The sequence below is a fragment of the Aotus nancymaae genome, unplaced genomic scaffold (genome assembly GCF_030222135.1).
Source record: "Aotus nancymaae isolate 86718 unplaced genomic scaffold, 86718_ANA_hifiasm-v0.15.2.pri h1tg000003l, whole genome shotgun sequence".
NCBI lineage: Eukaryota > Metazoa > Chordata > Mammalia > Primates > Aotidae > Aotus > Aotus nancymaae.
In genome coordinates, this window is record NW_026988414.1 from 59,108,995 (window position 1) to 59,181,083 (window position 72,089).

Sequence of the window (72,089 nt, forward strand, 5' to 3'; positions counted from 1 at the left end):
ATTAAATGAAATATGTATATATTTGAAAAATATATAACCTAAGTTTAAATTTTCAAAAATATGGATTAATCAAGATGGTTGGATGTCTTACATTTCTAATTTTCAAAAATGCATCTTAGTGAGAATACTTACATCTTAGTCCTTTGTTTTGTGCCTACAGTCGCTCATAATCTTGGGTGAAGACTGAGATGTGTAATTTCAGTGTCTATAATTTTACTGGCATGAATATGCTTCTAAGGAGATTATAGATATCAAGGGCAGCTTTTTATGTAGTTCAATGACATTTTTTTCCTATTCATTTGGTATGCAGGCTTAGCTTAAGAAATTGATGTCTAGGACACATATTTTGAGGGTGTTGAGTTTTAAAACTGCTCAGTAAGGCATATATATTAAATACAAAGTTTCATCAAAATATGCTATAACGGTTACACAGCAAAAATAGTATCTAAAGTTTGAAGAATTGCTTTTCTTAATTGCTCTCCTTTTCTCTGGAAATGTCTGGTTGCTTTAGAAAGATGATCTTGTGCAATCTTTATAATAGCTCTGTAAGCAAAATATCATTGTCCACATTATAAATATGAGGCAGTTGATGCTCCAAGAAAGAGAGTTTATAACAGCTTGAATATTATCAAGGCAGTCTGTCTGTCTTCAGAACTTATTGTTCTTCTAGCTCTATCGTGCTGCTGATAAACATCCAGTTATTAACTTTCCTTCACAAGACTCTACAGAGATGTTAGAAGAGAAATTTGTTGCAACTTGACAAGAAGGAAGAAACTTGAAAAAGAAAAATTGTTTTCTTTTAAAATAAGATTCTAATATCCAATTCCCTGTAGCCCCAAGGACTGATGATCTGTACTAAGTTGTTACATACCCTAGCAGTTCTAATATGCCTGCTTCAGCCTCACTAGAAACACATGGGTTGATCAATTCCATTTGTAATTACATGTGGGAAAAGGGATTATAGAGACAAATATACTCAACTGTTTTGTTCCCATGAGTACGACATGAAATTAATCACTGGACCAATCTTCCCCCTGCTACAGTGGTATTGATTAAGGTGAATCCTTTGTTAAGTCTGGCACATACTAGTCCTAACACAGAAGTATTTAGAGAACAAAATGAAAGTGTTTATTTCAAAAACCAATTTGATCTCTTAATGCAAGGATTACCAATGATGACTGTAAGGTCTTGGTTGTAGTGATTAAGTATAAAATTACCTGGCCTATACTATTCAGTCATTTCTGCATTTTAACTAAAATTCTGTTCAATGTTTAATACTATCCAGTAATTTAGAAGCATGCTAGTTTTTAGATTTATGATGGCCATCTCTCCAACTTATTATAATCCACAATGCTGATTTGTTCTCATATATTGAGATCTACACAGGGCTGCTGCTTTGACAAATATGACTGAGAATGACTCCTAGAAGATTGATGCAATCAGTTGCTTACTTCACATTAAATTTAATAGAATATTAAATGTCACTCAAACATTTAACACTTTGATGAAATATATGCTGTATATTATTTCAGTTACTTTGTATAGATAGATTATAAACAAGATAAAATGCTTTCAATAAAATGTCCAAGACTGTTCACTTCCTTCTTGTCACCACTCTCCAGAGTCAGTGTTTGCAAGGCACATGTTTTAGAACACCAGTGTGTGGGATGGTAATAGTTGTCTATCATGCATAAAACGTCCTATAGAGAAACATATTTTTGAGAGACAAATGGTTCAAAATATTAAAGATTTTCATAGAGATTTTTATAGGCAAATAAGAGTTAGAATTCTTCTGAAGAAAACTGAGTTTCATCAAAAAGTTAGAAACAAAATTCAGCAAATTTTATTTTACTGCAGATTTTATTTTCAGAGGATGTTCCAAATTAGTGTTCCAAATTATTGTATGGCATGGGAAGCACTTCTCTGAATATAGTAAAATCTCTTGAACACATTGTCTTACAGACTCTGACTTAAAAATATCTGGATTATGAATACATATATAATTTTCTAAATAGAAATTAGTTTCAGGCAAACATGCTGAACAAGTCTATTAGAAATAGGCATATGGATTGCTTCTATCTTCATATTACATGATGGTATTGACGGATAATCTAATTTGCTACTAACAGATGCAACCAATTATTAAATAAATGCCTATAATGTTCCAGACAACATGTATGGCAGTTTTTTTAAAATGTTACATTCTTTATCAGATTACCAAGGTAATACATGTTCACTGGAAAAAAATTGAAAATTAAGAAAAAAGAAGAAAAACAAAGACTTATGTAATAATTTATTATGTTTTAAAACTTTAAAAATGCATGTTAACAGGCAAGTCAAAGATCTGAAAAATGATTGGAATTTATCTTCATGGTTAGATATTGACATTTGGTTTATGTCATTCACAATCAGCCATAATGCAAATGTACTATATAGATTAATCAATAGGGCAGAGCTGATAGGGTCATGGATTTTACATTTTGTCTTTGTTTCAAAGTTTAGGTAACATAATACACATTTTTGTATTTCTAAATACTATTACAAATTATTTAAATGGAATAATGTTTACAAAAAAACCTCTCGATATACTTTATAAAATCCTTCACAGATTATACTCTTATAGCAAAAACAAACAAACAAAAATCAAAACTGTGTATGAAAATGTGTTTTTTACCCTGCTCTATCTTCTTTCAAACAATGTTTAAGATAACAAGCATCCTTTAGCTAAGGTTTCAATCACATTATCACCAATGGATTTTTTGTTCTCAGTGTTTTTCTGAGCAGCGTTAACAATGCCTCTGATAACGCAATTCTAAATAAGAGAATTACACGTACTAAGATGGTGATCTTTGAATTGCTTTATTTCTCCTTAACTAAGTGTTGTGAAGAACAGTTAATGTGCTCTTTTCTTGCTTTTCATTATATTTTGTCTTAATGGTCTCAAAATTTCATGATAAATGTTTTGTCAAGTTGTTTCCATTTTAAAAGCTCTGACATTAAAAAGTAAGTTGTGTATAATTGCCATGAAAGAAATGGTGTGTTAGCTATCCTTTTCCTTCTGAGGTTCTTATTGTATATTGTGTTCATAAACTCATGTTTGTTATTTTAAACACAAACAGTTAATTGCGACAAACCATTTTAAAAATCATTCTTCTCTAGTAATTATGATTTATCTGTTGTCTGGTGTTTTACAGGTTTTTCATTTTGTCTATTTGGGTGCATACTTGAGATCTTCCAGGATCTGAAAATTTTTAGTTGCCCATCTTGATATCATTGCTAATATTGTGTCTTATTTAATGTTGAAAATGCCAGTCCAAAATAAGTTTAAATAATCTTTCAACATTGTATCATAATGACAGCCTCCTTTATCTTGGCACTTTGTCCATGTAATTAGCCAGCATAAAGGGCATATCCAGATGTGCATTGGCCTAGATAGTTCAGGATGATAATTTGTGTAGTAGTTTCATTAGTAGGTTATTTCTAATGTAACCAGCTACTTTGCCACAGGGTTAACATATTAAACAAAAATGTTCTTGGTATTTAACCCACATGATTACTGTGTGGATGGAGGAGGCAGGAGGAGATTCATTTACAACACCAGAATGAATTTCAACAAACTTCAATTTGTTTATTGGCTAGCTCAAAACCATTCACTATGGTTTTAGAATATTTTTCTAACGTGAATTGCAGGGATATACTATTTCCACCAAAATATGTAAAGCTGTAGTAAGGGCAGTTGTAGAGGTTTCTGGGTTGAATGAGTTAGGGATGAGTAAGAGTTCAAAGCTGTGAGTAGTGCAACTTCCAGTACTTTCAGATTTGTGAATGTTTGGATTTCCATTCCTTGAACCAAGGCATATGAAAGAATGGCATGGTGGAACCATTCCAAAAGAGTTACAAACTTTATAGTTAAGAAAGGGTGCTTTTGGTGTTTTGGTCATAAAGTTCTTGCCTATACCTGTGTCCTGAATGGTTTTGCCTAGAATTTCTTCTAGGGTTTTTATGGTGTTGGGTCTTATGTTTAAGTCTTTAATGGAGTTAATTTTAGTGTAAGATGTCAGGAAGGGGTCCAGTTTCTGCTTTCTGCACATTGCTAGCCATTTTACCAACACCATTTATTCAACAGGGAATCCTTTCCCCATTGCTTGTTTTTGTCAGGTTTGTCAAAGATCAGATGGTTGTAGATGTGCGGCATTGCCTCTAAGGCCTCTGTTCTGTTCCATTGGTCTATGTCTCTGTTTTGGTACCAGTACCATGCCGTTTTGATTACTGTAGCCTTGTAGTATAGCTTGAAGTCTGGTAGTGTGATGCCTCCAGCTTTGTTCTTTTTGCTTAGAATTGACTTGGCTATGCGGGCTCTCTTTTGGTTCCATATGAAGTTTAAGGTGGTTTTTTCAAAAGCATTGGCAACAAAAGCCAAAATAGACAAATGGGACCTAATGAAACTCCACAGCTTCTGCACAGCAAAAGAAACAGTCATTAGAGTGAATCGGCAACCAACAGAATGGGAAAAAAATTTTGCAATCTACCCATCTGACAAAGGGCTGATATCCAGAATCTACAAAGAACTAAAACAGATTTACAAGAAAAAAACAAACAAGCCCATTCAAAAGTGAGTGAAGGATATGAACAGACACTTTACAAAAGAAGACATACATGAGGCCAACAAACATATGAAAAAATGCTCATCATCACTGGTCATTAAAGAAATGCAAATCAAAACTACTTTGAGACACCATCTCACACCAATTAGAATGGCAATCATTAAAAATTCTGGAGACAACAGATGCTGAAGGGGATGTGGAGAAATAGGAACACTTTGACACTGTTGGTGGGAGTGTAAATTAGTTCAACCATTGTGGAAGACAGTGTGGCGATTCCTCAAAGACCTAGAAATAGAAATTGCATTTGACCCAGCAATCCCATTACTGGGTATATATCCAAAGGATTATAAATCGTTCTACTATAAGGACACATGCACACGAATGTTCATTGCAGCATTGTTTACAATAGCAAAGACCTGGAACCAACCCAAATGCCCATCAATGACAGACTGGACAGGGAAAATGTGGCACATATACACCATGGAATACTATGCAGCCATAAAAAATGATGAGTTTGTGTCCTTTGTAGGGACATGGATAAACCTGGAAACCATCATTCTCAGCAAACTGACACAAGAACAGAAAATCAAACACTGCATGTTCTCTCTCATAGTGGGGTGTTGAACAATGAGAACACTGAGAACACATGGACACAGGGAGGAGAGCATTACACACTAGCGTCTGTTGAGGGGAAATAGGGGAGGGACAGTGGGGGGTGGGGAGTTGGGGAGAGAGAGCATGGGGAGAAATTCCAGATATAGGTGGTGGGGAGGAAGGCAGCAAATTACACTGCCATGTGTGTACCTATGCAACAGTCTTGCATGTTCTTCACATGTACCCCAAAACCTAAAATGCAAAAAAAAAAAGGAAAGGGTGCTGATTCCTTTGATAATGGCGTCATGACTTTTATGGTTTCCAAGATACTCAGTTGAATCTGTTTTGTCAGCACCAACTATCAGTTGCTTCATGCACAGTCAGTAAGCCCAAGTGGAATGCTTACAGATGTGCTAATCTGCTAAGATACCAGCTTCAAATCCACAACACAAGCAGCAATAATCTAGAAAATGTAATCCACTCTATTTGTTTCTGTACTCAATTCAATTACTTTTAATAAAATAATATTTTCATTGCAGTCTATCAATGGTAACTAAAACCACCATTTACATTCACATTCAAAGTCAGCCATCCCTCTTTCTAGATTCCAGACCTATATAAATGATTCATTTGCCTTCTTAGAAGCCTCAGTTTCAAACTTTCTAATGGTTACATTACTTTTTCCCACATTTGTGCATCAGGTGGGAAGGTTTTTCTGTGGTAGGTTTTTCATACTTGAGATCTATTCGGTGATTCTAATGAAATGAACTGGGACTTTGCTTTTATAATTGTGCATTGGATTTAATACTGTTGTTTATGAATCTGTGTATGGTGCTAAAGTTGCTGAAAGAAGTTTGTATGCTCTTTGTGACTTTTCATATAGATACTTAAATTTATTGTATCTTACTTAACAAGCTACTTTAATGTCCCCTCACTAACCTACATGTACAAAACATCACCTCAGAAACAGTGGTTGGAATTCACCTGTGCTCCCCTTCTCTGCTTCTTCCTCACTCCAAGGGATAGTTTATCCAATTACTTATTTGATTTTCCTATATAAAATTGCACTAATCTGTATTTCTAGAGGTCTCTTTTTACATTCTGAAATCTTGTGAGGCCCTTGATTAAATATATTATACTGCCAGCTGTTTATCATCTAATTTTCTACCTATTATAGCTCCTAGAAAATTGTACTTTGCCAGATTAGTATAAGGATATGCTTTTGTATTTTAATATATTCTTAGAAAGTATCTTTTGGTCTCTTTTTCTGTCAGTTTTTGTTTAAGATTCTTAAAGTACTTTAGCAAGTCAAATACATTAACAATTAGTCCATGGTGTTTAGCTTCCACTGTAAATATCCTGGTAATCCAATTCTTGGTGTCTTTAGAATAACTTAGCTTCTAGGGAAAGCTGATACCATAATAAAATAAATGGGATGTTCACAGCCTTTGACCTCTAGCACTTCACTTACTCTACTTATACAGGGAAAAGGAAGAAAGAGAACTTTATAGAAATAGACTTCTGCTCCTGTTAGACACTTGATGCATATATTTTTTTAAATAATATCATCATGATAATCCTAAAAAGGAATTATCTTTTATAAGTTTCACTATCTAGAAGAGTCAATGAACCATGAAAAAAAATTAAGAAAATGATCACATTTATAATACCATCAAAAATAAAACAAAATAATTAGTAATAAAATTAACCCAGAAGGTGAAAGATTTGTACATTGAAAACTACAAAATATTAATAAAATAAATTAAGGAAGACAAGAATACATAGAAAAACATCTCATGTTTATGGAACTGAAGACTTAGCATTATTTAAATGTCCAAACTATGCAAAGCAATCTACAAGTTCAATGCCATCCCTATTAAAATCTCAATGGCATCTTTTACAGAAATAGGAAAAACAATCCTAAGATTCCTTTGGAACCGTAAAAGAACCTGAGTGGCCAAAGTAATATTGAGCAGGAAGAACAAAGCTGGAAGCATCACACTTTCTGATTTCAAATTATATTATAAGACTATAGTAATTAAAACAGTATGGTACTACCACAAAAGTAGACACATAGACCAGTAAGATAGAATAGAGAACCCAGAAATAAAACAGCACTTATATGGTCAACTGATCTTCAACAAGGATGCCAAAACACACAGAGGGAAAAAGATAGTCTCTTTGGCAAATGGTAAAAACTGAACATACACATTAAAAAAAAAAAAAAAACTAGATACACACGTGCAAGAAGAAAAAAAAGGAAAGTATGAAAAATAAAAGAAAGAGAGGGAAAAAAAGGAAGAGAGGAACAAATGAATGAAGGAAAGAAGGAAGGGAGGGAGGAGATTCCTGCTATACACTGTACATAAACATCAACTCAAAATAGATTAAAGACAAACTAAAACCTGAAACTGTGAAACTCCTATAAGAAAATTAAGGGGTAACTCTTCTTGACTGATCTTGGCAATGATTTCTTGTATTTGACATAAGCAACAAGCACGAGCAACAAAAGCAAAAATAAAGAATGACTACAATAAACTAAAAAGTTTCTTCACAGCACAGACAACAATTAACAGAATAAAGAAGCAACTTACAGAAGGGTAGAAAATATTGACAAACCATATATCTGATAGTTCATTTCAAAAAATAAAGGAAACTCCTATAACTGAATAGCAAAACAAAACAAAACAAAACAAAACAAAAAAAACTAATAACCCAATTAAAAATCGATAAAAAACTTGAATAGAAATCTCTCTAAATTAGTATGCAAAAGATGTTCAACATTATTCATTTTCAGGGAAATGCAAATTTAAAATACCAGTGAGATATAATTTCACATCTGTTAGGTTGGCTTTTTATTTTATTTTATTTTTATTGTACTTTAGGTTCTGGGGTACATGTGCAGATCATGCAGGGTTGTTGCTTAGGTGCATACATAAACAGGTGTTTTGCTGCCTCCATTCCCCCTTGATCTATATCCAGCATTTCTTCCCGTGTTATCCCTCCCCACCATCCGCAACCCCACTGTCCCTCCCTTAGTCCCCCACAACTGACCCCAGTGTGTGATGCTCCTTTCCCTGAATCCACATGTTCTCATTGTTCAACACCCCCCTATGAGTGAGAACATGCGGTGTTTGCTTTTCTGTTCTTGTGTCAGTTTGCTGAGAATGATAGTTTCCAGATTCATCCAAGTCCCTACAAAGGACATGAACTCATTGTTTTTCATGGCTACATATTATTCCGTGGTATATATGTGCCACATTTTCTTTGGCCAGTCTATCATTGATGAGCCATTTGGGTTGGTCCCAGGTCTTCGCTATTGTACACAGTACCACAATAAACATACCTGTGCATATGTCTTTACAATAGAATGATTTATAATCCTTTGGGTATATACTCAGTAATAGGATTGCTGGGTCAAGTGGAATTTCTATTTCTAGATCCTTGAGAAATCGCCACACTGTTTTCCACAATGGTTGAACTAATTTACACTCCCACTAACAGTGTAAGAGAGTTCTTATATGTCTACATCCTCTCCAGCATCTGTTGTCTCCAGATTTTTTAATGATCACCATTCTAACTGGCGTAAGATGATGCCTCAATGTGGTTTTGATTTGCATTTCTCTAATGACCAGTGATGATGAGCATTTTTTCATATGTTTGTTGGCCTCATGTATGTCTTCTTTTGTAAAGTGTCTGTTCATGTCCTTCGCCCACGTTTAAATGGGTTTGTTTTTTTCTTGTATATCTGTTTTTGTTCTTTGTAGATTTTGGATATTTGCCCTTTTACAGATGTAGATTTTTAGATATTAGCCCTTTTTCAGATTGCAGAAATTTTTTCCAATTCTGTTGGTTGCCAGTTCACTCTAATGATTGTTTCATTTGCTGTACAGAAGCTCTTCAGTTTAATTAGATCCCATTCCCATTTGGCTTTTACTGCCATTGCTTTTGGTGTTTTAGTCATGGAGTCCTTGCCTATGCCTATGGTCTGGATGATTTTGCCTAGGTTTTCTTCTAGGGTTTTCATGGTGTTTTGTCTTATGTTTAAATCTTTAATCCATCTGGAGTTAATGTTAGTGTAAGGTGTCAGTAAGGGATCCAGTTTCTGCTTTCTGTACATTGCTAGCCGGTTTTCCCAACAGCATTTATTAAACAGGGAGTCCTTTCCCATTGCTTGTTTTTGTCAGGTTTGTCAAAGATTGGTTGATTGTAGATGTGTGGTGTTGCTTCCAAGGCCTCTGTTCTGTTCCTTTGGTCTATTTCTCTGTTTTGGTACCAGTACCATGCTGTTTGGATTACTGTAGCCTTGTAGTAGAGTTTGAAGTTGGGCAGCATGATACTTCCAGCTTTGTTCCTTTTGTTTAGGATTGCCTTGTCTATGCGGGCTCTCTTTTGGTTCCTTATGAAGTTTAAAGTGCTTTTTTCCAGTTCTGTGAAGAAAGTCATTGGTAGCTTGATGGGGATATCATTGAATCTATAAATTACTTTGGGCAGTATGGCCATTTTCACAATATTGATTCCTCCTATCCATGAGCATGAAATATTTTTCCATCTGTTTGTGTCCTCTCTTATTTCATTGAGTGGTGGTTTGTAGTTCTCCTTGAAGAGGTCCTTTATATCCTTTGTTAGTTGTATTCCTAGGTATTTTATTCTCTTTGTAGCAATTGTGAATGGGAGAATTCAACAGCTCTTCATGCTAAAAACTCTCAATAAACTAAGTATTGATGGAATGTATCTCAAAATAATAAAAGCTATTTGTGACAAACCCACTGCCAATATCATACTGAATGGGCAAAAGCTGGAAGCATTCCCTTTGAAATCAGGCACTAAACAAGAATGCCTTCTCTCACCACTCCTATTCAATATAGTATCGGAAGTTTTAGCCAGAGCAATCAAGCAAGATAAAGAAATAAAAGGTATTCAATTAGGAAAGGAGGAAGTCAAACAGTCTCTATTTGCAGACGACATGATTGTATATATAGAAGACCCCATTGTCTCAGCCCAAAATCTCTTTAAATTGATAAGCAACTTCAACAAAGTCTCAGGATACAAGATCAATGTGCAGAAATCACAAGCATTCCTATAAACCATTAACAGACAAACAGAGATCAAAATCAAGGTTGGCTGTTATTTAAAAAAAAAAAACAACTAAAGATAGTAAGTGTTGATGAGGTTGTGGTGAAATTGGAATTCTTGTAAACTGTTGATATGTATGTAAAATGATGTAGAGCTATGCAAAACAACATGATTCTTCAAAAAATTTAAAAAAATAGAACTATCATATAAGCCAGCAATCTCACTTCTGGGTATATATCCAAAAAAAGTGAAATTGGGATTTGAGAAATAGCTTTATTCCCATGTTCATTGCAACACTATTCAAAATAGCCCTCATGTGGAAACAACCCAAGTGTCCCTTAATATATGAATGGATAAAGAAAATATGGCATATACATAGAGTGGAATGTTATTCAGCCTTAGTGAAAAATACATTCATGCCATTTGCAACAATACAGATAAAACTGTAGAAAATTATGTCAAGTGAAATAAGCCAATCACAGAAAGATTAAATACTTCATTATTCTACTTATATGAGGAATCTAAAATACTCAAAATCATAGAAGCAGAAAATATAATATTGATTTCCATGGGCTGAGGGTGGAGGAAAATGGAGATTTGTTTGTCAGTGGGTATAAAGTTTCAGTTATGCTCGATAAATGAGTTCTAGAGATCTGCTGTACAACATGGTACCTATACTCAACAATACAGTATTTTTTTTTGCATTTTAAAATTTGTGAAGATGGTAGCTCTCATGTCATGTGTTCTTACTGAAAAAAAAAAAATAGAAATGTAAGGAAACTCTGAAATGTGTTTGATATGTTTATTATCCTGATAGTGGTGATGGTATTATGGGTGTTTGCATATGTTTAAACCTTTCAAATAGTACACATTAAATATACACAGCTTTTGGATATCAATTATGCCTCAGTAAAGATGTTAAAAAATTTGGCAATAAGAAATCAAATAAATAAGTAAATATAGGTGTCCTGAATCCATAAAGTGAGTTTCCTCACTAATTATATCACTTTTCTTCCATAGTTTGACATTCAAGTTTACCTTGTGTTTTTAAAATTTACATTTCTATTACTTCTTTCATGTAGATCTGTAATTCTCAAAGTATGGCCATGGAATAGTTAGACTGGTCTAGGTATTTGATTTTTTATTTCTGGTTGCTGATGTAGTTCTACTGAATTGGAAAAATCTCAGCAGGATGACAGAATTCACCTTACTAGTATGAGTCCCAGTTAAATCTGATACACAATATAATTTGAAATCATGTTTCTCATCAGTCATATCTATATCAATATACCTATTTATTTTTCTGCATTTTCAGTTTAGAGTCATACAGATGGTTGGTACTCAGTAAATGCTTATTAAATCAAATTCTAAATATAATTTTATAATTCTTAAGAAGTCTAATTTTCTTTTATATTTAGTCAAGTAATTGTCCATGATAATAGCTAAAAGAACTCTCCTATAACTTTCTAAATGTTTGTAGAGGTTACGGGGGCAATACAGAGAACACAGAAAAAGGACTAGATTGCATCGTTTAAGCATAGATGATTGACCAATGGATAGCTTCTCACATAAAACATGTGGCAGTACAATATTTTAAATCTAGTTTAATGAATGATTTTGCAAAATTTTTTGTGTTAGGTAGGCCCCCTTTAATAGTGTCCAACTCATTCATATTTTCTTTGTCCTTTCTCCTTTTACTATACCTTCATTTAATTATGCTTCATGAAATATTAAGAGAAATGGGAAGAGATAAGATTTAGGAGAAAAGAAAAGAATACTTTTTTAAAAAAACCTTTGCTTTCTTTACTCAGAAATCTTCTTAATATTTTTGAAATTATAGATTTTCAAAACTACCCATGGGCACTGAAACCTTCCCACTCATCTCTGAACTCCCAATTTCTTGATACCCCTCGAATCATTTGGATCTCGCTCCATACAATGTATTAGTTAATTGAATGATTAGATTAACAAAATTACAAACATCTCATATATCAGTTAGGAAAGAGCTAAACTGAAAAGCACTGTAAGATTGAAAGGAATGCTAATTTTTCTCTAAGAGGTTTGGTTTACTACATGAGGAACATAGTGGTTTACTACATGAGGAACATAGTGCCTAAACCTAGAGATCAAACATGTTAATAAGGTAAGATTTTCTATAGATTTTTCTAGTTCTTATTCAGAGAGCCCAATAAGCACCTCCAATTACCAAATGATCACTCAATTCCGTGTTAAAGCTCTTTCAATATTCATGTGTGAGTAGATGAAGTTTTTTGTTGTTGTTATTGTTTTTTTTTTTTTTTTTTTTGCCATTTGTAGAACTAACAGAGTAATGGAAATTAGTTGTTTTTCCTACACTTGACTGTTCTGTGGCAAGTAGAGTCTCTCCCCTGTGCACACTGGTTCCTGCCACTTGTTTGAGTTTTTATGTGTGTAGGTAGTTTTCAAGAGAATAACACATTCTTCTCAAATATTGAATGTGCTCAATTTGTGTTCCTGCTTTTAGAACTATATTCCTCTTGCTCCCAAGTGACTGCTTTTGATTTAGGCCTCATTGGGAGTGGTTTAATGAGGTTTCTGCTTGTAAATCATGCTCTCTCCAAGGAAAAAAAATAGGTTCAGTGGTCTACTGCAATAATTCCCTTTTCAACATTCACATTACTATTAAATAAACATTTTAAAAGGAATGTTAATGATTCATCCCGAATTCCTGGCCTTAATCCCCTAATTAGATTTACTTGTATATAGTTCCTTCAATCATTTATCACATAGCTTTTATAGTTGTAACAGTAACAAAAATGTTTTTATAAAATAAATAATTTCATTTTGGACGTTCATTATCTTTACAACTTTAATCGTTCCACATTCTACTTTGTTAATTTGATATGTCAACATTTAAACATGCTCAGCATTCAGTTTATTCACATATTGTTTCTTTTATATGTATCATGGCACTGAATGTCTGTTCTGGGTTGAACTGTCCCTCCCAAAATTTATATGCTGAAATCCTATTCCCCAGTATCTCAGAATGTGACCTTATTTAGAAATAGAATTTTTTGAAGATATAATTAGTTAAGATGAAGCCATTAGGATATGTCCTAATCCAATATGACTGGTGTTCTTAGACAATTAGAAAAATTTGGACACAGACACACATACAGAGGAAGAATATCATGAGAAGATAATGGTCAGTCTTGGAATATTGCTTCCACAAGCCAAAGACTGCCAAAGATTGCCAGCAAACCACCAGAATCTAGAGGAGATATATGGAACAGAAGGAACCTCATAACCCTCAGAGGGAACCAACCCTCCTGACACCTTGATCTTGAAATTCTAGACTTCAAAACTGAAACAGAAAATTCTGTTGTTTAAGCCACTTAGTTTGTGGTCCTTTGCTATGGCAGCCCAAGAAACTAATACGATGTCTCTGAAATACTCTATATGATCCATGTTAACCATTATTTTTTGGTTTTAGTTCAGTGCTTATATTTTAACTTGCTTATTCAGAATAATTTTCTGTTAACCTGTCACAATTATAGAGGTAATACATTTTATAAGTCACACATATTTGCATGCATATATAAATTTGTAAATTTACATAAACATATCCAAGTGCCTTTAAAACATTTTTAAAATTTCTGTCAATGTACAACTTTCTTCTTATGAAAAAGAATGATTGCGTAAGTGTATTCTATCATCATTATCATTCTTATATATTCAATTATTACCTTGAATACTTTGTGTTAAAATTTTGTTATGTCAGTAGCATTATGTATTCTTTCATAGACTTCATTATTTTTATAATCCATAATAAAAAATTAAATTGTTTAATTTGGCCCAGAGCAGACCCTTTCAATAGTCTACTTTTTTTTTTTTTCCAGTACTGTCTCTGTCATTCTTTAAAGCAATCTTAATTTACAATTGAAAGCTCCAGACCTACTCTGAATTTTCCTACATGAAGAGGTGGAATCACTCCTCCTGTCTTTTAGTGGAGAATGTTATTAGAAAGGAAATTCTAAGCACAATTTGTACTTACTAGTGTTGAAGGTGAACACTAGTGTTGCAATTGTTGGGTCAATTTTCTTGAGAAAGGTGAAAAAATATTTTTATGAGGTCATAGGTTTATAGGTATCATTCTGTCTTTGCATTTAATATACTCTGTTTCTTAGTGCTATTTTACTCTGAGTCCACAAACTTTCAAACTTTTGACTATATTTATAAATGAGAAGATAAACAAGACAGCTGTTCATAAAATGGATTATAGAGGCTACCCTAGAGAGGTGTGTCTGTTGAGATTCTAACTTTAGCAAAAAGGAATATATTTAAAGAATCTCAGGCTAGCTCACAGAATTGATAGGAAGACTGAGCAAATTAGTAACAGGAACTCTCAGGAACCATGGGAATGTCATGAGGCAGGATAAAAATAACTTCTTGACCATTACAAGTACATCTCTTAACTGTGGGGAGAGTAGAAAACCTTGACCTATAATCCTCCTAAAAATTTCCACAGTCGCAATAGAGTGCTGAGTAATAGATGTACACTAAAATGTGGCCAAGCCACTAAATACATATCTACTGTAGGAACAGAGAGCAGTTTGGGGGCTGTCAAAATGATGAGAAGTCAGTTTTATCCAATATAAGAATAGTGAACAAGGATAAAAGGTCATAAGCATAAGAAATCAGAGCCATTGATTATGCTGGAAAGTCTTTCAAGGAATATGTAAGACAAATTACATTCCAATCATGGAACAATATTGGACCAAAAAATTCTTATTTTTTCTTTTTTAAAAAACCTACCAGATCGTAGATTCAGCAAAGGCATCACTCTACCATTACTGGAAATCACAAAGAAAAAAGATTATAAAAAGTACATGGTCCAGATGTGATGTGTATTGTAATAAAAATACTTACTGTTTCATGAAGAATTATGATAATTTGTTAAAGAAAACTGGCTTATAGGGTTCACTAATAATGTATTAACTTTTCCTTGAATTAAATTTAGAATTTCTTTTAAAATAAAAATGGAGCAAGCAATATGACAGCACTCCTATCACTGCTATCAAACAGTGACAGGAAAGAAGGAATAAAATATGACTTAAAGGTTATAAATCTGGTTGGCATTCAGGTTACTTAAAATAGAGGACTAAAATCCAAGGCAGATGACTGGTGGTAGAGTTTTGGGACTGATTTTTATTATAGTCACATTTAAAACCATGTATTTGGATATGATTATTAAAAGAAACATTTCAGAGTTAGTGAAGGAATAATAATTCCTGCATTTAGGAAGAAGAACAACAAAGAGGAAATAACAAATGTGGCAGAAAAATGATTGTTTCTTTTTTTTTTAAGGACCAATGAAATTTCTGTTTTGAAGAGAATCAGTACAATCCTCCATTGTACACTGATATACTATATATTATTTATAGGGAGATTAACTTTTGGGTAGAGTAACTGATGTACAATTATCAAAGCACTTTAAAATTTAAGATCAAAAATGAAAGATGGAGCTCTTTAGAAAAAATGGTACTAAGGGCAAGGGATTTTAAGTTAGAAAGTCTTGCAAGTAAATCTTGGTTCTGTCACCTGTTAACTTGGTGCTAACTGGTGAAACTGTGTAGGCCTCATCTTTCATCATCTATCAAATGGGAATAATAATACCACTTTCTAGAATTATGTTAAGAATTATATAGCATCACACATGAGAAGCATCTAATACATTGGCACATAGTGTATTTTCAAGAATAATTTTTAAAGAACAGAATAACATCAAAGCGTGTTTTCCACATTTACTGTTATCTAACACATTTATTATATCCTCTTACCCACATTTATTGGGCAGCTTATATCTGGATATAATAGAAATAGAACTGATATTTTATAAATTACCACAAAAATAATCTTGTTTGTGTGACTGTTACGTAAAATGTCACTGTGTGTTTTCTGGTGTGCAGACATTTCCACTTAACATTCCTTCCCCATGAAGCTATAATATTTCCAAAGTCAAGACCTAGAGTCTTAAAAATGAACATGGAAACACCAATAAAACTCTGGACAGGGATAAAATCCACAGGCCTGAAGAAATAAAATCAACTCCAACTTGTGTATATTCATTTACTCTTAGCTTTCAAGGAGTTTTGTGGTTGTAGGGGAATTTGGAATGTGTTTGCTCTAATTAAATTGAAGTTTTCTTTAAATCTGGTGTAATGGGGAAAAGGAAGACAGCAAAGATGACTTGAATCTCCTGGAAAGCTGAGACAACAAAATTCAGTTGTGTGTGTGTGTGTGTGCGCGCGCGCGCGTGTGTGTGCGCGCAGATAGGGAGAAAAAGCTATTAGAAATAAGTTTAAGAGATACTTTAATTTTTGAAAATAATGTTTTTAACTTAAGGCTATGCCTTGTATTCAGGGCTTTTCAAATATCAACCGTGAAGAATAGACATCTAGAATTAGAATTATCATAGAAACTGAAGTCTGCTGAAATGTTTCAAAGTTTTGCTTCATGAGTCATTGGTTTCATTTTGTGAAATCTATAAAAAATGTCAGGACAATAGCCTTACCACCTCACCCTGCTCAGTCTACACTCTGTCTATAATGAACTTCTTTTAGTTTTTCTAATGCTTCATGATCTCTCTATCTTAGAATCTTTGTACAAGTTGTTCCCACTACCTGGAAGACCTTCCTCCATCACATCAGAACATATAGTAATTCCTACATATTCTTTATATTTTCATTTAAATGTTTCTACCTTGGGAAAATCTTCCCAACCTACCTATACTAGATGAGGGCTCTTTGCTATTAATTTTTAGAGACTATGATCTTTCATTCTTATATTTATAAAAGAGATTAGTAAGATTCTCTGCATACTATAAGCACTTAATGATTACTTTCTCAACAAACAAGTTGGTCTTCTGACAACTCAGATGACTTTTGCTCTTGCTGTACTACCTGGAATCCATGAAATAATGTTTTTTCTTCTTCATGAGCATTTGGTTTTAACTTTTGACACTGAATTATAATACCATATCCATTCTCTTTTAATAATCTCATAATTCTATGCTTGCAATTATAAGATATTGACAGTGGGTAGCAAATTTATAATCATAGACTGGTCAATTCCTTGTTTTTAGACCATCAGTTTTAGAAGTTTAACTGCTTTGAAAACTATGTAAAATAAAATCTCTGGGTTTCAGAATTAAATATATTTTTAAAAAGAAAAACTTTTTATTTATACATTTCTTTCTAAAATATGGAATTTTTTTTTCTTTTTAACAGGATTAGATCTATTTTAAAATAGGGGATGAACAAATATCATATGTCACCTTTTCCAAAGGTGACATATGTTTACTAAAAATAAAATTTTTAATAGTACAATGTTATCACCTCCTTATTTTTTAGTTACTCAGTTTGCTTATCTTTTTAACATGTGTGCCTAGAAAGAAAAAGAAATATTAGGCACAAACTTTCTATTTTTTTTCAGTAGAAAGAAAAGAGGTACTATAGGTCTATTCCTTCATAAATATTTTAGAAATTATTTTTAATAACATCAGTGAAGAAATCATCAGAAAGAGCAGAAATCATCAAAGCAAGCTAATCTTAAAAGTCAGCTACCAATGTGATCATTTAAATTTTAAAGTCAAGAGATACTCAGATTCAATGCATTTTCATTCATAGGGAAAAAATACCAGGGTTATAAATATAGAGAGACAGGTAATAGTCTACAAATTTCTGTTGACCTTGAAATTTATGTTCAGTAAGATACATCTCAGTTTGAGACTGGATAAGCTTTCATTTTTTTAATTTCATTTTTATATTTCCATATATCCCTTCGTTTAAAGGCACAATATCCACAAACTACCTGCAGAAAAATAAAATTCTTGCATTAAACAAACATTTGGATTCATTTCAGAGCCTCAGATTCAGAGAAAAGCAACAATAAGCTACTGAAATAACCTCAGAAAACCCTGCAAAAACAAACCAACAATAGCTTTCATTTTAGATATGAAAGTTGAAGCAAATTATAAATGGTCTGGCTAAGGTCATGTTGGAAATCTTGACTACATTCCCCAGGCTATCCAGAGGTACTCCTGCCTATTTTCTATTGTTTCCATCATACTTTCTTTCTTTTAAATAATAGCTATAATGATACAAGTTTACTTTTGTAACAAACCTGCACTTGCACCTCTGAACTTACAATAAAAGTTAAAAAAATAAAAATAAATAAAATCCACTCATTAAACAAAAGTCAGAAATGAAAAAAAAAGCTATGAAAATCCAACCCTGACTCTCTCTTGTAAGTTAAATATTTCTATGATGAAACCTACATTTAAAATTTACTTTTAAGCTTAAATTATAAAAAGAAAAAACAGAGCATGATATATAGATAATTAAATACTTGTTAAATGTTATGGACAACTCATTGTTTAATGTTTATAATTCCAGAGATTTATAAAGTCTAAGGACTTTTTAAATTCTACTATATGTATTTTGCTCTTTTGAGCAGTTATGCCAATGTTTATTATATAATGAGAAAACAGTAATTTATGGTACATGATATAGTTTGGCTGTGTCCCCACCTAAAATCTCATCTTAAGTTGTAATAATCCCTACATGACAAAGGCAGGACCAGATGGAGATAACTGAATCATTGGAGCTGTTTTCCCCAGATTGTTCTTGTGATAGTGAGTGGAGTTCTCATGAAATCTGATGGTTTTGTAAGAGGCTTTTCCCCCACCTGGGTCTACACTTCACTTTGATACTGCCATATGAATAAAGATGTGTTTGCTTCCCCTTCCACCATGATTGTAAGTTTCCTGAGACCTCCCAACACTGTGGAACTGAGAGGCAATTAAAGCTCTTTCCTTTATACATTACACAGTCTTGAGTATTTCTTCACAGCAGCATGAGAACAGACTAATACAGTAAAATCTGTTTTAAAAAAAGTCCATTAAATTTTGTGGGCTTCATATCTGCATAATATATTAATTTTTCAATGAAATATCTACATGGTAAATCATCTATGATTTTGGCACCAAATAAGCAATTTGTTAAAACTCACGCTTTTGTGGGCTCTAAAGTTTGACCTGGGACCCTAATTTTGTTTTATACTATTTGAGTAGGTATACAGAGAAGAGATTATTCCAGGCAAGGGAAGACCATTACTACCTGTCTAACAGTAGAATTGAAGGAAATAATTAGCTGAACTAGAAACAAAGGAAGTAACACTAAGAATTTGAAGAGCCTACTCTGTGCAAATTATGATTCCGGGTGGCAGCAGTAGTGGTGGTTATAATGGTGGTGGCATAGGAAACTTTATCCAACATTGAGTATTTCAAGTGTTTTGGCCTTAAAGAAGCTTAAGATTTGCCAGGAAATCACAAATAGGCTACAATATCATGAGTGATTCAGGAAGGGTGAAAAAAATAGATGTCAGTTGAAATGGGTTGTTTGATTTATTATTGTAAGTAATAAGTTGCTTAATGAAATATTTTCTAGGCTACTGTTAGGTGTATGCAGAACCACTTTGGAATTTCTCACTAGGATGTGGTTTGTGGTAGGATACTTCACTAGATGTCTCTAGAATGCAGACAGCTTAGCACAGGCAAATGTCATGTTACAGCAAAATGAATGATAGGGCCACATGACTAGAATATTCTCAGTCAAAACTTGACAGTGCTACTTGAATTGCTGAAAGATTAATTAATTACAATCAGTATGGACATAATAATTTCTTCCAAGAACATAGTACAGAATTTCAGAAGTTAGAATGACTATTAAAAATATACATTGGGATAAACCTAGGAACAGCATGTGGAAATTATTTGATTTATTTTCCTGCAAAGGTTATTGAAGAAAACCAATCTAAAACAAGGTGTATTATTGGTCGGCAGCAATTTCAAACCAACAGTCATATAGAATATATATGTTTCAACAGTCCTGGTTTGGCTAGTTCAGAAATGTACTTATTTGGAAGTGATGTGAAATAGTGGAAAATGAAAGGCTTAGAGAGTCTAATGGAAATAGGTTTGGGAATGGCTCTGCCACTTACTGGTTATGTAAACTTGAAGAAATGGCAGCATGTTTCTGATGCATAGTTCCTCATCATATCATATCTATGTGTATTGTGAGAATTAAATGAACTATTTTATGTAGTTTAGGCAATCCTACATTTGTTAAAAAATCATACTAAATAACAATGGTTACTTAAGAACACAACCTAGTAAATCACATTTTGATACCTGCTTTTGCTCTTCTCCCTCTGTTCTTAACTACAGTGACCTTTACATTTTATGTAACTAACTTGTATGTGAAGAATCTGGCCAGGTGCAGTGGCTCACGCCTATAATCCCAGCAATTTGGGAGGCTGAGGTGGACAGATTACCTCAAGTTAGGAATTCGAGACAAGCCTGACCAACATGGTGAAACCTTGTCTTTACTAAAAATACAAAGTTGGCCATTTGTGGTTTACGTGCCTGTAATCCCAGCTACTCAGGAGGTGAGGCAGTAGAATTACTTGAACCTGGGAAGTGGAGGTTGCAGTGAGCAAAGATCAAGCCACAGCACTCTAGCCTGAGCAAAAAGAGCAAAACTCCATCTCAAAAAAAAAAAAAAAAAAGAGAGAGAGAATCCATCTGTAGCAATAATTTGATACATAAAACTAGTCTGATTTCCTTCTCACACCCAGATAACCAGATGTGAGATAAAGGTAAATGAGCAAAACAGAAGAATTGATTTATATTCTCTAATCCCTTTACACACCTATGCAAGGGGCTGCCTGGTGACACCAATGACTCCATGGGCAGTCTGCTAAGGATTGAAGAAAAAGAATCTGGACTCCCACAAAATCCCTACAGTAAAGAGAGGAGTAGACAGCTGGGTATCTCAAGTCCATATAATATACCACATGAATCTGAGAGATATTTATTCTTGAAAGCATCATCCATTTGACACTGCCAGGATTAGAGATCAGAATAGTATGGTTGCATTGAAGAAAACCATCTGGGGATGATAGAACCATGTGTGAACCTTCGTTATCTCACCATTCTTGTTTCTCCTCTCTATCAGTCTATGCTTTCTCTCTCTGCAGCAATTTGTCAGGAGAGATCTATGACAGAGAAATAAGAATTAAAGAGGGAGAGGGAAAAATCCTAATTATTCCCTGATATTGAGATTATAGATCTGTGACTGAGATATTAGTACCTCAAATGCTCTAAAACCAAAACGGAATAAATTGGATTTTATGGGCCTGAAATTTAACTTTTCTGCTTATAGAATAAAGGAGAATAAACTCAAAGGTATATTTCTAACTCAACGGTTAGAAAAACAAATGAGGTCCCTTCCTTCCCTCCCTCCCTCCTTCCTTCCATCCATCCATCCATCCATCCATCCATCCATCCACGTATTTTAACTTAGATCCTCCCCTGTGTCAGGAATTGTAAGAGCAAATAATACTTCAGTGAACTCTAAAAACTAATCTCTGTTCTTGCTATCATAGAGCTACTTTCTAATGGGAAGAGACTAATATTAAACAAACCAATAAATAAGGTGGCATAGTGGTAAGTGCCAGGTTTAAAATCAAGCACTGTAAGCAATTAGTGCAAGTTATTACTATATTTTAGGATGATAAGAGAAGTTCTTTTTGAGGGGTTAATCTTACAACAGATACCAAAATTAAGTAATGGAGCAAGCCATGTGTATATTTGAGGGCAGAATATTATAGCTGCAGGAAAGAGTAAATCCAAAGGCCCTGAGGTGGTAATATATCTTACGTACCTGAGGAACAGCAAGGAAATGGCATAGGAAAAAGTGATGTGGTGAAAATCAAGAAGTGATCATCAGGGATTCATGTTGTATATGATTGTGATAGTTAATTTTATGTGTCAACATGATTGGGCTATGGTGTGCCCAGATATTTGGTTAAACATTATTCTGAATATGTCTATGAGGGTGTTTCTGGATGAGATGATTATTTGAATCAGTAGATTCAGTAAAGCAAATTGTCCTTCTAATGTGTCATCCAGTGTTTTGAAGGTCTGATTAGAACAAAAAAGCTGAGTGAGGGAGAATTTACTCTCTCTGCCTGACTGGTATCAAGCTGAAACAGTAGTCTTTTCCTGCCTTTGAACTTGGACTTGGACTGGAGCTTGCATTATCAACTCCTGTTTCTCCAAGATTCTCCTGATTCTCCAGCCTTCAGACTTAGACTAGAACTATAATGCCAGCTTTCTTGGGTTCCCAGCTTGCCAGCTGAAAATCTTGGGACTTTTCAGCCTCCATAACTGCATGAGCTAACTAATTCCTCACTATAAATTTGTTTATAATGTAAATATGCTATTGGTTATGTTGGTTATGTTTTCCTAGAAAATTCTAACTAATATAGATTTTAATACTGAGAGTGAAAAACAGAATTTTAAGGATGAGTTTTCTGAACTGGTTCCGGAATTTCTGGAATTGACTTTAACCTGTTTAAATTTAAAGATGTTAATAGCTCTTTCTTCAATACTGAAGAGAATAGTAGTAATCCATATGTGATTTGGCCACAGAGATATGCAAAAACACTTATAAGAAGCAGGAGCCAGGTAACCATGTATATGGTATTTTCAAACATTTTTGGAAAACTAATGAATATAATGAGATTGACTGGTTGCTCTTAATGTTGCTGGACAAAGTGGTTAAAGAAAAGAATGAGCTCAGGGATTTGAATTTGTAGCTCAAGCAAAGCATAATGACTTGAAAGTTTCTTTGTATCTCCCAAAGAGACTCTTACCTCTTATATTTGAAGGGCTGAGCTTGCTGAAAATCAAATGAAGAATCTGATCTGAGTTACAGCACAAGTTGGAATGCTTGCTAATAACATAGTGCAAGTGAAAACTAACTTGTGATTTAGACGAGGATAGGAACTCTAGAATTGGTTGGGATGTAAATATATTTAAAGATAGAGCTGTCAGGATTTGAGATGGGTTTGATTGTTAACCTAGCTGGAAAGTAAACAATGATTCTGAGACTTTTGGCGTGAGCAACTGGAATAATCTGTGTATTGACTGGCTAACCATTCTTGCTACATTTTGAGAACCCAATGTACAGTGTTGCATATGAGGATGGTTAACTCCAGTTGCTAATGTGTAGCCTGAATTCAGGCTCCGTGGTATTGGTGTAAACAATGACCTATAGAAAAGCAATCAATTTATGCAGAGTACAGTTCAAGGTAATCAGAAAAGCCTGGAAGTAATATTTTAGTATACTGAACTGGAAAAAAGTCATCTTTCATAGATTGAAATTAAGTGTTCTCTGTGGGAAATATAAAGGTTTACCCAACAGGGTCAGAGATTATGCAGGAGTTGGTGTGTGGTGACCTTTATTATAGAGAGATATGGAATGATGTGCTTGCATTGATAATGTAACCCACTCTACTCAATATGAAATAATTTCGTAGCTCATATTCTATGAATTTCTCACATGGCTTTGAAGTTCACATTTGCACAGATGTAAAATAACTTTAAAATTGCTACTTAAATGTAATTTGATATTTACCCATAAATACTTCACATATTCCTTGTTTTTGTCTTCCTTCTCTTCCTTTTCCTTAAGATGATAGCCTGGCCTCAGAGAAAGCTTAGGCATAATGAAGGAGGAGGAGGTGTGCTGCTTGCTAGTCCTTGGGCAAACCTATGAGAGCTGCTTCCATTTTCTAGGCAGTGGTGATGCCTATTACATCTCCAGTCTATGGGTGATGGCAGGTTACAACTAATCTTTGGGAGTGCTAGATTCTATTACTTTGGATTGAAGAGCCTCCCACTATCTCAGATAGAAAAGGACTTTAAGAAGAGTTAATTGTTAGTACGTGGAGATGACTGAAATCAAAAGGATCATCTGCCTAAATTGCTTTTGCAGAATTTTGCTGGAAATAAACAAAAGTCTAGAACATTATTTGTTTGAGGTATAAAACAATTCTTGGCCCCAAGCAGTGTGTGAGCAAGACATGTACTTTATCGGCCGGGCGCGGTGGCTCAAGCCTGTAATCCCAGCACTTTGGGAGGCCGAGGCAGGTGGATCACGAGGTCAAGAGATCGAGACCATCCTGGTCAACATGGTGAAACCCCGTCTCTACTAATACAAAAAACTAGCTGGCATGGTGGCGCGTGCCTGTAATCCCAGCTACTCAGGAGGCTGAGGCAGGAGAATTGCCTGAACCTAGGAGGCGGAGGTTGCAGTGAGCCGAGATCGCGCCATTGCACTCCAGCATGGGTAACAAGCGAAACTCCGTCTCAAAAAAAAAAAAAAAGACATGTACTTTATCTAAAATTGTATTGTTGTTTTATCTTCAAAGTTTAACTTTAAAATTGAATTTAAATAGCAATCATAACAATGTCAGATGGATTCACTTTTGAATGAAAAAACTTTTGAATGTTTTACTGTATTTCCATATTTTGGATGAAGAAATCCAATTAATGAATTCTATTCAAAGTACGTGATGAAATTATATAAAATTAGCCTCATATTACTGTTTAATTTTTTAGTTTTGCTAATAGAGTTAACATATTAACAGCTTTTCTTGAAATTAAAGATGTGCAATATCCATTTGTATGAATAATCACGATCTAAATGAAATTTGTACTTTGACGCATAAATACACCTTCTACTGCAGCATGTGTTAAATCACAATCTTCAGGTGCAATCATCTCTAGATAGCTAACGTTTAGAATTGCTACTGATGCCGTCTGAACCAATTTGCCTTTTTTGGTTTCTTTGTGTCCAGTGATATCAGCACAACCCCCATGGTGAATGGGAAAGTTGGAACCACATTTTATGTCAGTAACACAAATTCAGTTCTTATTGTTTTTTATAATCATGAAATTTTTAAGCGCATCGCTGCTAAAAGGGTTTAACAAAAGAAAGATAGTGTTATCAAACAAAACAATTAAGAAATAATTATAGGCTTATACTAAAAAATAAATAACAAAACCACTGTAGCAAGAATATTCAGATCAGTTTTAATATGAATCTGAGCAGGGCTGCTTACCTTCTTTTTTCAACACATATTACATGTTTGCAAATGTATACATTTCCCATAGTCCTCATTGATTTTCCCAACTGGCTGCTTGGCAGTTTCAGGCATTTCACAGGCTGATGGCACAGGCTGTCATGAAAATGCCTCATATACTAAATGCCAGGTTTGAGAAGCAGTGTTCAAGACTTTACCCAAAGAGAGAAGATTTAGGAAGTTTTCCCAAGCTGCTTGTGAATGAGCATACTTTATTTTACAAGTGAACACCCTTTGTGGTGTCTGTAAAAGGAGGACTCTATAATATTACATGTTGAAAAAATCTGGCAAAGACTTCACGCTTATTTATTTAAACTCTTTCAGGTTTAAATAAATAGATATTAGTGGAATACTCTGCTGTCTGTGCTTCTTACCACTAATACATGGCAGATGCTGGATGTACAAAGTAGAAGTTTCCAAACTCATCAGAGGTTATTAATAATACTTCATTAAAAATGAAAAATCTGGGATAAAGTTAGACTGGATGAAACTGTTGGACTTTGAACTTAAATTCAGACTCTGCCAGGCAAATGGGGAAATACCGTCACTTTAATTTATAAGGCCCCCTTGGTCTTTTTCCTTTTTAGTTCCATCTTTGTGTATTACTGTGTCCTCTTTATTAGTTATAATAGCATAAGCTATCATGTCTATGGAAAAATCGACTAAAATATATAATGGTTTGATTTTATTAGACATTAATTTTCATTTATTCAACTCACCAAGGTGAGTATTCTTCATCAGAGAGTGGTTTTTCCCCAAGCGGATGCAATGACTCAGAGACTCTTGCTCTTTTTCTTCTTGTGACTTTGTTTTCCTAAAGACCTTGTTGAGAGCTTTATCTAGCTTTGTAAGGAACATACCTGCATAGAAGGAGACACATCTGTTTTATAAAAACCTTAGTCTATGAAAGGCACATATTACTCCTGTTCACCTTTCATTAAGAACCTAGTCAACAAAACCACCTCGATATAGCATCTCATGCCAGTTAGAATAGCGATCATTAAAAAATCAGGAGACAACAGATACTGGAATGGATGTAGAGAAATAGGGATACTTTTACACTGTTGGTAGGAGTATAAATTAATTCAACCATTTTGGAAAACACTGGTAATTCCTCAAAGATGTAGAAATATAAATACCATTTGGCCTAGCAATCCCATTACAGGGTATATACCCTAAGAATTATAAATCTTTCTATTATAAAGGCACATGCCCATGTATGTTTATTGCAGCACTGTTCACAATAGCAAAGACTTCGAACAAACCCAAATGCCCATCAACGACAGACTGGATAAAGAAAATGTGGAACATATACACCATGGAATACTATGCAGCCATAAAAAAGGATGAGTTCATGTCCTTTGCAGGGACATGGATGAAACTGCAAACCATCATTCTCAGCAAACTGACACAAGAACAGAAAACTAAACACCACATGTTCTCACTCATAAGTGGATGTTGAACAATGAGAACACTTGGACACAGAGAGGGGAATATCACACACCAGGGCCTGAGGGGTGGGGGACTAGAGGAGGAATAGCAGGGGGTGGGGAGATTGGGAGGGATAGCATTAGGAGAAATACCTAATGTAGATGATGGGGCTATGGATGCAGCAAACCACCACCATGGCACATGTATACCTATGTAACAAACCTGCATGATCTGCACATGTACCCCAGAACTTAAAGCATAATCAATAAATTTTTAAAAAATTAATAAGAAATATAAAATATTCAACTTTTATAAGAAAAAAAGAACCTAGTCATATGGGCACATGTAAGTGCAAAGAAAGTTTTAAATGCAGCTAAAAAAAGGAAGATATGAATTTTTGGTAAGCACAGAAATCCTCTGCAAAAGTGATATGTTGGTCAGTTTTTGTTGTCCTCTGGTCACCAAATATAATATTTAATTTTCTTCTCAAATATAAACGCATTTATCACCTCCTAAAAAGCAACAATGCCAAATCACATGCAATGTGTACAGAATGCTTGCATCTACTTCAAAGTTGAAGATACCTTGAAGAAGCAGGATTCTGTCTATTCAATTAGGTTATGTTTCCTCAGTCTAGGTAGGTATAGTCAATCAAATACAAGTTGTTTGTGTCTGCCCTCCACAACCCAGAGTACCAATTTATAATACAAGAGCAGAGACAGAAATATTGAAAATAAACACATTAACCATATGAAATACACAGCAGTCACTTGTCTATACCAATGATATAAACCTCTTCAGCAGGCATTGTGAAGACTTTCAGCTATAGCAGGGAAAGGATTTCCTTGACTACATATAGAATGTGCTCTGTGAAAGGCACCAGTTTCTCAGAGATTCATCCTTGTTTCTACCATGAGCACACAAGTTGAAAATCAAGAGTGTGCCCAATTTAAGGGCTTACATCTTTGTATCCTATATCTTGCTCAAACACTGCTTGAGGTTCAAAGATTATTGTATAGCTCAAACGATCAAATGATGTTCTAGACCTTTATTTTTCCAATAAACTTTCCCAAAAACATTTCAGATATCTGGTTCATTTGATTTCAGCCATCTCTAGGACTCTCAAATTTCTTTCTGGGCCTAGTTCTTAACCCTGTTTTATTTCCTTGCTCCCTTCCCTGATGTCTCTCCTCTCTCCCTGAATTTATTGATGGCTACCTTGAGGCTATATAAAATAATAGGCATGGCTGACAAGGCTATATCCTTTTCTATTTGTCACAGAGGTGAGTTCCTTTGTAAAACTGAGAAATTTTAATGGGACATTGCTGCTTAAACTCCTAGTCTTATTTCCTACTCTTTGGAATTCTCAAAAGCAGTCAAATCTTGTGAGCCTCCAAATTTCTGGACTTTCTATTTTTCTTTATTTCCCTTTGAAGGCCAGAAATTCCTTGCTTGAGTTCATCTCTTTCTTTTAATACCTTGTTTTATAAGCATCAAGAAGCCAAAAGAAGACACTAAAATTTGTTTCTTTCCAATAGCTTTCCTAAAATTAGAGGCTCAAAAGGCACATAGCCTGTTTTCCTAAAATGTTAGACGGTATTTTAACATATATATTGCCACTGCATAACATGAGATCTCTAGCTTTCTGGTGAAATATGTCATTGATTGCTCCTCAGTACCATATATTTAAGTTTTTTTCAGAGCAATATCTTACTTTACACATTCCCATACTAGTTATATTGGGCTAAATTAAAATAACAAATAAACACAAAAATATATATGGTATCAAACATCACAGAAATATATTTCTCACTTATAACAGCTCAAAGCAGGCATTCTGATTAGCTAGCCTTCTTTCCTATTCATTAATTTGGAGATGCAGATTTCATTTTCTCTTGTAGATCTATCAGTCCTAAAGTCTTGTCATCAAGGAGAATGATATCCTGAAAGACTACAACCTCTACTTAAAATCTTTGAGGAGGAAATAGCACAGGTTATATATAATCACATTTCATTGACCAGTTCCACTCAATGGAACTGACTGGTTACCGACATTAATGGTTACCAACATTAACACCAAGAATAACCGAAAAATAAGATTTACTTTGTGAGCAAAAAGAAAGAAAAATGAATCCTGAGAGCAGCCCACAGTCTTGCCCTTTTCCTGCATTCTCTGTGCTCCAGCTACACTGATCTCCCTCCATTTTTTTGGCAGTGACATATTCCTTCTGTAATGGGGATTTTTCCTCTCTCTTTCCTCTACCCAAAATGTTTCTCCTACCACCTTTATGCTTATATTATCTCTCAGCTCTATGATCTTTTTTGTCTTTTCTTAAGGCAGTATTCTCTGTCAGGTCAATTCCTGTACCTATGTCCACAGAAGCAAGGATAGTTACTGCTGTGATACTCATCACAACTGCTATCACAAAGCTCTGTTCTATTACTGCTCATCACTTTAACATCATCACCTAGCATAATGTCTGGAATATCATTGGCTATTAATTTAGAGCAAATAAATGAATTAATGAGTGCATGCTCTTCCAAAAGCTTACTTCTTAGGCGAAGTGGCTGAAATTATACTCACATACTAGTTTCAGCACCATTAATGACATAGGAAGCCAGACTAGGTATATGTAGAAAGGGGAAAAATGTTTCTGAGATTTGCTTTTCTGTGCACAAAATTGTAAAGATTTTATTAAAGGATTTGTAGCTAAATATAGACTGGAAAATAAACGCAGCTAATACTTTGTTACCTGATAATTAAAGACAGGGAAAATAAAGCAAAACCAGAAATATTTTAAAAGACATTGCTCATTATTTTTAGTAATTTTGTCCACTATTGGCTTTTCTTAATCTGGCTCAATAGAAACATTATTGGTTTGCATATGTGTTTTGATAATTTTCTTTCTAACATGAAGAAGGTCAACACTATGCAAAACGCCTGGGAAATGCTTTCATTTCAATACACAATTTATACACAATGATGAGAGAATAGCTGTATCACTTATAATTCAGTACTAGAGTGACTGGAATTCCAGATAAAATTTCTGTTAAGTCAGGGTTATGTGTCAATACAGTAGACCACTGCAACTTTAATTACTAACATTGTGCTATAGGTGGACAATATTAGACTAATTGCATACTATTTCTGTCTGGAGTATCATTTATTTAACACTTTTGGATTCTATATTCTCACCAACTCCTCCCCAGTTGTCATAGCAAGTGGGGGATTGCTCTGGCAATGAATCTGGAGTCTGTAATTTTTTTTACCCATGATAGAATGTATTAAGGACTTATGTAATACAGAGTCTTTAAATTGATGTGAGCAGGTACCTCTTAGCTTTTTCTAGTAAATTGTATTTATTGAAAACTGCAACTGTTAATCATGGCTATAAGGATATTTAAAAAAATTCTAAAACCAAAGTACTTAGAAATTAAAAATTAACTTCAGAATATACACTTAATTAATGCAACTTCATTCATTCATTTAAGAAATATTTATTTTGCCAGGCTCTGTTCTGTGTAAACAGCACAGAAGTATATCCCTGTTCCTTTGGGGTTAGCATTAATCATATATTTTTTCCACTCTTACATGTGATACCATGTTTATTGAATACTACTAGAGGCCAGGCACTATATTAAGTGCTTGGATGGGGAAGATTAAGAGGACATGCTCCCTGGCATCAAAGAGCACACAGGCTAGTGTGTGGAATACTATGTTAGCATTTACTGAGGCAATATGTATTAAAATAAGGTTGGAGGATTATCTAAATAATTGAAGTCATTTTATTTTTTGGCATAAAGACTTAGCCAAAAATTATTTCTGATGAATGGTATTTCTATTTCTATGTATTTAAAAATAGTCTTATTTTTAAATAAGTGATGTATGTACATGAATAAGATATATGGAAAACAGAAAATGTCAGAATGAATTTAGGACAATATTTCAGCACTTGGAAAGTTACTGGCAGCATAGCAATGACATTTGAAATGAATATCTATGCAAACTTAAATATATATTATTTAATGCCAACCAGTGCTGATACCTGTAAGCTATACTTTATGTTTCTGGTTCTTATTACATTGCACCTAGGTCTACTTATTACTGTAAGACTTCTATTTTGGCCTGCTGTAAAACAGGAGATCAAAACACTAACAGAACTTCTCTTGAATGTGCAGAAAAGTGAGAGTGTGTTCTTTTCTTCTCAGGAAATTATCAGAAATATATCTATATGTTTCTTTCAGAATAACTATTTCATTCCCTGTTCATTATTTCTAAGAAATTCTGGCCCCTGTGAGTCTTTGAGGCTGTACAAGGCTTTACATCTCCAGATAAAGGAAATCAAGGTATAATTTAAATCCTATATAGCTGCCTACATTTGCAAAATAATGCATCTAAATTCAGAATCAGCAAATAGATTGTGGCAGAATAAACATACTATTGTCCTTAAAGGAAGAAAACATTTAAAAATAATTATATAATTGTGTACTCAATATGGGTAACTAAATTATTAGAATACCCTGTGAAGCTCAGGGAAAAGATATTCTATAAATCTCAAAGAAAATAAATAGCAGCATTTTCCAAAAGCAGATAAGTACATTATTATCACTCTGGATATATATGCAAGCTTCCCATGTCATTTAATTCACTGTAATGTAGGTGTCCTGTTGCAGGCTTACCAATCTTATCTTTATCATACCATTTTGTTCCTTCTCAGGTCTTGATGGTCAGCTTTAGCATTCATTTCATGGGTTTCAGAAATGGTTCAGAAATGCAGGTGAAACACCTTATCTTCAAACCTTTCAGCGTTTAATCAACTTCTCTTGAAATTCATCCTTACATTGTAGGTTTATCAGATGCCATTGTTTAGTATAGTGAATTTGATACTACATTTAACATTCATCAGGCATCTTTTTTTTTTTTTTTTTTTTGAAGCATTCCCTAGTAAGGAGAGAATAGATTGCAGCCTGCTGATATGACTTTTCTTTCTACATGCTCTGTCAGAGCAACTGTATAAAGAGAATGTAGCAGGGGGCAAAGTTCTTTTCCTGGAGTACAAAACGATAATGCACGTAATCATGCCCTTTCCACCCATATGACTCTATGGGATATTCAGAAACTGGGGAGCTGCAGCACCTGCCAGCCCTTTTGCCTCTGGGTTCCAGCCTGAACTGCGTGGTACATAAGGCCATTGCATCAGCCCCTTACTCATCAGTAGTCTCCTCATTTTCACTCAGAACACCAATTGGCATAAATAGCCTGAGGACTCTGAAGAACTCTCTTCCTTTTGGACACTTGGAGACTGAGTTCATTAACTGCTCCCCAGGGGAAAGGGCAGTTCTCAGCTGTAAAGGCAGTGTCTAATTCGAGATTGAAAAGTATTGTATTGTAAACTAAAACTAAAATCTTAACCCCTATCCCGCCCCCTACCATGTGGTAGGGAACTTAAAACTAAGTTCCTTGTGGCGAAAGGGACCTCAGGAAAAAAAAACAAAACTGAGTTGGTGAAAGGATGGGAGGTCAGGACATGCTTTGTTATATGGCACACCTTTCATGGTTTACACACAATTGACCAGCATTAATGTTAACCTAGGGATCATAAGACCAACAGAACAGACTCTGTTTCAATCAGATACCCAATTACAAGCAAGACCAAAGGCCATGTCAGGCAGGGTTTAGTCTGACATGGGTACACTTAAAAAAAAAACTACGTCGTAACTATGCTATAAAGCTTTTCTTTTTCTCTAGGCTAAACAAGCACTGGCCTCCAGATAAGCATGTTAAGTAATATTAAAATGATTTTCAGGTCATCTACTGCCAAACACTGAACTCCAGCCCCTTTTTCACCAGCCATAACTACAGCTATAATTGGACAAGAGACTGATTTCAATAACTTTCTCCTGTCAAGAAGGACCCTCCACCAAGGACTGATTCTGGCCTGTTTACAGAAGTTGCATATTTCATATGCCTTTGAGTCCTGAGAAAAACTTTTGACGTATAAGGCCTAACTGTAATGCATTTAAATGTTAAGTCTCCACCCAAAAAGGAACATGGGTTGTCTGTAACACATGTGTTTATTCAATACGCATGTGTTAGGACCATCTTCATGAGTATGGAAGTAAGAAGAAATCTCTGTGATATGCTCCTCTTGTGACCTGTTGAAAGTGTGTGTTTAGCCAACCTTTTCAGCGTAAAGCTTCTACCCCAACCCCCACTACTTTGCAGTGCCTGTCTTTGGTCTTTGTAAGAAGGCACCTTTCCCAGCTTGCAGGATGGCAGTCACCTTAAAGGTTGTAACCTTTTATAAGACATAAAGTCTTCTCTCCTTTTATAAATTTATAAGTTGTGCTGTGCTTTTTTTTTTTTCCAGTTAAGAGTATAAATGAGCCACAGATAGCTTCTGTACCTTGGCCCCTAGGTTATTTCTTCACTGCAGGCTGAGACTCCCTTAGCTCAAAAGCCTACTGGCTCCAAACTCAAATTTTTACACATCAGATTATTTTAAATATGGCCCAAACAAGCACATTTTTAATCATTCAGTCTGCTTGTCTTGCACACTCCATAAAGCCTCACATGACAGCTATTACCTAATGATAAGATAGGGCTTAGCAGTTATAGCTTCTCTGGTCCAGAGACTTCCTACCATCCTTCTAAGCCACATCACCTAGACATCTCAGCCCTTTCTTTATCCACTACTCCTCTGAGAGTTTCCTTGCTCTCTACCCCATGAGGGTAGCAACACCCCCACCTCCCCTACACCCCCAAACCACCACACCATAACCTCTTCAATTCCCCTACCTGAAAACTGGTCAAAGCAACCTTGTGGTCATATCTTTTTCCTAGATCAGCCATCAAATCCCTGAACCCCCTAAAAAGTCATCTGCTACAAAGACAGTTAAAATGTCCCTTCAAATAAGCTTTTCATGTCAGAGGCTTGAAATTGTGATTTCTGCAAGAATACATCAAAACAAAACACTAAACTAGGAGAAAAAAGGTTGCAATCACCAGGTAATGACCTAGAGGAATTGATGGCAGGTATATGTGAAACATACCCTGTATTCTACTAGAAATGAGAATGTTTTAGTGAGGCTGAAGTTTGTGCCACACAGGATGAAGTCAAAAAGAATAAAAATGAATTAGCTACAGATAATTTGTAACTACGAAAGAGCTTCTGGTAGAGTCTGTATTATAAAGGGTGGCCCAAGAGGACTATCAAGTCATAAGCCTGGCATCCTAGACCATAAGAATTTTTATTTTGTGAGTAGGGGTTCTTATTGTTGGATCTGTGTAACAGGGATTTTTGGCACAGGCTTCATGGGGAGGGCTTCATAAACGACTTGATTTTGAGTGCAAAGATATGTAACAATGTGTGAAGTGCATGTGGCAGCATCTGCTGGCAGTCTTTTAAAGTCTATCCTACCACTCTACCTTAGATGTTTTTTCCCAGCCTTTCTTGCAATAGATGCGGTCACACAATTAAGTTCCAGCCAATGAGACTTGAATAGAAGTAAGAAGAAATCTCTGTGATGTGCCTTTAAAAGAATAGGGAAATATTCTTTTTCAATCCTTTCTTCTTTCCTGCTGGCTAGAATATACACAAAATGACAAGAGCTCCAGCTCTTCCTGATATGATGAGCAGCCTTGGAAATGGAAGCCTTGCGCAGTAAGCCATAAGATAAAACTGGCTCATAAGAATGGCAAGGTACCCCTAGACTGCCTATCTCCAAATTATTACATGAAAGGGAAACAATCTTCTATCTTTTTTAAGTTCTAGATTTTGTTTTATCCTAGCCTATTTCTCAGTGATGCAGTATATTTTTTATGGTGATGGTTTCCACATTTTTAAATTCTTTTTTCAAAAAGGCCTTTGATACTGAAATATTTACTAACTGCTCTTTGAGAAGAATGTGTAAATCCTATTGGGATAGAGGATGGTAAGAAAATGAAAATTAAATTACTTGGCAAGTCTTCTTTGGGATTTAGTAGAATCCTGATCATTTGACAGTATTGAATGAAAGTTAGGCTAACCCATTAGAACTAGTGACTTGTCATGCTTCATTCAGATTTCAGAAATGGCTGTTGTTCACATCTATTATGAACCAAGGATGTGACATGTCAGTCATTTTCTTTATAAGCTTCGATTTAATATCATCCAAAGTTAAAAGAAGAAAGTATACAGTTATTTGCTTTGGGCAAAATTTAATGAAAAGAGGCCATTGAATCTAAGTGGCAGAGGAAACAATTGTAAAAATCTTGGCAGTTGGAAGTGCATAGGGGTCCTGAGGAAAATGAAAAACTTTGTCAAATTGTAAAATACTCATTTTAGAGATACTAATTTTAGAGTGGGAACAACTAGTAAGGAAAGGGGACATGGATCAGTATATAGTGTAACCTCTGTTTTCTTTAGCTAGTGTTTCTTCTTTGGTCTTATTTTTTAAATGTAGCTCTAATTAATTATTGACGGTATTGAGGGTATGCTCATAGTATTTTGAGTGCTAGCCTTACCGTTTAACTTATTTTTAAAAAGTTATTCTACTCTTGAGTGTAACTTTATAACATTTGGAAAATCAATATTTTTTCCTGAAAGAGCAGTTATAATTTTATAATAAATAGCAATAAAAAATCATATTGACTGAAAAAATAGTCATATAAACTATTGAAAACAAATATAAAATACTTTGATTAGTGTATAGTATAAATAAATATATATATGTCCTTTATAAATATTCACTATTATTATTAGCTGTAAAATGCCTTTTTTAGTAGGAAACATATATTTTTACTTCTGGTTACACCTCTAGTGGCAGATACCTAGAGAGAATATCACATTTCAATGTTTAGAAATTTTGAGATATAAAAATAAGAATAGGCTATTTGTATAGAAAAATTATTAGCTAATAGAAAAACATTTAAACATGAAAAGTATACTTACAACCTCTCTGTCAACAAATTATCAAAACCCACAAGGCAATTTTCTTGCCTAAAACTTCAGTAGTGAATACCTTATTTAAAAAAAAAAACATACAAGTAAAGTGTAGAAAAACAAACCAGAATATCCCATTCCATTATAACAACTTGCTACGCTCTGAATGTTTATGTCCCCACAGAATTCATAAATTGATATCCTAACCCCAAGTGATGGCATTAGGATGTGGGGTTTGGGGGAGGTAATTAAGCCATGCAGACAGAACCCTCATGATTAGCATCCTTATAAAACAGGGGCTGAGGCTCCGTATACTTTCTTTGTCGCTTCTTCCATGTGACGTTACAGTAAAAAGATGGCCATCTATGTACTAGAAAGGGGCCCTAACCAGATTTAAGATTTGTCAGCCTCTTGGTCTTAGATTTCTCAGACTCCCGAACTCTGAGAAATAAATTTCTATTTTTTTTAAACCATTGAGTTTATTATATTTTGTTACAACTGAATGAATGTACTAGACACCACTATTAGCAATTTCATATAAATAATATATAATGTATACTATCAAATGAAATATGCAATTATTTTGTAAGCTATATTAGTATTATTACTATGTTTTTCCCAGTAAATAATGTATCTTAATCATCGTTCATTACTTTTTAACAGCATTATTTTTAGAAATTGCCACTCATATGTACATGTTATAATTTTCTAAATGAACTTCTTGAATCAGTCATTTAGATTGCTTGCAACTTTTTTTCCGTAAACACAATGCTGTATCATCTTGCAGTAAATATTTATGCAAACCTTGATTTGTCTAGTACAAATTCCTAGAAAGCTGATATATATACACACTTATGAGCTGTACATACTAAAAAATTTTGCAGCAGATATCTGGTGTCAGTTTTTGCCGCTCTTAACATTGTATGAAATTGTCAATTTTTTTAATACATTGCCTAATCATGGATAAGAATTTTCCTTTTTTCTCTCCTTTCTTTCCATCATATATTCTTTTCTACCTTCTATCCCTCAGTGTTCCTGTTCTTCCTTTGTCTCCCTACCTCTTTCTTTCTCCTCTTCCTTTCCTTTTTCCTTTTCTTCTTCCATTTTGCCAAATCAGTAATGAAAAAGGAGGCACATTACTTTTTTTAGTTTTACTTAAATTACAAATGAGTTTGAACCCTCATCACATTCATTATTTACATTTTTTCTTTTGTAAATTGTTTTATCAATTATATTGATATATTCATTTTATTAAAACCTCTTTAAATATTAAAATGTTGACCATTGCCTGATGAGAATGTAAAATTTTTATGTCTAAAACTCTTTTTTAAAATAAAGTCTACCAGTCCCACCCAAAGATTTTGTAGATGCCCATTGTATTTCCTTGGGTATTTTTATTTTTACTTACATTTAAGTGTACATTTTCTATAATAATTTGAAATGCTACCCTTTCTCATAGTTTTAATTCTTACATTAACAAGATTTGTTTTCAGGATCTTTTGTTCTTTCTCTCTTTCTTGGTTTATCTGCCTGTCTTTTCCTGTACTTGTTCCCCACTTTAAAAATTACAACATTTTTTGTAATCCCAGCACTTTGGGAGGCCGAGGCGGGTGGATCACGAGGTCAAGAGATCGAGACCATCCTGGTCAACATGGTGAAACCCCGTCTCTACTAATACAAAAAAATTAGCTGGGCATGGTGGCGCGTGCCTGTAATCCCAGCTACTCAGGAAGCTGAGGCAGGAGAATTGCCTGAACCCAGGAGGCGGAGGTTGCGGTGAGCCGAGATCGCGCCATTGCACTCCAGCCTGGGTAACGAGAGCGAAACTCCGTCTCAAAAAAAAAAAAAAAAAAAAAAAAAAAAAAAAAAAAAAAAAACAACATTTTTATAGTATGTTTTAATACTTTCAGAATTAGTTACACATCTGCCCCTTATCTTAGTCATTCAGACATATTTATTATAATACACAATTTTAAAATTATGTCAATACCAAGAATATAAAGTTAAAAATTAAATTGGTTCAAATTATCACATAACAGAAATATTAGTACTCTGTGTTTATAGACAAACAATGAACCTAAAGCTCTTTTATAATTTCAAGCACTTAAATGGTTAAATATTGTATATATTAGAAAGGGTACTAGAATCTTGTGAACGTTCTTCTCCTGTGTGCGCATTATGAAAATGAAAGCAGAAAATTTATACTGGACATTGAAATGTGTCTATTAATAGAGTATAGATTAATATGCCAAGGATGATTTCTTACTGAGTTTTAGGTAGACATTAATGATAATTTATGATGCAGTTACTAGAGCAGAAAAAATAAATGAATCATTACACTCAGTATATGTCACAAAATGTTGTCAGCTATAATGCAACCATTTAAATAGATGAGACTAAATTAAAGTCAGCAGTCAACCTTTTGGTGACTTAAACCTTTTATTGCTCTAACTTTCCAAAAAATGCACCATTTCTCTTTAGCACAGTTTTCATTACTGAAACAAAAAGTCTACATTAAACATATAGGAGAGAGCCCTTTAGAAGTTTTGTTTATAAAAAAACCTCTCAGAAAACAGATTTTTTTCTCTAATATTCACCATGTTTAAATTAAAAATTCTTTATTAAACTGTTAATTGTAGTTGTTTTCAATCCTTAATATAATCCTACTATTTAAGTAAATAATTGAATTTTTTTTCAAATTAAATAGTTAGGAGAAATAATATTACAAGAGCTACAAATTTTTGTGTGAATTTTAAAATAAATGTTACAGGTAATTTCTTTGCATTATATTCCAGCTTGATGAATATAATAACACCGTTGATGACAGTGTATGTATAATACATTGATTATTTTATATGGGTCATAATATGTTTAGTCAGTTCATGGAAAAGACAATCACTATTTAAAACAAGAAAGAGCAATGACAAGCAGAGGAAGAAAAAATATATACATTAGCAATGAAGATTAGTTTCAAAGGATGAGAAAATAAGTGAAGGTAAATCTATAACAAAAAGCTGATGCCATATTATGTACATTCACTCAGACTCCTAGTGTTGACTGCTACCATCTTTCTCTCTGCACAAAAAATACTTATTTATTATTATTCCATTTGAGTTATATTAGTTGGAAAAACATGCTGAGAGTTTTGGTTTGTGGTGTTCATTCTGGTACTGTTCATTTACTATTTGTTTACTCTCAGTTGAAATGGTTTGAAAGAAGCTGGATTAATAGCCCTATAAACAGTGCTCTATGTCATTATGCTGTTATATTAGTTTAGTTCAGTTTTGTTGTTTTGAAATAGGTTGTTGGGTGGAAGACCTGAATAGATGTTACAAAGATTCTGACCACAGTGTGGGGATCTCACTATTTTCTCACCCAAGAGTACACTAGATATGAGAGAATGTATGTTTTCTTTTTCTTAGTGTTTTCTCTTATTAAATATAACTAGGCATTCTCCAGCAGGCAAAATGACCCTTCCTTAGCCCTCTGGAAAATAATTCTCTGCATGTCTACAGTAATGTATTTTGTCTTTTACTGGACCCTCTCTTCTTACTGCGGCTTTTCCTTTTTTCTCTTACTTTGTGCAAGTCATTTTTTGCTCAGCTCATTTCTAGTTTTTATTTTCTGAATTTCTGTGAACTAATATTTACTTGTTAAGTCAGTTTTCCCAGTTCTGAATAATTTTATTTCCTAGGGAAATTTTACTGTTACTATTCATCCCCATATCATAAACACACTGAAATATACCCACATTTCACATTAAACTTAATTGACATGTAACTACTAAAGACTTTAGTTATTATATATTACAGAGATTTAATCCATCTTTTATTAAGTTTCATTTCACATTTTTGTTTTTGCATTTGGAGCTAACATTTTCCAAATGTTTTTGTAGGCCTTGGCAAAGCTCACAGACCTTAAGCATAGTATCTAACATAAAATGGACGGGAATTTCATAGTTAATGGCCCCTGCTTCTTCTAAATTGTGGTATTTCCTCCTGAAACAGCAATCACTTCAGTCTATTTACCCTATTCTGATTCACACTTACTCAGCCTATTGGTGAAGGAGAAACACTCTACCTTAAATAGTTCAAAATGGCTGAACCTATGACACATGACACTAGACAGATATAATTGGCAAATTGTGCCATATATTCACATTTCAGGGGAGCTGGACACTGTAGAACATGTGGAACTACACAGGATTGCACTCAGGAACAAAGTGAGGCACTATCAGAGGAAGGATTTGTAGTGACAACAGAGTGGGATGACTTTTGGTTTCCTTAGGAGCACGTGATTGGCTTGTGTGTATATTTTGTGTCTGGCAGGAAGATGAAACCCATTAGATTGAGGATGAGCTGGGATGTACAATGTCTGGCTTCTAGGACAATTATAAGGTAGGAAGCCTTTCTTTGTGGGAAAATATCTAGTGAGAGGAGAACTCATGTCTAGGCCTTTTGGGTCCTGTGACAGTCACAGATGTCAGATAATCACATGGAATTTGAGGCCTTAAAAAGCATAACCACCTTCCAGATCTTCCAGTTTCCTCTCTCCTTCCAATCCTTTGTGTTCAGAGCACTGTGATGATAGGCTCATAATTAGGTGGTCAGTTCTGAAGTTACTGTTCACGTTAGCACGACATCATTTTTTCCTTCTAAATGATTTAAAATATGCTGTCCCAAAGAGAAAATTGCTAAGCAAGGATCATGAAAATATTGAAATTTGATATTTCATGATTTTAATTAGTATGATGTATTGCAAAAGCTAGGGTCACACTCTTGTCATTACTGCGTCTTCTTTTTTTCTGGTTTATGTTTTCATATACATTTGTGTATAATTTTATGTCTCAGGTAGAAAGCTGTAGGTATTGGATTTTAAAATTAATTCTGCTTAAACACAGATTTTGGCTATTATTGATATTTCAAACACTAATTTTTAAATATTAGTAATATGTTAATTTTCTATAATTAAAATATTTTAGGCAAAAAGGAAAAAAAATTTATTAGAGGATACTGAGGGGCAAATGTTATGATAATTTTTAGTATTACTCCAAATATCAAAAGTGTTACTGTTTCCCTTTGCCTCCCAAAGGTTGAATTGTTAAAGTGAGCTGGACAGCAGCAAGAAGTAACCTACTTTTTAGTGTCTATCATGAACAATGGAATTCAACCTCTACTTGGAATACATCAAAAACTTAAAGGGTCTGCTCTTGATCAAACTGATGAATGATATTAAACACTTTCAGTTTCTTATGTAGAATGAGGACTGCCCAGGGGGTACTGTGTGATTAGAATAAATGCTGTCTATGGACTGATACAGTCCTGTGGCCCCTGAAACACTAGGTATGACACCTGGGTTATGAAAAGGTTGTGGGGAAGGGTCCCAGGGGAGGGAATGTGGTGTCCTGGATTTACTGTGCTCGGTGAGTGGGATCAGGAGAATGGCTCTTGACCAACTGTTAAGCAAATGCTTTAATATTTTAATTACTAACATGGGTGTTGCAGAGGCTGATGTCTGCAACTGTAACTGAAGAATAAGGAGAGCCTAGCCTGAATCTTAGGATTTGCATAGCAAGATATTTTCTTTCTATCTTGTAATCAGTATGAACTGAACAGAAGTGGTTTATGCATCTACCTTTGGGGGTCTTAAATTATGCCATTTAAAATTCTCATCACATCCATTCTTTACCAATATTTAAAAGTTATCAAAGGGGCACTTTTTGACTAGTTTAATCAGCCGTTTTCCAGAATGGTTGTTGTTTTAAATCATAGAGTTGTGATGTATTTTTCAAATGCAGCATTATTGTGACAGTGTTTTCTGATGTAAAGACCTATTTAAAGACATAGTAAATGAGATGGCATAATGAATATATAGAATTATAAACTTTAATATTTTAAATGCATCAAAAATATGCCATAGCAAAATGATCTAAAAATTTAAAATTTTGTTAATAATGTGCTAGCAGAGAGATCTTCCTAACCAAATCTGCAGAGTTTTGGAGTAAACCCCAGAAAATATGTAGGCTAGTTTTTGGATTTTGAATTTTGAAACTTTACACAAACTAGCAAGTTTTCTATAAACCAAGCTGGAATTATTGTAAGAAGGTGTGACCTCCTTGAGAGAGTATGCCATTTGAAGCCATTACAATATAATCCAGAATCTGTTTCAGCAATCAACACTGCCTAAGATCAGGATTTCTTCACTATTCATGTAACTATTAATAGCCAGGAATTGAGTCTTATCAAGAGGAATCAAAAAGAGATCATTCTGAACTTGGCAGTATTTATATCTTGGCTATTTGCCCAGGATCAATGTTAATTCTGGTGGTGAAGTGACTATAATTACTGATAGCAGTGCACCCTGATAATTGTTTGAATAATTGTTTACCGAAAGGTACATCTAACAAGTGACAAGGACAGTATGATTTATTCTTCTAGATTTTATTATTTTATGAAAATGTCTCATGTGTGCTACCCTCACAAAGAGACTAGGCTTTTTGAAAACACTTTCCAATGTCTTCATGAATCAGTCGGCAGGTTGAGTCAGACAAATTGAGACAAATAAAATCATTTAAAATTTTGGAAAAATAAAAGTAATCACCTGAAATAGATTTTTTGAAAAAACCTATATATTCTTGTCAATGAACCTTGAATCTTATAGTGATCTAAATCCATATGGGGGAAATTCTGGGAAACTTACATCTTTTTCTACCAAAGAAGTAGAGACTGGTTCATTATACAATCTTACTTGCATACAGTGCTCCTATACTGAAACAATGTCATTTTCAATTCATTGTCGCCCACATCCAAAATATAACATTATTTAAACCATGATATATTAAATAATTGAGGCACCTATATAGCACCTCATTTAAAGAAATATGGCCATGCTGTATATAAAAATGCTAGTTATTTTGACCATCTGGTGATAGGTGAATCCTCACTCCATTTTGGAGAATATTTTCTGCTTCACTAAACTACTCACTGACCCAGAAAAAAACAGCTTCATAACAACCCATAATGTTTTCCCAAGTTAGGAAACATGCATTGAAAAGCAGTGCTAAGAAAATCATTATGGAGTAAGTCTGAACAAGCTATTTTCCGAGCACTGCAGGTCTGTTATGGAGGTGTGACATAACAAATCCAATTTTGACAAAAAAAGCATATGGTTAAGGTTTTATAGGATCTCTGCTTTGAAAGATTTTCTTCTAGTCCCTTATATTTTTAAGTCTCTCTAGCTAGATAAATTATTTATTTTTTGCTTTTTTGTTCCTTTCAGTTTATTATTCTGGTTCTTCTTGTATATTTGTGTTTCAAAAATTCTCTAGAATCCAACAGCACATAAAAGCTTGTTTCTGTTGTTGGTTATTTTTTTGTGGGCCAATAAAATAGTTTTCTCATTATTTCTTATAAAACTTGTATGTAGGTCAAAGCTAAATTTGCACACCCTGCTGCAATATTCCAACTGTGGCATTTCTTTTAGTGCTCAGATGACTAATAACACCTTGGAAATTATGAATGACGGGATGTGAATAGTGGAATCAACCCATTACTTGGCTTGGGGGAACAGATTTGCAAGAACAAAGGTTACAGTACATCTACTGTTATTTTCCTTGGGGCTGAAAATGAAACCTAAAATTAGCTTTCACTGTGACAATTCAGTGTCTAAGCAAGGTGGAAGAGAACAATGTCCTCCTAATTGTGATCTTTGTAATTTTAAATGCTGTAATTTTAGAGCTCTTTGAAAAACACTGGAGTCCCACTGAAAGTAAAGGACTGAGAGAGAGTGTGTGTGTGTGCACACGTGTAGGCACTCACGTACATGCACAAATTAGCCTAGGAAGATCATTATAATGATTTATGTTTATATAAAGTATATTAGCTGACTTTCTATGGATAGATAATATTATACAGGATACTTTAATTAAATGTCCATTGTTTCATTGGGTACTGCATCAATTTATGGTACTGTCTTTTGAGACTTATTTGAACTTGTAATTGACTCACAAAGAGAGAAGGTAGAAAAATTAAAGTTCAAATTTAAGTGACAATAGGCAGAAAAGAAATTTTGCATATGTTACGTGATCGCAAAAATATTACCCTAAACCCAGTTTATGTAATTGATAGAGACAGAATCTAAAGATTAGGCATCTTATTGGCTTTATATAACTAACTCAGGATGGCTAAACACATCTCAGAAAGCAAAATGAACTGGTTTGTGGAATGACGGGGTAGGTGGGAACATAGATGTTAAGTGGAGGCACAGGTCAGAGTATCTGAATGCTTGGAGAAGTGTGAGGGTTTATAATACTAAGAGTAACAGCACCTTAAGGAAATATCTAGTGCCATATTTCAGTGCATAAATGTTTCTCCAATAACTCAATATAATTATATCAAACAAAGGTCCAAAGGTGCCAATTCCATAATGGCAATGAATGCCATAAACAATTAGAAATACATTGGTCTCATTCCCTAGTAATGATCATGTAAAAATCTTTTAGTTTACTATAGAAATCCTTAATATCATTAAGGATGACATTAATCCTTAATGTTAATATCAATTCTTAATGTCTTTAAGGACAGAAGTTACGAAATTCTTATCCATATTAATAATACATTTATAACAATAAATACATAAATTATATATGGGATTTTGAAATATAAAAATAGAAGTAGTGGCAAAAAGATTACATGCCACTTATATTTACTAACCCCAAAATTAGTGGACTTCTTGTCAGCCTGCTTTCAAAGTGTTTTGAGTTGTTTCAATACATAAAAACCAAATGGAAACAATAACATCACATTCATTATATAAGCTCTTATCCTTATGATTAAGAATGGAAAATCAAAATTTTTAGATTAACTATAGAATGAAATTAGAATCATGCTGGATATATATATAGTGTCAGGATAGGGAGGATTGCATGTTGTCCACTAAAATCCATTCTAACCTTCTTCCAGAGAGTAATGGAATTTTTCTGGATATACCTGTCAGCTTCCTTAGCAGCCAGCTGTGGCCTTGTAACTACGTTTTTAAGAAAGTGAGCAGAAGTCATGTGTGTAAATTCCATATCACTTGCTTAAAGGGAAAATTTTACCTTCAACTTATGTTCTTTCCCCTTTCATTGGTTAAAATGCAGAAAATTGCTGAGTCAGCCGTGAAAATCTTTTGGGGACTAAGATTAACAAGATGGAAGGAGTCTATGAACCCATCCACTTACTTCCAGAGAGAGAACGAGTTATATTTTGGTAGAGCCATAGAATGTCGAAAAGTTTTGTTAAGTTAGCTAACCCCATACCAAAATACATGTGTGCTTGTGCATTGTGTATCTTCATAAAATAACTATGACTATTTTCCCTTCCTTGTTAGAGCTGCCATATTTTAACTCTAACTCCAACTCCTTTCTTACTGTTGGTCCCCTGGGCAAGGTGATGGCACAGTTTTCTAGAACTATATAAATGTTCATGGGTTCTGTAGGAACTCCTTCATGTAAAAAGTGTATCAATTTTTTTTCCACTCTTTCCCAAGCCTCTAATTTTAGTGTGGAAGTGAGCTTTTACAAGTCTATTTTGGAAAAGGAGGAGATAGGTAAATCATTAGTTATCAACATAACAATTTTTTTATAGCTAAGACAAAGCAGAATATTTCAAAACTCTGTACTTTTCTTTGGAGGACAAAGGCATATTTGTGATATCTGCTGTCTATAATACTCAGTGCCTCATATGGTTCACCTGACTTCTGTGGGAGTATATTAGCATTTAAAAATCTAACTCCAACTCCTATCTTGGGTCTCTAATTTTCCCTTTATTTGTCTACTCCTTTCAACTCACTAGTGGATCATACAACTCTATTTGAAAATCCTATTTGATTAAATTATGAAATCCTCAGCACAGTCACTGGAAAAGGGCTCTAAAATAAATTTATGGATAAATGCTCTAAAATATATTCATAAATAAGAAATAAACCATTGACTGCCAGATGATTTTCTAAGTCCTTTACATATGTTATTTTATTAAAGCTTCCCTTTAACCAAAGGGTAGTTATGATCATTCTTGTTTCGAGATTAAGGACACTGATACTCAAAAAGTTAAATAATGTGCCCATTTCACAAAATGAGAAAGTAACAAAGTCAGAATGAAAATTTAGATTTCTTAATTCAAGCTAATGTTTATTCTGCTCTTCTAATGGCCTTAAACGCTCCTCCCTCTCCCTACCTCCTTCCAGCCTTCCCCCCACCCACCCCATACAATCTCATACTAGAAACAGAGTCAGAGCTCAGGGACATGTGGAAGACAGTAGCATAGAGTTGCACTTGCTCATCTCCCTTGCTTTCCTCTGCATCAGCCTGAGGTACCTCCAGAGAACTCAGATCGCTGTCTGAGGGAATGTATTCTCTTCCCGGGTCCACAAGGGGACATAGTTTCAAATGCAAGAACTTCCCAGCACCATACCCCCACCCACGTCTCCATCCTGGAGACTAGAGGTCTTTGTTTAACCTTCGTGTGGGCAGGAAAATAATCGAAGATCAATCACTCCAGCAGAAGTTTAAAGGAACTCCTTTCACAGGACAGAAAATTTGAATAGGGCGGGAATTAGTCCCAGGTTAAAAGTCCCCTTCTCCCACATCCGGATGGACTCCATTTCTGGATCCCCTTCCACGATATCATGGAAACTGCTCTCTCCCTGTCTATTTCTTTCTCCTTTTTCTCCCCCTGCCTAATAAATCACTTTCTGCAAAACTCTTTGGGGTCCAATATTTACTTAATTGCTCACCGTGCCCAGTGGGGTCCTCTCTCCCATTCTTGGGTGAGTGAGGGACTGAGAGCCTGGAAGAACACATCCTAGCAGGGGAGCTGAGCCTCCCCCATGCCCTGGAACCCAGTTTCATGTCTACTTGGAATATGTTAAAACTCATTGTACAATAGCATACTGCCTCTCAAAATGAAGCGAATGGAAAGTAACAATCACCATATGCTTACTAATTGCCAGATGTGCATGGTTTAAGTCATGTTATTCTCAATAAAGATGTATTTTCTGTGATGCTGAGACCCTGGAATGCTAAAATGTCACCTTGCCAACCACATGCATCTACCCACAACATTTCTGTAGTGGGTGAATGCCCAAGAAATCACAGATGATTTGACAACAATTTTTTTTCCTAACAATGGTGCAAAATCAACATGCATTCATTAGAAACCATCCCTGAAATTTTGAGTTTTGATCTTTTCCTGGGCTTGTAACATGCAGCAAGATACTCTCTTTTAATGCTGAGCAGTGCAGTTAGCCATGGCTCCCAGTCATCCGCGCAATCAAGAGAGTAAACAAATGATACTCTACAATGTACTGTGTTGTCAGGTGGTTTTGTCCAAATGTAGGCTAATGGAAGTGTTCTGAGGCTATTTACTGTAGGCTGTGCTAAACTATGATATGCTATGATGTACGGCAAGCTGGGTGTGTAAAATGCCTTCTTGACTCACCATAATCTCCAATTAGGAAAAGTTTATTGACAAACCTGACGGAAAATTGAGAATCATTTGTATCCTGACACTAAAATAGCACTGAGAAACTAATAAGTAGTTGGCATATGAGTAATTGAGCTCTTTATTATTTTATATATCACTGTCTCAAAACTCTCTGAATGCAGGACTTGCTAGTAAAAAGTTCAAATCCTAAGAAACTTTCCTACTTGCCTCGTTTAGTTCCCAGTCTGCATTTTAGGACTTTCATGCTCACATCTACTTAAGAAGAGAGGTGACTGAGCATAAAAGTCTCTGAATCAAATCACCCATTCAGAAGCATGGAATGGATGGGAAGCTGAAAGGATAGCTTTCTCTAAGATGAGGGAGTGTAAAATGTTGAGGAAGAGTGACCTCCTCCTCCTAATGAAATGTGACTCTCAGTAGATGTACTGGGTTTTGAATCATGAGACCCATACTTTCTTTTCCCATGAGCCAAAGCAGCATTGATTTAAAATAGATGTAGAATCGTCCTGTGTTCCCAACTGTCACTGCATGAAGCAGGCTTCACTAATTGCCTTATGCTTCCCTATCATCTTTTACCATGAACAGAAGCATGCATTTCTGGGTCCTTTCTGTTTGAAGATCCCCACCCCCACCACCGCCAGCTTCATTTAACAGAGCAAAGAAGGTGTGCTAAACATACATGCAAGATTACTAACAGGAATAATCTGACTATTCTGAGGCTGCTGACACAGCTTTCACCAATGAAGCAATCTGTTTAGTCACTTCTCCTATGAGAACTGATAAGAACAGTTAAACTTTCACTTACGCTCATGTTGTGCCTAGAAATGACCTGATTAAAGGACTCTCAGCATGAGGTATGTATAGGTGGTCCCCAAAAGCTGCTTTCAAAATCTCTATGCTTAAAAAAAAGTCTTGTTTCCTTAGAAAACTCCTAGACACCTGTGCTTCTATGGAAACTTTTGGAATAGACCCATACAGAGAAATTCCGAAAATAAAATAAGAAAAGAAAAGAGAAAGAAAAAAAGTGGAAAACCTGTAAAACACCTGGTTTTGGCAGATTTTTCTCTCACCAGAGGCGGCAGGTTTCAGTGCCATCTGTTAGGCAGCCATGTTCTGCTCGTCCTTCTCTGGGTACATTCCCCTGTGGGCTGCACAGGATCCGGCTGGCAGCAGATTGCAGCCGACCCCAGCCCTGGAGCCTCCCTGGGATTTGTAGCCCTGCAGCCTGCCGGGCGGAGGTTATCCCTCCAATGCGGTCCGTCTGCAGGCTCTCCTTTTGACCTTCCCAAATGGTATTTAAAGCAGCAGTTAGAATGACTCTCCAGTGCCCAGGCTATTTCAAATCTTTTAAATGTTTGAATACATTGCTTTAACATGTTGACCTTTCTCTGTACCCAGTGAATCTAGGCCAAAAAACAAATAAATAAACGACTTTGGCTTGTAACCTAAGCAGAAATTGCCATCTTAGTACTCTTCCTAGGGCTCCTGCATATCCCTGTCTTTCAGCTGCCAACGTATCATAGGAAAACAGCCTGTCATTGAAATGCACAGCTGTGTATTCCTTCACACAATGGTTTCTGTTTCCTTTGTGTTCAATGATAATTCCAAACATCTACTGAATTACAACGAAAGTATTCTGTTTCATACAAGTATGTTTTCTGCTTAAGCGATTACTAATATAGTTTGTTTGTTTGTTTATTTATTTATTTATTTATTTTGAGACAGAGTCTCACACTGTCGCCAAGGCTGTAGTGCAGTGGTGTGATCTCAGCTCACTGCAACCTTTGCCTCCTGGATTCAAGTGATTCTCCTACCTCAGTCTCAGGAGTAGCTGGGATTACAGGCTCCTGCCACCACACCCAGCTAAGTTTTTGTATTTTTAGTAAAGACTGGGTTTTACTGTGTTGGCCAGACTGGTCTTGAACACCTGACCTCGTGATCCATCCACCTCAGCCTCCTAAAGTCCTAGGATTACAGGATTGAGCCACCGTGCCTGGCCTAATATTCAGTTGTTGTTTTTTTTGTTTTTTTTTTTAATGAAATCTCATTTTTAAAAATGTGGAATAAAAGGCCGTTCTAGAAAATATTAACGTTTTCTGATACATAACAATGGAAAAAGCTCTGTTTAATTTTCCTCCCATAATTTCAGAGTCCTTTGGTCTATCTTTTGTTGGTATAACCTTTCTGTGTGATGGTCTCTTCTGACAGCCTTGGCTTTTGTTTGACTTTTCTTTTATAATCATCTTCAGAAAAGACAAGGGCTTTGTTGCAAGTCCAGTCCACCAAGCATATATGATTACTGCATATTTTACAGAAACTTTTGGAGGGAAGTGAAGAAAATAGTTTACATTTTACATCACACAGCAATAATTACTTTATTAAATAATTTAATTTAATTATTATAAATTCTCACCATGAGACATTTCTGCTCTGCCTAAAGTCTTGTGTCTCTACATGGGTCTGATTTTATATTCTAACTTGCTTTCTTCTTTATGTACACCTATAATGTCCATAAATGACCTATATATTTCCTCACACTGGCTTCTCAAATCTTGCATCATTTCACCTATTGTACTTTCACAAAACAATGGAAGCTCCAATTATTGGGATATATTCTCCTGGGAAGGCAGTGGGGACTAAGGATAACTGCGTTTGTCTTCATCTAATTCTTTTTTATTATTTATTTTTCATTGTGCTGACATACCTTCTAGCAAATTCAGACAGAAATAAGCCTGTCTAAGGGATCAAAATTGGTGCAAACTGTGACAGGATGGTCCCTGAGCTATATAAAATTCATACTTTCAAGAGATAAATTCTAACTATATGCTCTGCATTGGAGTATCTTCTTCCAACAAAACATTTTTAAAGGAGTTTTAGCACATTTACATGTTATTTATGAGGCAATTTAAAAAGATTAAAAACAACAGTAACCCCATATTTTTTTGTAGCTTTCTTGTGATTATTAGTAGTTGACACTTCTTGCTTGCAATGATTTGTTAATATTTTCAATTTCATGGTTTTATATCCTAATATTCATTTATAAATTCATATTCTGAAAGTTATCCTAAGAAAGTATCCTGGAGAATCTAAACATAAAATGAATAATTCAAGTTTTTGATGCAGGAAAAACCTGTTCAAATTGTTTTTCTTTTAACTTAAAATAACAATGGTTTTAATTCCAATGGATTGACAGTTTTCAAAGAAAACAGGAGCTACTTAGCTATTACTCATATAGTTCATGCTAAGCATGAGAAACAAGGAGCTCTGTTTATGCTGACATTATTTGGATGGAAGCTGCCATGTCCTCCTCTTTTTATCAATCTATTCACTAACCTCCTTGTTTAGCTGCACAGCCTATGCATAGCATGACTTGCCTTGGGATCCACTGGAGTTGTGTCCTCTGAGATTGGAAATGGGGCATCCTTACTGCTATGTTATCTTTTCCTACTTGATAATCAGTACATTCTGTTATGAAGAATTGATGCTTGAAAGTGACATTTAAAATTCCAAATGTATAGGTATTTATATATCAAAAATAAAATTGTTAACTACATTTAACAAAATCAAAATACAATGAATTATATTTTCAGCCTGTCTGTTTTAATCCTCTTATCAAACAAAGTGACTGGAACTATTCTGGCTGGGCTGGGTTTTATAGGATTTTGACTGGCAAATAAATTGTCTTCCTTTTTTTAAAAAAAGAAATCTAGGTGTTAATCGTTGATACTTCCTGAGTATTTATTGTGGGCTGGACACTGCTTCACTTATTTTCCATGTAAGAAGTCTTGTATTCCTCACAACAACCCAATTAGTTGGGTGTAATTATTACCACTACTTCACAGGTTAAAAGAAAAACTGAGGCACAAAGAAATTAAACGTTTTTGTCAAACAACTAAAAAGTGTTAGAATCAGAATTTTCACACAGGCTGAATCCAGAATCTGAGTCTTTTGCCATGTGCTATAATTAGAAAATATTTGGGGTCCAGAGTGAGTGAAGCTTAGATATCACAAAATGTCACCAAACAGATGAGTGCTAGAAGCTAGAGTATAAAGCTTCATATTTTATTTCCCACTTTCCTTTTCAAAAGATAGCCAATTGCCCAAAGTAGAAACCTAAGAATCATGATTTATTTTTTCTCTCACTGATATGGTTTGGATGTTTGTCCCCTCTAAATCTCATGTTGAAGTGTAATCCTCAATGTTGGAGGTGGGGTCTGGTAGGAGGTGTTTGGGTCATGGGGGTGGGTTGCTCATGAATGCTTTGGTGCTGTCCTTGGAATAATGAGTTCTTTCTCTGAGTTCACATGAGATCTGGTTGTCTAAAACAACATGCCACCTTTCTCCCTCTTTCTCCTTTCTCCCTCTCTTGCCCTGTGATCTACCCAGATCTCATCTTGAATTTCCACATGTTGTAGGAGGGACCTGGTGGGAGGTAACTGAATCATGGGGGCAGGTTTTTCCTGTGCTGTTCTAGCTATAGTGAATAAGTCTCATGAGATCTGAACAGCTTTAAAATAAGGAGCTTCTCTGCACAAGTTCTTTTGTCTGCCACCATATAAGACAAGCCTTTTGTTTTCCACCATGATTGTAAGGCCTCCCCAGCCACAGGGAACTGTAAGTCCAATAAAACTTTCTTTGGTAAATTGCCCAGTCTTGGGTATGTCTTTATCAGGAGTGTGAAAATGGACTACTACAGTAAATTGGCACCAGTAGAATGGGGCATTGCTGAAAAGATAACCAAAAATATGGAAAAGACTTTGGAACTGTGTAACAGGCAGGGCTGGAACAATTTGGAGGGCTCAGAAAAAGGAAAAGGAAAAGGAAAATGTGGGAACATATGGAACTTCTTAGAGACTTATTGAATGGCTTTGACAAAAATGCTGATAGTGATATGAACAATAAGGTCCAGGCTGAGGCGGTCTCAGATGGAGATGAGGAACTTGTTGGAACAGGAGAAAAGGTAACTTTTGTTATGTTTTAGCAAAGAGACTGGCAGCATTTTGCCCCTGCCCTAGAGATTTGTGGAACTTTGACCTTGAGAGAGATAATTTAGGGTATTTGGTGGAAGAAACTTCTAAGTAGCAAAGCATTCAAGAGGTGAGTTGGGTACTGTTAAAGGCACTCAATTTCATAAGGGAAGCAGAGCATAAAAATTTGGAAAATTTGCAGCCTGACAATGTGATAGAAAAGAAAATCCCATTTTCTGAGGAGAAATTTAAGCCAGTTGCAGAAATTTGCTTAAGTAATGAGGAGCTAAATGTTAATCCCCAGGACAATGGGGAAAAATGTCTCCAGGGCATGTCAGCCATCTTCATAGGAACCCCTTCCAACACAGGCCCAGAGATTTAGGAATAAAAAATGGTTTCATAGGCTGGGCTCAGGGTCCTTCTGCTGTATGCAGCTTAGGGACTTGGTACCCTGTATCCCAGACACTCCCGCCATGAATTAAAAGAGCCAAGGTACAGCTTTGTCTGTTGCTTTAGAGGGTTCAAGCCTTAAGCCTTGGCAGCTTCCACATGGTGTTGAGCCTGCAGGTGCACAGAAGTCAAGAATTGAGGTTTGGGAACCTCCACCTAGATTTCAGAAGATGTATGGAAATGACTAGATGCTCAGGCAGAAGTTTGCTGCAGGGTTGGGTCCCTCATGGAGAAACTCTGCTAGGGCAATGCAGAAGGAAAATGTGGGGTAGGAGCTCCCACACAGAGTCCTTACTGGAGTACCATCTAGTGGACCTGTGAGAAGAGGGCCACCATCCTCCAGATCCCAGAATTATAGATCCACCTGACAGCTTGCACGATGCACCTGGAAAAGTCACAGACAGTGGCAGCCTGTAAAAGCAGCCAGGAGGGAGGATGTACCTGCAAAGCCACAGGGGTGGAGCTGCCTGAGACCATGGAAACCCACCTGTTGCATCAGCTTGACTTGGATGTGAGACATGGGGTGAAAGGGAATCATTTTGGAACTTTAAGATTTGACTGCCCTGCTGGATTTTGGACTTGCATAGTGCCTGTAGCCCCTTTGTTTTGGCCAATTTCTCCCATTTGGAATAGCTGTATTTATCTAATGCCTGTACCCTCATTGTATCTAGGAAGTAACTAACTTGCTTTTGATTTTACAGGCTCATTTGAAGGGACTTGCATTGTCTTGGATAGGACTGGACCATGGACTGTTGAATAAATGCTGAAATGAGGTAAGCTGTTGGAAGACTGCTGAGAAAGCATTACTAGTTTTGAAATGTGAGGACCTGAGATTTGGAAGGGGCTAGGAGTGGAATGATATGCTATGGCTGTGTCCGTACCCAAATCTCATCTTGAATTTCCACATATTGTGGGAGGGACTGAGTGGGAGGTAATTGAATCATGGGGCACGTCTTTCCCATGCTGTTCTTGTGATAGTGAATAAGCAACCTCTGCTTCCTGACTTCAAGTGATTTTTATGCCTCAGCCACCCAAGTAGCTGGGATTATAAGTATGTGCCACCATACCCAGCTAATTTTTGTACTTCTTTTTTTTTTTTTTTTTTTTTTTTTTTTAAGTAGAGATGGGATTTTGCCATGTTGTCCAGGCTGGTCTTGAACTCCTGACCTCAAGTGATTTGCCTGCCTTGGCCTTCCAAAGTGCTGAGACTAAAGGTGTGAGCCACTGTGTCCAGCTAATTTTTGTATTTTTGCTTTATTCTGTTTTTTTTTTTTTTTTTTTTTTTAAATAAGAGATGGGGTTTTGCCATGTTGGCCAGACTGGTCTCAAACTCCCGACCTCAAGTGATCTTCCAGCATTGGACTCCCAAAGTGTTAGGATTACAGGTGTGAGCCAGTGTGTCCAGCCAGTCTTGAATCTCTTTATTCCTATTCTTGCCTTAAGCATCTATTAAGTCCTAGGAAGCTATAATATAAAAGGAGTTGAACTTGATGTTTAAATTAGAACCAGAAATTGAACCTATACTTGAGGGATAATGTCCAACCTCTTCTAATTTACCTGAGACTCTTTACAAACTGGTTCCACCCTACGTTTCTAACTCTGTCTTTTCTTCTCTTAGGAAGGGACAGTCTTGGCTCAGGCAGTAAAATTTGTATGTGGGGGTGAATTAAAGCAGCTGTGACAAAGCTTTACATATGCTGAAACCATGAAAATGTATGGATCCTAGAAAGAAGCCAGATAATAACCAAAGACAGAAGTCTTCATGCGTGGTGAAAACCAAGAATCCAGAAGCAGGTAAGTGAATCAAAATTAGGCAGAAAACATGCATGTTCATAACTGGTGGAGGGATGTGGGAGGAAGGGCAGATTGCCTACAGAAGGACAGAAATGAAGCACAAATCAACTTGACTGCTACCCTACTTCTCTGATTCAAGCCTTCCATTCACTCATCATGTACATTTCTTCAACTATGCATAAAATGCTCCCATTTACCCATTCTAAACTCCATTCCTAGAATAACTTCCAGTTTCTGTTCATATAAACCATTTTTAAGACACACCCAACCCCTGTGTCATAAGGCCTTCTCCAGTAAGAATCCTGTCAGCCTCCCTTTTCCCTGAACACTTTTGCAGTACTTACAGTTAATATTACATACCTTAATGATTCATTTCTTTGACTTTTTTTGAAGTAGATTTTTACTTCCACCAAAATTTAGTTTTCTTGACAGTCATTTATGAATGAAGAGGAAGAATTTGCTTATTTCTCCATCTTCTTCTTGCTTTTTTTTTTTTTTTTGAGGCAAGGTGCTAATCTAATGGACTCATTAGATTATTTCCTAGAGTATGTGGTGATGATAAATTAAAGGGTACCACCACTGAGTTTTTCTTCTTCTTTAGGCTGGATTTCCCTTTTGAAGCAGAGCATGAGATGAAAACAATATATAAGTATTTCATGTGAGAATGTTTCCACAGATTAGGAGTGAGGTACAGGGAGGAGAGTAACTGGGAAGAAAAAAATCCCACCAATTTGGAGAATTGCATTATCCACTTGTCTGACAGCATGAATGACTAGTTCTTGATCCAGTGTATCTTTCTGCAGAACTCTGTGAAGTGGACCTCAAACTGTCTCCCTCAGGGAAGAGAAGAGAAAGCATTTATCCAGTGATTTCCATCCTCCATTGGTCAAGGTAATCACATGAGTATTAACTTTCACTAACTTTCACAAACTTTCACGTGAGTTCTGAGCAGTTTAGGCAAACATTCCACTAAGCCAGTGCAAAATAAACCCTATGAGAAACAGTGTGAGGAGCCCTAGGGTACATATAAAAGTTACATGATTTGAGCCCAAGGTAAAGGTACTGACAGTTTGCACTTGTGTAAAATTGATCCAAGCTTTGGAGCTGTTCCCTGCAGCAGTGGCTGGAAAAAGAAGGTGGGGAAAAGGAGATTCAAAGTGGTGTAAAAGAGAATCTTATTACACTGCATAAAATTATTTTTGTAAAAGGACACAGGTCTTACCTCTGAGCAATTCCAAAAAACCTTTCTGTTTATCTTTTGCTTTGTGTCAAATTACAAAGGAATGCCTTGCCTAAATCCTTGCAACACTGCTCTTTAGTCTTCATGTTTTTATCTATTGAGTATATCTTAACTTGGTCATGTCTTTGACTTGTTGCTTGTTTTGTGGTAACATTAAAGTTTGGTTGTAGGGAGAAAATGAAGCTTAGTCTTTGTATATAAGTCACAAATTTTAGAAAGTTCTGCATTTGTGATGACCAATATTAAGCTAAAAATAGTATAGCAATTTATTTTCCATTTTCCTTATGGTGTGTATATATTTCCGTTGAACAGTTAATAGAAAAGGGTGCCAGGATTGAGAAAAAATATGTTATTACTGACCCCTGCAGGTAGTACTGTTGAGTAGTGCTTCAAAACCTATTATGATTTTGGTTTATTAAAAGTTTTTTTTTTAATATATAAGACTGACCGCAACTTTTCTCTCATTAAAAAACCCTATCATTTTCTCTCTCTCTGTTTCTCTCTCATACAGATATATACACTGCCTGTCCCCCCACAAAACACACACACACACACACACACACACACACACGACAAGTTGAGGAAAGACAAAAGCCTGAATTTAAGAATTGATTTTGGAGGTAGAAACTTCTGGTTCAAGAACACATTGGCAGAGAAAAGAAAGAATTAAAGTTCCATCTTTATTTATTTATTCCCTTTTTTGGGAAGGAATAGTAATGATGAATATATAACCATGTTACATAAATAATACTCTAAAAATCACATGTCAAGAAAATTTAGTGTTATAAATAAAATTTATGATAAAATTAAATGGCTGATAAAAAGAACACTTATTAAGATATATTTTGGCAAAATTGAGCTGCATAAAAAATTAGCCTGAGTTTCTTAAAAACTTCAGTCTTTTTAGCTGTATGCAATTTCTCTATTTACAAAAGAAACAAAGGACACCATTTTTGCAAGATATCCATATAACTTTACCTTGGGGACTGCAATTACTATTTACTACCCTAGATAAAAGGCATTTAATGCCCAAATTGTGCAAATGGGTTTTGTTTACAATACTGTTAATTTTTTGGAAATGGCATGATCAGAAATGTACATTTGAAATCATTGAAGCAATGCATAGACTCTAGAGAAAGAGAGTGTCACCTAGATTTTTGCGGAGCTCTATTTGGACTAATGTCTAATTCAATAAATTGCCTTGAGATAACCAGCCATCAAGGAAGATAAAATATTTAGAAGATTGTTTCTTTCTTTAGCCCTGAAAGCAAAATAAATTACAGATGGGTTAAATAATTGAATTTAAAAATCCCTGCAGGAATAAATAGTGCTGTTGGCTGAAGTAAAGGTTAGTGAACTCTAAAACATCAATAGACATTGTTCAAAGTGAAGAACAGAGAGTGGAAAAATATTGAAGAAAAGTGATTAAAGGCTCCAGGACCTGTGGAAGTACAGCAAATGGTCTAATATACATGCAATTGGAATTCTGTAAGAAAAAGAGAATAAAAATAAAGCATATAATGGGTAAAAATTTTCCAAATATTTTTTAAAAAGCACATTGATTTAGAGGTCCAAGAAGTTTAGCTAAACCTAAGCACAATAAGAACAAAGAAATCCAAACCTAGTTATAAAAGAAAGACTTTTTTAGATATACAATACAATGTTTGAAAGCAGGTTACCAATTACTGGTGTGAATTCTGTCTCATGCAATGATACTGATAAATATTCACCAAAATAAATCATATTTTTGCTCATAAAATAGATTTCAATATATTTCAAAATACTTAAATCTTACAGCATATATAATTAGACTAAAACTGCAAATTAGAAATTAATAACTGAAAGGTATCTGGTAAAATTCCACTGTTAGTTTCTTATTGCTGCTGTAAACAAATTATCATAAACTTGCTTTAAAAAGAGAAAATAATTTTCATACAGTTCTGTAGGTCAGAAATACAAAATGAGTCTTATGAGTATAAAATCAAGGTGTTGTTAAGGCTGGTTTCTTCTGGATACTCCAGACAGAGAAACTGTTGTCTCTTATACCATCTGGTGGCTGCTAGCATCTCTCAGCTTGTGGCCACATCACTCCAAAATCTATTTCTGTTGTTTCATTGTCTTCTTTTTAGTATTCAAGTCTCCCTTTGTTTTCATTTTATAAAACCCTTGAGATTACAGTTAGGATATACCCAGGTAATACAGGATAACCTTCCCTTCTAAGACCCTTAATTTTATACTTGCAAAGTCTTTTTTGCCATGTAAGGTAACATTCACAGCTTCCAGGGATTATTATGCAGATATCTTTGGGAGCTATTCAGCCTAAAATATTTCTCAGAGATTTGCAAATTTCAGACACATTAAGTAATCTATGCATCAAAGAAGAAGTCATAAGAAAAGTGAGAAAAATATTTTAAACCAAAATAAAATTTAAAAAAACTTATAAAAATTAGAATGACATTAAAGTTGTGCTTTAAGGAAAATGTGTATCTGTAAATGATATTAGGAAAGAAAAACAATTTAAAATCAATTATTTAAGCTTCCATCATGGAAAAATTTTTTTGAAAAGTAAATTAAATCCAAGGTATGTAGATAAATATAAATATTAAAGATGAGAACAAATATTAATGAATGAGAAAAATAAAATAGAGATAACTAATAAAATCAGAAGTTAGATCTGTAAAAGACTAATAAACTCCTGGTGAGATTAATGGAAAAAGAGAGAAAGAGGGCATCTGATGAATGACAGGAATGAGAGATATGATATCACTGGATATTTTATAGATAATAAAAGGGTAATGTTATTGTGAACAACTTGATGCAAATAAATTTGGCAATTTAGCTAAAATTGATACATCATTTGAGTGACACAAACTACCAAGGATCATTCAAAAAAAGATAAAAAATATGAATTTTTCTAAATCTATTCAGTAATTAGTAACCAAAACTGTTCCTGTGAAGAGTACTCTAGGTCCAGATGGCTTCACTGGTGAATCTGTCAAACACTGAAGAAATAAAGTCATACGAACACTTTCAGAAAGTAGAAAAGGAGTGATAATCTGGGTGCTGGGGCTCATACCTATATTCCCAGCACTTTGGAAGCCATTTGAGCCCAGGAGTTTGAGACCAGCCTGGGAAACATAGTGAGACCCTGTCTCTACTATGCAGTTTCCTATAGAGACAGGGTCTAATATGTATATATATATATATATATTTTTTCCTATCAACTCAAGTTTTTAATTAACCATCTTCATATTTGTGTGGAGACATGTCTCTTTGTCTGCCACTCTAGCTTTGCCACTTATATTAATTTCACAAATCTTGTTTCTAGAATTAAGATCTACCATCTGACTTCTATTATTATTCTATCATCCCCTTGCTTTCCATGAACCTAATTCTGAAATGGTATCTCCTGCTGTGATCTCTGACCTGTAGAGGAGAGAAAGGTTTTCTAACTACTATTCCGCACTGTTAGTACATTCCTCATTTCTCTGATAAAAAGTATACATTTTTTTGTCAGTTTATGGGTGTTCTGGCCTTACATAATATTGTTTAATCTTGCAAACTCACTTTTTGGTCTGTTTGTTTCCTTCCTCCCAATCTACTTTAACAATGTCAGCATTTGTAAGTCACTTAATGTGGACCATCTCTTTCTCCAAGTTTTCTAAGGGCTATCCTAGCAAAGTATTAGCACTGTCTCCTGCAGTCTTTGGTGTAATATGCATTATATTCCATTCACTTGATCCAGCACCCTCAGTATCCAGTTTAATTGTACATATCTTAGTTCATGACAGTGAATTTAAGCTAGATCCTGCAGTTCTGTATAGGGTATAAGCCCTGTCCCCTTTCCCTTACAAAGCCAACATTTTCTTAATAAGTTTTGTTGTGAAATAGTTATAGATCTAGTGACCAGGAGAGCAGTTGGGGGAAATCATGTTTTGTCTTATAAGGCAGAGGACTTTTCATTAACTTCAAGCAATGATGGAGCACTAGTCTCTCACAAGAAGGAATATGCCACTTCTGTGCATCCAGATAGTTAAGGGGATGCTGGAGCTTCAATATTTTCAAGTGTATTATTCCAAATGTCCCCATTTCACACCCCAGAGTCCTTTCCTTTACTAATCATGGCTTTAATCTTAGCATAGCAGACCTGGCTGCATTGAGATGTTAACCTTCTCTGGAGTTCTAATATCTCATAATTAAATACTGGGCTACTGGGCATGGTCTTCTACTTTTTCTGTCTTTTGGCTGGAGAAGATTGGAGTCTGTTTATATACTCACAATAAATTATGTTGACACATTTATGATGCAGGCTGCCCTCAGAAGGAGCAGGGGCCACACCTTGGCAATCCCCGGAACTAGCTTACAGTTTTCACTATTGAATCAATTTGGTATTGTTCTTCATTTGTTGAGATAGTAATTTAATTATCTAAATACTGATAAATAAATCTTGCTAAATATATGCAAGATCTCTATATGCAAAACTGTAAATGCAGGCAGACCTTGTTTCTGCTGCTGTTTCTATTCCAAACCACCACAAAAAAGTGAATATTGCAATAAAGCGAGTAACAATATGTTTTGTTTCCTAGTGCATATAAAAGTAATATTTACACTATACTGTGATCTATTAAGTGTGCAATAGCACTATGTCTAAAATACAATGTAAACATTGATTAAAAAATATTTTATTGCTAAAAAATGCTAATGATCAGTTAGGCCGTTATTGAGTCATAATTCTTTTGCTGGTGGAGAGTTTTGATTCCATACCGACGGCTGCTGACTGAGCAGGGTGGTGGTTGCTGAAGGTTAGGATGATTGTGGCAGTTTTTAAAAATAAGACAACAATGAGGTTTGCTACATCAATTGACTATTCCTTCATGAAGGATTTCTCTATAGCATACAATGCTAGTTGATAGCACTTTACTCACAGTGGAACTTCTTTCAAAACTGGGATAGTCATCTCAAATCCTGACAAGGCTTTATTGACCAAATTGATGTAATATTCTAAATCTTTTGTTGACATTTCAACAATGTTCACACCATCTTTTCCAGGAGTAGTTTTCATCTCAAGAAACTTCTTTCATTACTCTTTTATAAGCAGCAACTCCTCATCTGTTCAAGTTTATCATTAGATTGCAGCAATTTAGTTGCATCTTTGGGCTTCACTTCTAATTCTAGATCTCTTGCTATTTCTATCATATCTTCAGTAACTTCCTCCACTGAACTTTTGAACCCTTCAAAGTCATCCATGAGGGTTGTAATCAACTTCTTCCAAACACCTGTGAATGTTGATATTTTGACCTCCTCCTATGAATCATTAATGTTCTTAATGCCATTTGAAATGGTGAACTCTTTCCAGAATGTTTTCTACTTACTTTGCCCAGATCCATCAGAGGAATCACTATGGCAGCTATATAGCCTTACACATTTTTTTCTCAAATAATAAGATTTGAAAATTAAAAATTACTCCTTGATCCATGAGCTACAGAATGGATGTCATGTTCGCAGGCATGAAAACAGCGTTCATCTCCTTGTACATCTCCATCAGAGCTCTTGGGTGACAAAGTACATTGTCAATGAGACGCAGTAATATTTATTTTTCTGAGCAATAGGTCTCAACAATGGCTTTAATATATTCAGTGAACCACACTGTAAACATGTACTGTCATCCAGGCTTACAGAGCACAGGGAGAGTAGATTCAGCATAATTCTTAAGGGCCCTAAAATTTTTAGAATGGCAAATAAGCATTGGCTTCAACTTAGCATCACCACTGCATTAGCCCCTAACAAGACAGTCAGCCTTTCCTTTGAAGCTTTGAAGGCAAGCATTGACTTTCTGGCTATGAAAGTACTAGATGTATCTTCTTCCAATATAAGGTTGTTTCATCTACATTGAAAATACGTTGTATAGTGTTGCCACTTCCATCAATGATCTTAGCTAAATTTTCTAAATAACTTGCTGTAGCTTCTTCATCAGTACTTGCTGCTTCACTTTGTACTTTTATGTTATGGAGGTATCTTCTTTCCTTAAACATCATTAACTGACCTCTTCTAGCTTCAATTTTTGCTTCTGACACTTTCTCACCTTTCTCAGACTTCATGGAATTAGAGAGAGCTTGGACCTTGCTCTGGATTGGGCTTTGGCTAAAGGGAATGCTATGAATGGTTTGATCTTCTATCTAGATCACTACAACTTGCTTCATATGAGCAATAGGACTATTTCATTTTCTTGTCACTTGTCATTAAACATGCTACTGCAGTAGCACTTTTAATCCTTTTTGAGTACTTTTTTTTTTTTTAATAACAACTTGGTGAACTGTTTGGCACCAGAGGCTTAGCTTTCATCCTATCTTGGCTTTTTAGGTATGCCTTCCTCACTAAGCTTAATTATCTCTAGCTGTTGACTTGAAATGAGAGACCTGCACCTCTCCCTTTCTCCTGAATACCCAAAGGCCACTGTAGAGTTGTTAATTGGGGTAATATCAATGTTATCATGTCTCAGGTAATAGGGAGTCCTGAGGAGATGGAGAGAGATGAGCTGGTCAGTGGAGCAGTCAGAACATATACAACCTTTAGCAATTAATTTCACCATTTTACATGGGTGCCATTTGTGGTGCCCCAAAATAATTACAATTGACCCTTGAACAATGCAGGCTTTAGGAGTATTAACCCCCTGCACAGTTGAAGATTTATGTATAATTTTTGACTCCCAAAAACTTAACTAATAGCTTACTATTGACTGAAAGCCTTACTGATAACATAAACAGTTGTCTAGTTTGTATTTTGTATGTTATATATGTTACACACTGTGTTCTTGCAATAAAGCAAGAAAAAAGTGTTATTAAGAAAATCACAAAAAAGAGAAAATACCTTTACTATTTATTATGTGGAGGTGGATCTTGATAACAGTCTTCATCTTCATTGCCTTGACATTGAGTAGGCTGATAAGAAGGAAGAGGAGAAATTAGTTTTGCTGTCTCAGAAGTGGCAGTGGCAGAGGAAAATCCATTTATAAGTATACCCTTACAGTTCAAGAACTCTGTGTTATTCAAGGGTAAACTGTACAATAGAAATGTCAAAGATCAATAATCGCAGATCACCATAACCAATATAATAATGAAAAGATTTGAACTATTGAAAGAATTACCAAAATGTGACACATAGACACAAAGTGAACACATGCTTTTGAATAAATGGTGCCCATACACTTGCATGAAGTAGAGTTGCCACAAATCTTCAGTTTATAATAAACACACTATCTGCAAAGGGCAATAACGTGAAGCAAAATAAAAAGAGGTATGGCTGTATACTATTGAGAAAAAATAGGGAGGATACTTTAGATTCATATCCCAGAATCTAAAATAAGTACTTTCCAAAGAAGACATTTAAGTAGCCAAAATCATATGAAAAACATGTAAGGAGGGAAGTCAAGGGGGATCCTGGGGTGCTGGCTGTATTTTATTCTCGGTTACTTGAAGGATTTTTGGCAATAATTTATTGAATTGGACATTTTTATTTTGTTTGCTTTTTTGCCTTTTTTATACTTCACTATAAAAAGGTAAGAAAAAGCAAAATGGCATGTTATATTATAACAAGGAGCATGATTACTGGATTGTATAATAATAGTATATTTACATTTGTTAGAAACCACTAAACTGTCTTCCAAAGTGGCTATACCATTTTGCATTCCTACCAACAATAAATGAGAATTTCTATTATTCTACATCCTCAGCTGATCGTGTTGTCGGGGTTCTGAATTTTGCCCATCTAATAGGTGTATAGTGGTATATCATTGTTGTTTTAATTTGCATTTTTCTGATGACATATTGTGTGTAAAGCATTTATGATTTGCTTTTTTGCCCTCTGAATATCTCCTTTGGTGAGGTGTGTCTGTTTCAGTCTTTAACCCATTTTTTAAAAATTGACTTATTAATTTTCTTATTGTAGAGCTTTATAAGTTCTTTGTATTTTTAGATAACAGTCATGTATCTGATATGCCTTTTGCAAATATTTTTTCCTACTCTGCAGTTTGACTTTTTGTTCTTTACATGATGCCATTTGCAGAACAAATGTTTTTAGTTTTAATCAAGTCTAGATTATCAATCATTCCTTTCATGTATGGTGCCTTTGGTGTAGCATATAAAAAGTCATTAACAAAACTACAGTTATGCAGATTTTCTTTTATGTCTTCTTCTAAGAGTTCTATAGTTTGGCATTTTACATTTAGGTTTATGACCCATATTGACTTGATTTTTGTGTGTGTGATGGGTCTAAAGTCTATATCTATATTCATTTTTTTTTTTTTGCATGTAGATGTCCACTTGTTCCAATACCCTGTGTTGAATAGACTATCTTTGCTATATTGTATTGCCTTTGCTCCTTTGTCAAAAATTATTTGACAATATTAATGTGGTTATGTTTTGGGCTTTCTCTTCCATTGATCTGCCTAATTTTTTTTTACCAATACCATACTGTCTTGATTACTGTAGCTTTATAATATGTTTTCTGTTATCTGTTTTTTTTTTTTTTTTTTTTATGCTCTGGAATTGGAGCAAGGCATGAAGGCTGTTGCAGTCCAAGCACATCATTGCTTATCTATGATCTCACCTGTATGGCATGCTGTGACAACTCAACAATTATAAATATTTTAGGCAGACGCTATTGATATTTTAGACTTACATCTAAAATATCCTAGATTAGTGTTTCATCGTAGATTAGTATGTTGTGCAAAACAAGAGATAGGGTGAGAACAGCTTTTATTATTTACTCGGGTCTCTTAGAGTATATTAAAAGGAATCTAAATCAGAATTCTAGCAATACTTCCTGGATTTCATGGTTCACTTTCCCAGTTATCTTTACATAGTTTCTCTTCAACACTCTTTTAAGCTTATTTTTGCCAAACAGCCTAACCCTCCCTCTGTAAGATAGTATTTCTATAGCCCATATTCACTTGGTTCTTACTATATTTCTCTCCTTTTTTTACTTTCTTTCAGCTCTTGCATGGATTGACCTTTTTCTGTGGGCTTTTCGTTAATTCTGCTTCATAAAGGAGATACAATAATGGTGGGAGGATTCACAGATATTCTCAAAGACCTCTTTTAGAACATCTAGATACATATTGCAAATAACATTTGTTAATGTTAAATTTATTTATTTTGAGAATGCAAATATGTGTCCTGTCAACTTAAATAATCACTAACATTTACTTTTTAAAATATAATAGCAAACACTACATTTCAAGCATAGTGTTTTATATCTTTTATTCTAAGTACTTAGTTCTAAGTATTTGTATTCTAAGTACTTTATTCTAAGTCATTTTATTAAAAACACTTTATGGATTTTAAGTCTTCTTACCAATCCTATAAGGAATGTACTGTAAACACTCTCATTTTTTAAATGAGGAAACTGACATAGATTAGTGTTTGGTTAACCTGTTCAAGGTCATAAATAAGATTAGTATTTCTGAATAATAATCATATAGAAATGTGGAATCTGAATCCAAGGAGTTTGCCTCCAGAAACTTAGAGTTTAACATGCAGCCTCACTCCACATGCTTGTAGTTATAAGAATACTGCCTCATGCCTCAAGTGATAAAAATTTATTAATGCACATTCTTATGAATAATAGATGAAAATTTTTTGCTGAGTTGAATATCATAGTTCAGTATAAGAAGAAATATATTTAGCAAGATAATTTTTACTACTCAACATAAACTTCCCTGAAATCCTCTGCTGAAATTCCCTATCTTCTACCTTCATTGTTTTTGTGCTTACTTGCTTGTTAGAATTCACAGCTGGTGTAATTAGCAAGCAACAAATAAATGACTAAATAATTGTTGAGGATTTTATATTATCTTATGGGTTTTTTTTTTTTTTTAAAACCAGAAACATGTAACAACACTTGGAAGAATCCCATAATACCTGTCTTTAAGGTCCTTGCAAAAATATTGAAAGAATAATACATAATAAAACACATATATGAAGACTGAAATTGAGTCTAGGAACCTACACAAAATAACTATAACTATCAATATAGTTGAGATACAAATTTACAATCTAACTTCTAGGAAGTTATCAAGGAACAATAAACTGGGTAACTATAAAAGGAAAACCTCCTGAAATTTCACTGGGACAGATGTGCTTACCCCTTTTAATTATCACCAAATGTAAGCATTGTTAAGGTAGGGAGGTTGGTTGCTAATTGGATTTGATGTTGGAATTTATCCCACTTTCCATTAGAAGACAATCTGGGAAGTTTTACAAAAAACTAAGTCACTGGATTACAAAAATGAGCTATTATTGAAGTTGTGCATTGGAATAATATTCACTCAACCATTGACTTTTATAATTGATTTTCTAGTATGTGCTATAAACTTTTTTAAACATTGAGGAAAGAGTAGTAAACAAAACATGCAAATCCCATGCCTTGGTATAGCCTACATTCTGGTGGTGAGATAAAAAGCAAAGCAATAGAAATTTATTACATGATATAAATAATACATAATGTCAGGGAGTATGCAGTTATTGTGATACAGGATGCAGTGAGAATGAATAGCATACCAGGTTCTCAAGGAAAACCTCTCTGTAGGGCAACAATATTTGAGAGAGACCTGAATGAAGCAAGAGACCAAGATATGATATTATTTGTGGGAAATAGAAGCAAAGGCTGAGGAAAGAGCAAGTTCAGATGTCTGAGAATGCAGTATGCTTGGGATGTTTGAAGAATTAAAAAGAAACCAATAAGTTGAAGGCATATATGACATTGCCAAAGAATGTTTATTGAAATGGAAAAATGTTTGTGATAAATAGCCAAATAAAAAAGAAAATACAAAGTAGTGTACACAACATCATGTGTATGTGTGTGTATATATGTGTGTGTGTGTGTACACACACACACACACACACACATATATATAAGATATACCATGTACCAAATATATTACCAGATTTAATTTAATCACTTGTGTATTTGGCTGTTTCTTTGCTTTTCTGTATATTACTAATTTTATGTATTGTGAGTGTCTTAAAGTTTATCTAGTGAGCATACTAGAGCTTTATAAGCTTTGTTCTGCTAAGTCATTGAAACTCTGCTTTGATTTTCATAGGTAGCATTTACATGACATCAAAGGCAGAATGAGAAATAGAGTATAGGGATATGAAGCTGAAGTCAATTGGGTGATAAAAAATTATAGAATAAAACAAGCAAATGAATGTACTGGGAGATGTATAAAATCAGCAAGTTTAAAACTTAGGAAGCCAAACAAAGAATAGAAAAGGATGTAATGAACCTACTAAAGAATGGTTCTGGGGGTTAGCAATGAAGAAGAAGTGGTATATAGCATTTTGATGGATAATCAGGCAGAACCTTAACATGATTTCTGGCATTAACTTAATAGCAATACAAAGTTAATGAAGCATTTACCACAAATTCATCATCCATTTATCATTATGTGCTATGTTTAATCGAGGGAATCTTTAAAGATAACTGTCTATAGATTCAAATGGGAAGTGTTTTTCAAGAGGGGGTTACACCTCCAATATTTTAAGGACAAACACATATCCTTGATTCAAGTGCATAAGCTTGGAATTATGGAAAAATAAGAAAATCTTTAGCCTTAGCAAAATAAATTTTTTCCAATCATGTCAGAAGAAACAACAGAATGTTTTGACTGTTTATTTGCTTGACCTGACACCAATCAGATTTGCATACAAAAGAGATCTCAGCTTATACAAATAATCAGGATACCTTTGAGTCAGGATGCTATTCTCCAAAGTGGAATTTTATTTTATAGTACAATTGGAAAACTGGCAGTTAAATGGTCAAAACTCCTTTCTACATGTGCCATTAGTTTTGTTTATCACCTGAGGCATAGCAATTTTATTATCTGTTAAATGAGGAGACTGGCACTAGCCTCTATCAAGGAGAGAGGAAACGGTGATGACCATTCAATCCTGAAACATGCATCAGTGAAAAATTAGTTTTTTACTTTTATAAATCATGTAGTTTTTATGTGGCCACTGTACTTTCCCATATCCAAATATACCTGTAGTCTTTCTTGTAATAAGCATATCCATCTTCATAGCTATTTAGAGGAGATGCATAGAAGAGAATAAATAAACATTTGGATGGATATATAAACGATGTGCATAAATGTTTTCAGTTTTTTTCCACTGGTGTGATTTTCTTTTTTTGCATTTTATGGATCTTATGCTTTATATACCTATCACCTAGTGTATTAATAAAACCACCTTAAAGACAGCACAGATGCAGCGTACCTTGAAAAGTGAATGTGTGTTAATGACACAGATGCTGCCTCATCTCTAGCTATGCTATTTTCATCTGCTCATGGGGTGCGCATCTGTGAGTTCTTGGCTAAATATCATTACTGCAGTGTTGGTATTTACATGTTCAACCCCAATATCAGAACATGTAATTTCTCTGTTTTCTCCAACAATGTAGAAAGTTTCCTGCACTTGGAGTCTTATGACTTAGGTTCACTTCTTTTCCTTTCACTTATTGTGTAACATAGTCTTTCTAGAATTCTGTTCTGTCACCCTTAATATGTGACTGATTATTTAAAGGGTTGTTATGGGATTTAATAACTTGACTACGTAGAATCAGTTTTCAAAATATGAAGCATTATCCAAATGTGTTGGTAACCGAAATGTCAAAATTTAAAACTCCTGATTTGCTACTGTGTTCACAGCTTTTTGCTGTGTTATGTAGGAATAAGAAATAGGTGGTAAGGTTTCTCACAAAATGTAGCTAATGATCTGGTTAGTGAAACTATATTTATACTATAGAAAGAGAAATCATGTACTTGGGAACAATATTGATGAAAAATCATAATTCAAAAGTAAAAGGGAAATCACTTTATAATTGAAGCTCAATAGACAAATAATCATATGAACAGTAAGTGTGGCAAAAGGCAGTTAAGAGGGAAAACCAGTTTTGTGTTGAGAGGAATGTGAGCTGAAACTTGAGGAACTGGATGGGCAGAGTATATGTGGCGTGAATCCTTCATGCAAAAGAGCTAAATCAAGTGGAGAAAAGAGAAGAAAAGAAAAGAAAGAAACAATATCTTTGATTATATTTCACTAGGGATAGTGTATCAGGCTTTTGACATTTACAATTTGAAATAGAATAAAACACCTGTATGGAATACTTGAAAAATGAATAAAGATCTAATGAATATCTTCAGGGAGTCTTTTCCTCCCTTTTCTGTAGGTGAATTGCAAAGTATCTAAGGAATAGCAGAAGTGGGAGTTGGACTGAGACACAAAACAACACTGTGATAGATAAGCATACACAAATATGGAAGAAAGATGTCAGCAGAGAAAATTTAGTTTGGGGTTGTTGAAATTTCATTCACAGATATAGTTTTAAAAGGTAGCAAACAATTCCTACAAGAATAAAATGTGGGTGAGAGATGGACATAGACAAAATACAGAGGAACAATATTTACTAGATTTTTTAAAAGCTGAAATGTCTGAATCATTGCTACAGAGAGCTTTTGGCTTTGCAACAGCATCTGGTCTGAAAGTGTTCACTTTTCTCAGTTCATTATAAAAAGCTAAAGTAACTTTTTAGGACAACCAAATTCTCTGCTATCTGGACCAAATTCAGTTTCAGATGATTCAGCAACACTGGTGTTGATAGAACAGTTACTCATAGCACCTACAATAATGCAAAGTACAAAGTGGCCAAACACAATAAATATTGATGGTGGTGACACCAGACTATGATAAAATATCCCTTTCTACTTCTCCATTCGTTAGCCTTTCTCTGTCCTTCTTATTTCAATCTTCCCCTCTTTTCCATGCAAGATGTTTAGCCATGGTCATTTAATCATCTTCCCTCCTCAGTCCTACAGACTGCTATGCTTTATATTTTTATTTACAGTTTGATTTAGAACCATATTTTAAAGATTTATTTTCACAGTACATCAAGTTTTAAGTAAAACATTCAGTAAAATTTTAAGTTGCATCTCTAATATTCCATTTATATCACTAATTCATTAGTTTTGTCACTGAGATAAATTATACAACTAACTTCTCAAGTTATACAGCTGATGCGAATCTGTTTTAATCTTTGAACATAAATAGCTCTATTAATAGCAGCAGTTTGTTCATAAGAACTGTCTATGAGTTAATCTACAATCTTCTCATTCCTAACCAATATAGATTTATATTCTCACAAATTGTTTTGCTTCTGTCATTCATTCATTCATTCATTTAACTCACATATCCATTCAACACTGATTGGGTGCCCACTATGCACTCTGCTGAAAACTGGGTTCATAATAGTACAGAAAATCATCATAGTTCCTCTAGTTAGGCAGGCTGCTATTATTAATATACAAGAGAGACAGTACTGGTAAAACACTTGAGGGCCTGAGCCCCTATCTTAATCCTCATGTTTTGCAGGGCTACATTCAAGTTCTCCTTTGGTTCTGTCCTCCTCATGTGGTGAGGAAATTGCAGGACCAAGTATATGAAATTAACAATCCCAATATCATGCTTTGGATATCTGGGACCCTGGTGTTCCCTGCTCAAATGACCCTAAACCTGCTTCCTTCCTGAATCAGTCCTCTGACAGCTTACTTTGCAGCCCCAATGCTGTTTACATCCATTAGCCTAAGTGTATTCACAGACTAGAGATCTGCACTGGAGGTCCCCCCTAGTGCTGGAATATTCAGAGGTAGTAAAAGAATTAGTCAGACCATTTACCTGGAACCTCTATTTGTTTTCTGTCCCCAGGTCCTAGACAATAATAGATAGTAAATATTATAAATAGATGCAAAAGTAAAACAAAATCTGATATTATATAAAGATGGACTAATTTGCAGCTGATATGTAGTAGCTCTATTCTTATCTCCATGGAGGACTAGAAGTCCTGTCAGGATAGGAATCCTTTGGCCAGCATAGAGAGTAAGTTTACTAAATAGTTATTTATGGTGTATTATATAAAGTCTGAGACTCCCCTAGAGGCACCCTATAACATCTTGTCTACATTGTGTAGTAAAATTGAATAGATTGATAGTTTATATGTGGCTTGACTAGTTACACAGCCTGGTTTTAGCTATGTGACCCGTAAAGAATAAAAGACTCCTCAGTGAACTTGTGCCTTGACACAGAGGAGTCTTGCATGGATCCTGGTGATTTGTAATCTGAAGACAAGAACATCCAGAGCAACTGAGGAAAGGTCCAGGAAACTGCACCTGGACATGTCAAATCACTTTGATGTTTACCTATGCCTTTTAAATTCCATTGTGCTATACCCTTTACCTTTATTAAAGTCTTTATTAGTATATCCTATAGACGCTTGTAAATCTTTTGAATTACCTAATGTGTAATTCATGCAGATATAAATGCAATAAAAATATAAGGAATGAGTTGAGATGGGGAATAATGAGGGAAAGAAACACTACTTTAGTTCTGGGGCCTTGTACAGCCTCTTTGAGGAATTAGTATTTCATTTGAGACTCAACGGATAAAATTGAGATGCATCCTTGCAGGGACCATGAAGGGTCCTGCTTCATGGTCAAAGGAAAAGCAGTAGTATATTTGGAAGCCTTTTTCAGTTTAGATTTTGTGTTTTTTTTTCGCTTTGTGTTAAAATGGAAGGTAGGCTAATACAAGTTGACTTTCCACAAAATAGGCCCTAATAGAACCTTTTGTATTTCCAGCGTTAGTATCTGTATTCTAGAAAAGAGACACTTAGTTGCTCTCCAGGTCATCTAAGTGAGTAGGCTCCCAGTATCACATTTGAATTCCTTGTAGAATTAATCAAAGGGAATGGGACATGAAGCAAGAAATGACTTAGAAACCCAAGACCTGCCTGAAAGAAGGGATAGAAATTTCTTTTAAATGGGTTCATTTTTAAAAGCGTCATTTGAAATTCTTATAGGAGAGGTTGCCTGTCTCTCATACTGAAGATAGTTTATTATGTCACCTCTTGTTTTTCCTGAGAAGATTCTGTTAAAATCTGATGTAAATAATTTCTAGTCTTATAAAACTTTTAGATGTAATTTAATGATGTGACAGGACATTCTAAAACTACACTAAATGTTACAGTCATGGACCTCATAACATGAAAAATATGTGTGCCTTTTAGCATTCAAGGACTTTCTTAAGTGTTATAATAAACAATGTTTTAAATGGCTCTGTTAAGGTAAACTAGGCCAGGCGCGGTGGCTCATGTCTGTAATCCGAGCACTTTGGGAGGCCGAGGTAGGTAGATCACAAGGTTAGGCGTTCAAGACCAGTCTGGACAACAAGGTGAAACCCCATCTCTATGAAAAATACAAAAATTAGCTGGGCGTGGTGGCGCCTGCCTGTATCCTGTAATCCCAGATACTTGGGAGGCTGAGGCAGGAGAATCACTTGAACTCGGGAAGTGGGTTGCAGTGAGCCAAGATCACGTCATTGCACTCCAACCCGGGTGTCTCAAAACAAACAAACAAAAAGATAAACTTCTGAACATGGAGTATGTAG

General features: G+C 34.9%; 1 long non-coding RNA gene across 1 annotated transcript; it reads right to left on the reverse strand.

Moving 5' to 3' along the window:
* Nucleotides 1-21,231: 21,231 nt before the first annotated feature.
* LOC135275082 (uncharacterized) lies at nucleotides 21,232-48,262 on the reverse strand. Its single transcript, XR_010342794.1, has 3 exons — nucleotides 48,216-48,262; nucleotides 26,027-26,167; nucleotides 21,232-21,371 (listed from the first exon to the last, which is right to left on the reverse strand). It is a non-coding gene; the product is annotated as an uncharacterized LOC135275082 (long non-coding RNA).
* Between the last annotated feature and the right edge of the window lie 23,827 nt (nucleotides 48,263-72,089).